The 72,089-nt window shown below is 38.5% G+C and overlaps 1 pseudogene; it reads left to right on the top strand.

Annotated features, from left to right (window-relative positions):
• Window positions 1–38,535: 38,535 nt before the first annotated feature.
• Window positions 38,536–70,690, top strand: LOC133064619 (RNA-binding protein EWS-like; annotated as a pseudogene).
• The last annotated feature ends 1,399 nt before the right edge of the window (window positions 70,691–72,089 follow it).

Here is a 72,089-nt window from a genome sequence, read left to right as displayed (position 1 = left end):
TTGTTTTTCTGTTTCAATATCTTACTGGAGTAGAGTAGCATACACACCCACAGAAAAGTGTAAGTATTGTAGTATACAGCTCAGTGACTTTCACAAATAAACACACAAGTAAACAACACATAGATGCAAAAATAGAACATAACCTGAATCCCAACTTCCATCTTGGTGTTATCCATGTCCATGAAGGAATTTGAGGGAAGCTGCCACAAAATGTCTCAGTTCCTTCCATATGAGAGTGTCTGCTTCTTAAGAGGAACTCTGAAAGTTGTTAAGCAAAACCTACTGCTGCTCTCTGCCAACCAGTGGTCATACATATGCTTGTATATGCTTCTGGTACATAAGAATATGATTTTGTGCTATAGGTAATATGATTTTTTTCTTCTTAAACCATCACAATTTGCTTGAGTGCCTCCTATTACAGAATTGAAATAGAAAAGTTCTTACCATTGGCTTGTAGTAAATGGCATTTCTGGACTTTCTACCACTGCACTGGAAAGACAGGCTTAGAAGAGCAAGTGTGATATTATTAATAAATACTTTAGCACACCTTGTAAGAGCCTTCTAAAATCTAAAGTAACCATCTTTCCTGCAGAAATAGTTTAATGTCTCATTGACACCCATAGTGAACCAAGAATTTGAAAGAAAAAGTGGGTGCTTGATATTAACTGCATGGAGTAAAAAAAGATTCATTTTATTAACTATGTAAATTCAGTATTTATAAATTTTGAAAGAATAATATGATGAAACCCATTATTTAGTTTCCAAATTTCAACCTTCTTTCATCTATGCCTCCACCTCCATCTATCCTTTCCTCATGGATTATTCAAACAAATCTAAAATATTAAATATTTGAATTAAAGAATATAAATATATATATATACATATAAAATATAACAGTTTAAAATATAGCTAAAGTATTATTTTTTATTATGCCTAAAATATGAATGAAATAGTATCGTAATATTACCAAATATGCAGAGTTCAAATATATCCATATTATTAAATATCATAATTGTTAAAGGATTTTTAAAAATTAGAGTTCTGATAGGTTTTATATGTTGCAGTTGGTTGATAAGTTCATGGATCTATAGATTTTTCTTCCTCTCTCTCACTCTCTTGTCTGTGGTACATGTGCATGCTCTCTTACTCTAGTTCTTGTTCTCACTATATCTCAGTCTCTTACAATTTATTTGTTGCAGACTCGGGTAGTTTTCCACAATGCGGTTTTGGCTGTTTGCATCCCTGGGGTGTTATTTAACATGCTTCTCTCTCCCTTGCTGCTGTTAGACTTAAGAGTCTTGATGGATTCTGGAATGTGGTACTTTGTATCTTCAGAAGGAAGGACATACAGTCTTAGCTTTCTCTCCTTTTTTGTGATTTTTAGCTGTTACTGGTAACCGTTTCCTGCATTTTTATTTCTCCTGGTTCTGATTCTATCTGATTATATCATTTTTATTTACAATGCTGGGCACTTCCTCAAGGAGAAATTCTGGTACTCAATTATTTAGTTACACTTAAGTAAAATTTACATTGGAAAAGCTGTATGCAGACTTTATCAGTTTTCTAATAGTTCCTCTAGATCCTCAAATGTGGCTAATGTTGCTCAAACCCAGTTTTAACACTTGAAAATTGTGTAACACTGAGAAATGCACCTTTCCTCCCTGTATATATGTGAATTTGGTAATGATTTTGGACAGTTAGATATGCAAAAACATAATAAATAGAAACCTCAGTTAAACAGAGTTGGAGGATCAGAGGCCAACATGAGAAAGAAAGACTTCTCTTCTTTCCTGGCAAGAACTCAGCCAATCAAAAGCTATGGAGTATTTGTTTACTGTGGCTCTCTTCATTTTATTTTTCTCCCTACAAAAGTGTCCTCTTTCCCTTAATGTGCAGGAACTACTACATGTCTTGCCATGATGGAAGATCCCAAATTACAGTTCTCTGCTGATTCTGAATAAGCCCATCTCTGCTGAAAAACTATCTGTCAGTGCAGTTTCATGTCAGCAGATGTAATGCGTATAGAGTGCACAGTAGTTTTTCTTGCATACTGTAGAATCTCAGTACACTATTACCATTACTTATTTGTTAAATCTCCCAGATCCAGTCTTCACACATTAAGAGTCCAGTTACAAATTTTTAGAAGCCATGGGACCAGATGAAGGAGGAGAAAAGAGAGAATACTGTTTTTTAAAGTGAATACAATTTGGCAAGTGTAGGCTTCCCTGGTAGCTCAGATGGTAAAGTGTCTGCCTGCAATGCAGGAGACATGGGTTCAATCCCCGTGTCGGGAAGATCCCCTGGAGAAGGAAAAGGCAACCACTCCAGTACTCTTCCTTGAAAATTCCACGGATGGAGGAGCCTGGTAGGCTACAGTCCATGGAATTGCAAAGAGTCAGATGCGACTGAGCAACTTCACTAGTCTTATTGAGTTAATATTTACTTAACCGCCAAGTGGAAGAAAGTATGCTACAGTCATTTTAGGCCAATGGATGTCACTTACGGATGTCTTGTCTATGAAAAGAAGAACATTTGTTAGTGACTCAGCAGTTAAACAGAAAAGGTAAAGTTTATTCAGTTGTGGAAAGATAAATTAGTTGGGAGTCAAAGTATTGTGTAACTGATATGCACACACACACACACATTTGTATATATATTCTACTCAAACTCCAGAATTTCTGAGAAAAAAAGGAGTTGTTTTGTTTTTATTTTCACCTGGTACATGTTCCTAGTACACTGAATTGTATTTTCACTTAGTAAATGTGTCCTAGTACACTGGACTATTTCCATCAAAAATCCATACTTCTAGCCCCATCTGCCATGTTATCTGCCATGTTTATATGCCCCTTCCTGGGTGAATGAATCTTAAAATACTAATTTTTCTATGAAGTTTTATGGGATCAGAGATGAGTGACGAGGGATTAGCTCTAAATAATAGAGCTAAATAGTATAAACTTGGTGTGTTTTGATAAAATCTAGCTTTAGCCTGAAAAAAGAAAAAAACTATTTCTTTTTCAAATGGGATTTCATATAAGCTTGCAAGAAAAGGAGAATAAGAGTACTTATACAGATAGCTAACTCTGCAGGTGAGAACTTGATCAATCCAAGGTCAAGACCTCATGTTTAATATAGGCTCATTATTTTCATGTTTTCATGTCCAAAGAGTACATATTTAACACGGGTCAGCATTTACATAAATGCTTGCTCATTCACTCATAAGGGGTGATTTTTTGAATTTCTAACTCCATAGCTAGAAGAAGATTTTAAAGTACTCTCATAAATTTCTGAATTGGTAATGTCAGCCTCAATTTAAAGCCAACATTAATAGTATTATGACCATTATTGTCCCACTGACTTATTAATTTGTATTTAGGATTGCTGATTTTCTTTTTATTGACAATAAAGTTCCTTCAACTCATTGAAATAATAAAGTTCATAAATCAGGTAATCAACATGAGCTGATTTTTGGCTCTCCGGAATATGATCACCCTTCCCATGTTTGACTTCTTATATACCCTCTGATTTGGAGAAGGAAATGGCTTCCCTCTCGAGTATTCTTGCCTGGAGAATCCCATGGACAGAGGAGCCTGACGGGCTGCGGTCCATGGAGACACCAGACACCAGACACGGCAGAGCGACTGAGCACAGCACAGAACAAACACAATAGTTTCAGCCTCTCTTGCAGCTAGATTGGCAGTGTGTGGCCTTGCTGCAAGTTTGTGCCGTCTGGGACTTTGAAATGGGATTTAATAAGTCTAAGCCAGAGGACATGTAAATCGATTACAGCAACAGTAGCAGCATGCTCCAGGTTCCAGGGACGGGGCAACAAGAGTAGAAGCAGCAGAGGGCATGCCCAGAGTGCAGGGTTTGGTGCCACCTGGCCGAGGGACAAGCTGGCCTGTGTGGGGCTCAGCAGCTGCAGCAGCAGCAGAACTGGCATTTGGTCTACTGTTAGCAGTTACTTAGTTTCCCTTCTTCCTGGCCATTTTTCCTGCCTGATTCTCTAGCCTTTCTAAAATATTCTGTGAACCACTAGTTAGCCTCTTCACAAATATTCTGCTTAAATTACCCAGCTTGTTTCTCCTGCATGAAATAAGAAACCTTAAGTGCTATGAGGTGCAGTCACTTAAGTGATCAGTTAATTTTCTAGATAGGGCTGAAATGAAAAAACTTAGCTAATATTTAGGGAAAGAATTCTGTCCACATTTAGCATGTAATGGAAAGAGCAAAAGTATTATTTCATACCTGAACTCTATTTGTGTGAATACATATTGAAATATCTTTTAAGTAAATGTTAATAATATTCACTATCTAAATTGAAAATTGGTATAAAAAAAAACCTACATGTAGGTGTCAGTAAAACATTTGAGTTGCATGAGTATTAGTATGAAAGGATGTAGAATATGACGTAAGCTTATCTAAGCAACTTTATTTTCTATAGGTTTCTGTCTTGTGTGTGCATACATGTGTGCTAACTGGCTTCAGTCATGTCTGACTCTTTGCCACGCCATGGACTGTAGCCTGCCAGAATCCTCTGTATATGGGATTCTCCAGGCAAGAATAGTGGAGTGGGTTGCCATGCCCTCCTTCAGGGGATCTTCCCAACCCAGGGATCAAACCCGTGTCTTTTATGTCTCCTGCATTGTCAGGCAGGTTCTTTGCCACTAGCGACAACTGGGAAGCCTCTTCTGTTTTGTGCTTGCATTTTAAAAATATGCTGTGCATTTTGGATATCACTTCTCCCTCATAAGTAACTTCTAAAGGCATTCTGATGCTGTTGCTGCTGCTAAGTCGCTTCAGTCGTGTCTGACTCTGTGTGACCCCATAGACGGCAGCCCACCAGGCTCCCCTGTCCCTGGGATTCTCCAGGCAAGAACACTGGAGTGGTTGCCATTTCCTTCTCCAATGCATGAAAGTGAAAAGTGAAAGTGAAATTGCTCAGTCGTGTCCGACTCCATGCGACCCCATGGACTGCAGCCTACCAGACTCCTCCGTCCATGGGATTTTCCAGGCAAGAGTACTGCAGTGGGTTGCCATTGCCTTCTCTGTAAAGGTATTCTAAGGAAGTATAAATGTCTGTGAAGAAAGTAGGTGATCCTAAGAGTCAGCAAATGTCATACATCAGAAGAAAATTTAGAAGTAGTCAAGTGTGACTACATAAGAGACATAATCCTGACTGTATTTATTCTCATCTACTGTGCATGTGAATCATTTCTCTCCGTGAGACAATACATAAGATATATAAAAGTGCTGTTGGTACTGGAAATATTCAACATGCTATTTATATATGGCATAATAATTTTTAAAAAAATCAGGAAATTAACTTTTTCAGTTCATTGGTAATCACAACCAGCATGAGTGCCATGAAGCATTATGTTGACACAAGAGAAAGTGTTGAATATATTTTAAAATCTGAATAAGGCCACAATGGAGGATTAAGATGATTTAGTGAAGTAGCTGAGAAACAGATAACTCAAGACAGATCATGGATCTTCTGCTGATAATCAGCAGTCTTCTGCTATGAATTGAAAAATTCTATTGTTGCTGACTTCAAACCTCTGGGGAAACCAGACTGACACAAAGCATAGAATCTTGAAACTTAATAACTGGGCCAGTTTTACTGAGACAGGGAGGGAATCTACTCATAAGCTCTTGTCAACATGTAAGAAATGATTATGGAGAAAGACATTCTACTTGATGCTCATTGCTGTTCTGAGGGGGAAAAAAAAGGAAAAGAACTCATGGATACCATATACCATTTCTTTAAAAGTATCTTTACATTATGCAGATCAGTTAAATGCTGTTGAATGCAAGCTGGACCATGACATGGGCACTGCAAAAACTTCACTTTCCAAAAGGTGATTACAAGTTTATGTAGCTGTATAATTAATCTCACACAGTAATAGAACAAGCTGATAATCATTTCATTTTTTATTTACTCCAACCTCTAAAATTCTGTAATTTCAAGTACCAAAACTGAATCCAATTACTTGGATTCTTGAACACTTCAGATTGTTTCAACCTCTCCTTTACCAGCTCATTCTCAAAAGGGTCCAGAAAGCAGCAGCATAAACTCTGCAATGAATACAAACTCACAAAGTTTAACAAGGTTATCAAATATTATACATTGTTACAATAATCAAAGCTTTCCAGAGCTTCTATGATGGTTTGCTTAGTTAACTGAAACTAGATACAATGGCACATTGATGGATATACAGATGACAGAAACATCTTCATTTACAGTAAAGGGCTAGTAGAAGGATTCAAGGTGGTTAAATAGGATTCTGCTTCTTACATGTATATGAAGAATTTATCTACAAATGGAACTGTTGTCACAGAGTACATGCTGAACACTAGTGAAGGACCTCAGACATCAAAAAGAACCAAAAAAGAAAAAAAAAAAAAAATCCCACTTTACTGTGTAGGATGAAAGCAAAAAAAAAAAAGAAAAAAGAAAAAAAGAAGGAAATGGGAAGTGACCAGCACTGCTGTGGAGAAACTGAAAGAGAAGAGAGATTCCCATACTCAGAGAACCCCTCTCACAGTGGGTGGACCAGCTGGGACAGGAAGGACTTTCAGGGGATTAGAGAGAAGCCCAGAAACTGGTCTGTGGAAGGCAGGACAGATTAGGATTTATGCACATATTTTGTGCTTCAGCCATGTGCACCCCAGCCTGAGTTGCATGTCTTCTGGTACAGAGGGTAAGTGGGGGTTCAAAGTGGAGTTTGGAGAGTGGACTTAGGGAGGGAACAGCTGTTGGCTGTGAGGAGACAGCCTGAAGGGAAGAAAGTGGGGATATCTACAATCAGGAAAGTTTGCCAAGAGTTTTGGGACACCATAAAACAAGGCACTATTGTTGAGTGGTGCACAAAAGGTGGGGTGCTACTGCAACCCTATTCCAACCCACAAGCCATTGTCTCCATGAGCACTGGGAAAGGCAGCCTTATGAGTAACTCACACTTCCTTCAAGCCAAAGCCTCCTCTGCCTGTGCAGGCCCCAGTGAAACCACATGCTACCCTGCCAGGACCTCCTGGGGAGTCAGCCCTGGGTGTCCCAACCTGAGTCGTATGTTAACTAAGGCTGGCAAGGGCTGGGTGCTAAAGTGTGAGCTTAAGAGAGTGGACTGGAGAAGAGGAGCACTGTTGGCCATGTGGAGATGGCATGCAGGCATGGGGGAGTAAAGAGCTCTGTGATCAGGAATGCTCCTGAAGGAAGTATGACCTGCCTCCTAAATAAGGCACCATCACTGAGTGGCACACAGGGAGGAGGCTGCCATCACAGACTCTCCCTACATGCCAACCCTGCCTCCACAGGCACAGAGAGCAACTCATATTAGAGCAAGTGTGCATTAGTCTCTTAAACTCATGCCAGCCTCTGCAACCCTGGGCATGAGAGAGACATACAGTGGACCTACTCTGCTTGCCCTAGTCATGGCCACCTTGTGCTTCCCTGCCAGAGTGTGCATGAAGCCTCTCGTCTGTCCCTGCATTTTGGCCCTCCCACCTAAGCAAGCAAGCATGCCCCAGGCAGTATTATTTTTAGCATTTGTCTTATGTTTCATTTGACTGCTTTTCAGTTTGTTTGTTTGGTTGGTTATTTATTTATTTATTTATTTATTTTTGCTTAATTTGGTTGTCTTGGGGTTTGTTCATTTTCCTTTTTTTTTTTTTTTTTTAATTTGCCATTCTATACAGTTTATAGGATCATCATTCCCTAAGCAGGGGAGAAACCTGAGCCCCAAGGTGGAGAGCACAGAGTCTTGACCCCAGGGAATATTAATCAGTGTAAACTCTCCTGGAGGCCCTTATCACAGTACCAAGAGCTGGTTTCTTCCCCCTGCCTGCAAGCTCCAACATTGGATGCCTCAGACCACATACAACCAGCAAGATGGGAACACAGAATCACCCATCAGCAGACAGGCTTCTAAAGTTTCACTAATCTCAGACACCCCAATACAAACCTCCTAAGGTGAATCTGCCAATCAGAGTGGCAAAACTCAAATCTATCCATGGTACACAGGAAACATTCCTTCCCAGTAGGAAGCCCACATAAACCCCTGGGCCAGCCTCAGCCATCAGGGGGCAGACACCAGAAGCAGGAACTACTGCCCTGAAAGCTGCAGAAAGAAAACCACAAACACCATGACTTAAAATGAAATGAGAGATGAATATGTTTCAGATGGAGGAGTACGTTAAAAATTCACTAAACAAAATTAATGAAGAGGAAATAGGCAATCTACCTGAAAGAGAATTCACAATAATGATAGTAAAAATGACCCAAGATCTCCAAAATAGAATGGAAGCACAGATTACGAAGAAACAAACAAAGATTAACAAGGACTAAGAAGAACTAAAAAAAAAAATTTTGATAAAAAAGACAATAACAAATGAAAAGTATACTAGAAAGAATCAATAGCAGAATAACTGAGGCAGAATAATGGATAAATGAGCTGGAATATAGAAAGATGTAAATAACTGCCATGGAGAAGAATAAAAAAAAATGAATGAAAAGAAATGAAGACAGTCAAAGAGACTTCTGGGACAACAATAAGTACACTGATGTTTGAATTAAAGTGGTCCTAGAAGAAGAGAAAGAGAGAGGGTCCAAGAAAGTATTTGAAGACAATATAGTCAGAAACTTCCCTAACATGGGAAAGAAAATATTCAATCAAGTTTAAAAAGTGCAGTGCATCCCATAAATTCAAGGAGAAATATACTGAGATATATATTAATCAAAATAACAAAAAACTAAATACAAGACAAAAGGTTAAAAGCAGCAAGGGAAAAGCAATAAATTGCATACAAGGGAATTGTCATATTATCAGCTGATTTTTCAGCATAAACTCTATTGGTCATAAGGGAGTGGGCAGATACTTTTAAAGTGATAGCCTTCAGAATGGGAGAAAATTATAGCAAATGAAGAAACAGACAAATGATTAATCTCAAAAATATACAAGCAACCCCTGCAGCTCAATTCCAGAAAATTAAATGACCCAATCAAAAAATGGGCCAAAGAACTAAACAGACATTTCTCCAAAGAAGATGTACAGATGGCTAACAAACACATGAAAAGATGCTCAACATCACTCATTATCAGAGAAATGCAAATCAAAACCACAATGAGGTACCATTACATGCCAGTCAGGATAGCTGCTATCCAAAAGTCTACAAGCAATAAGTGCTGGAGAGGGTGTGGAGAAAAGGGAACCCTCTTACACTATTGGTGGGAATGCAAACTAGTACAGCCACTATGGAGAACAGTGTGGAGATTCCTTAAAAAACTGGAAATAGAACTGCCATATGACCCAGCAATCCCACTCCTGGGCACACACACCAAGGAAACTAGATCTGAAAGAGACACATACACCCCAATGTTCATTGCAGCACTGTTTATAATAGCCAGGGCATGGAAGCAACCTAGATGCCCATCAGCAAACGAATGGATAAGGAAGCTGTGGTACATATACACAATGGAATATTACTCAGCCATTAAAAAGAATTCATTTGAATCAGTTCTAATGAGATGGATGAAACTGGAGCCCATTATACAGAGTGAAGTAAGCCAGAAAGAAAAAGACCAATACAGTTATACTAATGCATATATATGGAATTTAAAAAGATGGTAATGATAACCCTATATGCAAAACAAAAAAAAGAGACACAGATGTACAGAACAGACTTTTGGACTCTGTGGGAGAAGGCGAGGGTGGGATGTTCTGAGAGAATAGCATTGAAACAAGTATACTATTAAGGGTGAAGCAGATCACCAGCCCAGGTTGGATGCATGAGACAAGTGCTCAGGGCTGGTGCACTGGGAATACCCAGAGGGATGGGATGGGGAGGGAGGCGGGAGGGGGAATCGGGATGGGGAACACATGTAAATCCATGGCTGATTCATGCCAATGTATGGCAAAAACCACTACAATATTATAAAGTAATTAGCCTCCAACTAATAAAAATAAATGAAAAAATAAAATAAAATAAAGTGATGAAAGTGAAAAACCTACAAATAAGAATATTCAACTGAATAAGGATGTCATTCATGTTCAGTGGGCAAATAAAAAGCTTTACAGACAAGCAAAAGGTAAGAGTATTTATCACCACCAAATCAGTTTAGCCCCACCAGAGTGCTGCTGAGCAGAAACCCACAAACTGCAGAACAATTACACCAAAGAAATTCTAGCACTTTTAAGAAAATTCTAGGACCCACAACTGATTTCCCAAACCGGGGATCTGCAAAAGGACTGAGAATCCCCAGGGAATTTGAATTTGGAGGACAGTGGGATTTGATTATATAACTTCCACAGGACTGGGGAAACAGACTCCTGGAGGACAAAAACAAAACCTTGTGCTCACCAGAATCCAGGAGAAAGGAACAGTGCACCACAAGAGACTGAGACAGACTTACCTCCGAGTGTCCAAGAGTTTCTGGCAGAGGCGTGGGTCAACACTGGCCTGTTTCAGGGTCAGGGGGACTGAATACAACAGTGAGTGCACATGCCCTTTTGAAGAAGGTAACCATTACCTTCATTAACCCTACTATAGTTTGACCTCAGGCCAAACAACAGGTAGGGAATACAGCCCCAACCATCAACAGAGAATTACAATTAAGATTTACTGAGCATGGCCCCACCCATTAGAACAAGACCCAGTTTCCCCCACAGCCAGTCTCTCCTACCAGAAAGCTTTGATAAGTTTCTTAACTTTATCCACCAAAGCGCAGTCAGAATGAAAACCACAATCACACAAATCTAACCAAACTGATGACATGGACCACATCTTTGTCTAACTCAATGAAAATATGAGCCATGCCATGTAGGGCCACCCAAGACAGATGGGTCATGGTGGAGAGGTCTGACAGAACGTGGTCCACTAGAGAAAGGAATGACAAACCACTTCAGTATTCTTGCCTTGAGAATCCCATGAACAGTATGAAAAGTGAAAAATATATAACACTGAAAGATGAACTCCCCAGGTTGGTAGATGCCCAATATGCTACTGGAGAAGAGTAGAGAAACAGCTCCAGAAAGAATGAAGGGATGAAGCCAAAGTAAAAACAACACCCAGTTATGGATGTGACTGGGTGATGGAAGTAAAGTCCAATATGGAAAGAACAACATTGCATAGGAACCTGGCTTATTGAGTCTTGAATCAAGGTAAATTGGAAGTGGTCAAACAGAAGATGGCAGAATGAACATCAACATTTTAGAAATCAGTGAACTAAAACAGACTGGAATGGGGGAATTTAATTCAGATAACCATTGTGTCTACTACTGTGGGCAATAATCCCTTAGAAGAAATGGAGTAGCCCTCATATTCAACAAAAGAGTTCAGAATGCAGTATTTGGATGCAATCTCAAAAATGATAGAATGATCTCTGTTCCTTTCTAAGGAAAAGTATTCAATATCACAGTAATTCAAGTCTATGCCCCAACTACTAATGCTGAAGAAGCTGACTTGATGGTTCTGTAAAGGCCTGCAAGAACATCTAGAATTAACACCCTCCCCCCAAATATGTCTTAATCATAGGAGACTGGAATGCAAAATAAGGAAGTCAAGAGATACCTCGAGTAACAGGCAAGTTTGGCCTTGTAGTACAAAATGAAGCAGGGCAAAGGCTAACACAGTTTTCTCAAGAGAATGAAAGCACTCTCTTCCAAAAACAAAGGAGATAACTCTAAACATGGACATCACCAGATGGTCAGTACCAAAATCAGATTGATTATATTCTTTGCAGCTGAAGATGGAGAAGCTATATATCATTAGCAAAACAAGACCAGGAGCTGACTGTGGCTCAGATCACGAACTACTTATTGTGACATTCAGACTTAAATTGAAGAAAATAGGGAAAATCACTAGACCCTTCAGATATTACATAAATGAAATCCCTTATAACTGTACAGTGGAAGTAACAAATAGATTCAAAGGATTAGATCTGATAGAGTGCCCGAAGAACTATGGATGGTGGTTGTTGACATTGTACAGGAGGTGATGATCAAAACCATCTCCAAGGGGAAAAAAAATGCAAAAAAGCAAAATGGTTGTCTAAGGCAGAGACAAATAGCTGTGAAAAGAAGAGAAGCTAAAGGCAAAGGAGAAAGGGAAAGATATACTCTTTATTTAAATACTGTTTATTTACATTATGTGCAGAGTACATCATGAGAAACGCTAGGCTGGATGAAGCACACGCTGGAATCCAGATTGCTGGGAGAAATATCAATAACCTCAGATATGCAGATGACACCACCCTTATGACAGAACTTGAGCAAGAACTAAAGAGCCTCTTGATGAAAGTGAAAGAGGAGAGTGAAAATGTTAGCTTAAAGCTCAACATTCAGAAAACTAAGATCATGGCATCTGGTCCCACCACTTCATGGCAAATAGATGGGAAACAGTGGAAAGAGTGACTGTGTCTTTTTTTTTTTTTTTGACTTTTTGTTGTTGCTGTTGGGCCCCAAACTCACTGCAGATGGTGACTGCACCCATGAAATTAAAAGATGCTTGCTCCTTGGAAGAAAAGTTATGACCAAACTAGGCAGAGTATTTAAAAGCAGAAACACTGCTTTACCAACAAAGGTCGTCTAGTCAAAGCTGTGGTTTTCCAGTAGTCATGTAAGGATTGTGAGAGTAGGACTATAAAGAAAGCTGAGTGCTGAAGAACTGATGTTTTTGTGTTAGAGAAGATTCTTGAGAGTCCCTTGGAGCAAGGAGATCCAACCAGTCTATCCTAAAGGAAAGCAGTCCTGAATATTCATTGGAAGGACGGATGCTGAAGCTGAAACTCCAATACTTTGGCCACCTGATGCGAAGAATTGACTCATTGGAAAAGAACCTGATTCTGGGAAAGATTGAAGGTGAGAGGAAAAGGTGATGACAGAGGACAAGATGGTTTGATGGCATCACCAATTCAACGGACATGAGTTTTAATAAACTCCGGGAATTGGTGATGGACAGGGAGGTCTGGCGTGCTGCAATCCATGGAGTCGCAAAAAGTCAGACAAGATTGAGTGACTGAACTGAACTGACATGTCTGAATGAAGAGTTTCAGAGAGGAGCAAGGAGAGATAAGAAAGCCTTCCTAAGTGAAAAATGCAAAGAAATGGAGGAAAACAGTAGAATGGGAAAGACTAATGTTTTCATCAAGAAAACTAGAGATACCAAGGGAATATTTCATGCAAAGATGGGCACAATAAAGGACAGAAATGGCATGGATATAACAGAAGCATAAGATATGAAGAAGAGGTGACAAGAATACACAGAAGAACTATACCATAATGATCTTAATGACCCATATAGCCAAGATGGTGTGATCACTCACCTAGAGCCAGACATCCTGGAGTGTGAAGTCAAGTGGATCTTAGGAAGCATCACTATGAACAAGCTAGTGGAATTGATGGAATTCCAGTTGAGCTCTTTCAAATCCCAAAAGATCATGCTGTGAAAATGCTGCACTCAATATGCCAGCAAATTTGGAAAACTCAGCAGTGGCCACATGTCAGAAAGCATTTAACAGGAGGCTTCCTGTGTGCTGTTTTGGATCTGTCAGGAATCCTCTGGCCCTTATTAATTCCTGAATATTCAGGAATTAAGAGGAGAGGCATGTCTTTCCAGGGGCTGAGGAATCCAGGCATTTCTCATTATGGTGATAAGTACCCTCTTCCTTTTTATGAACCATATGGTAAAAAGTGATTGTTTGCAACTCTCTTTATGATATGGATAGCCTTATGTTTTGTAAATCTGGAATTTCAATCTTTATCTTTGCTGAGAATAACTACCTTGTAAGATAGTATATATGCCCACACCATGTTGATTAAAACACCTTTGCTCCATCAGAGCTTGGGTCCCTGTGTCTTTCTTCCTTCCTTCCTTCCTTTCTTTCTTTCTCTTTCTTTCTTTCTTTCTTTCTCTCTTTTCTTCTCTCTCTCTTTCAGGCTAATTCCTTGGAGTGCAGAGGCCTGCTGAGCTCACTTTCTTGTCCAGGCTTCCAAGACCCTCTTGAGAAGGCAAACTGTGCCTTTACCCACAAGAGAGAGGGTGCCTGGTGCCTATGTGCAGCAGTGCGAGCTCTAAGAACAGGGCTTTATTGGCTCTCTGCATAAACCAGGGGATAACAGCCTCTTTCTCTTTCTTACTTTCTTATTGTCAACTCCAGACCACCAGGTCCATTAAAGGACCTATAGCCACAGGACTGGAAAAGGTTAGTTTTCATTCCAATCCCAAAGAAAGGAAATGCCAAAGAATGTTCAAACTACTGCACAATTGTACTCACCTCACACACTAGCAAAGTGATGCTCAAAATTCTCCAAGTGAAGCATCAAATTGCCAACATCCGTTGGATCATAAAAAAAAAAGCAAAAGAGTTCCAAAAAATATCTACTTCTGCCTTATTAGCCACTCCAAACTCTTTGAATAAGTGGATTGCAACAAATTTTGAAAAAAATTCTTAAGGAGATGGGGATACCAGATCACCCTACCTGACTCCTGAGAAATCCATATGCAGGTCAAGAAGCAACAGTTAGAACCAGACATGAAATAGTAGAATGCTTAAAACTTGGAAAAAAAGTACTTCGATGCTGTATATTCTCACCCTGTTTATTTAACTTATATGTGGAGTACATCATGTGAAATGCTGTGCTGCATGAAACACAAGCTGGAATCAAGATTGCCAGGAGAAATATCAATAACCTCAGATATCCCAATGACAATAACCTTATGGCAGAAAGTGAAGAGGAACTAAAGAGTATCTTGATGAAAGTGAAAGAGGAGAATGAAAAAGCTGGCTTTAAACTCAACATTTAGAAAACTAAGATCATGGCATCTAGTCCCATCACTTCATGGCAAATTTATGGGGAGACAATGTAAACACTGAATACTTTATTTTCTTGGGCTCCAAAGTCACTGCAGATGGTGACTGCAGCCATGAAATTAAAAGACACTTGCTCCTTGGAAGAAAATCTATGACCAATGTGGACAGCATAATAAAAAGAAGACACATTGTTTTGCTGATGATGGTCTGTCTAGTCAAAGCTATCATTTTCCAGTAGTCATGTATGGATGTGAGATTTAGACCATAAAGAAAGCTGAGTGCTAGAGAATTGATTTTTTTTTTTTTTTTCTTTTTTTACTGTGGCATTGGAGAAGACTCTTGAGAGTCCCTTGGGTTGCAAGGAGATCAAACCAGTCAATCCTAAAGAAGTCAGTCCTGACTATTCATTCCAAGGCCTTATGCTGCAACTGGAGCCCCAATACTTTGGCCTCATCGAAAAAGATCCTGATGCTGGGAAAGATTGAAGGCAGGAGAGAAGAGTTGGACAGAATATGAGATGGTTGGATGGCATCACCAACTCGAGGACATGAGATTGAGCAAGGTCTGGGTGTGGGTGATGGACAGGGAAGCCTAGCCTGCTGCAGTACATGGGATTGCAAAAAGCCAGACATGACTGAGCAACTGAAGTGATCTGAACTGAAACCACTTTTACGGTAAATGCTAAAGGATCTTCTGTCAGTAGAAAACACAAGAGAAGAAAAAGTCCTACAAAAACAAACACAAAACAACTAATAAAGTGGCAATAAGAACATTGTAAATGTTTAAATTAATTTAAATGTGAATGAATTAAAAGCTCAAACCAAAAGACAAAAATTGGCTGAATGAATTAAATAACAAGACCCATAAATATGTTGAATACAAGAGGCCTACTTCAGACATAGGTACACTAGAGATGATAAGTGAGAACATGGATAAAGAGATTCCAGGAAAATGGAAATAAAAAGTAATTAAGAATAGTAATATTCATCTGAGACAAAATACACTTTAAAATAAAGGTTTTTACAAGAAACAAAGAAGGACAACATAATCCTTGAGGAATTGATCCAAGAAGAAGATATAACAAATTATAAATGTTTATGCACCCAAAATTTGTTGTTGTTATTCTGTCACATAGCCATGCCCAGCTCTCTAAGACCCCACAGACTTCAGCTTGCCAGGCTCCTCTGTCCTCCAGTATCTCCCAGAGTTTGCTCAAACTTGTGTCATTTGAGTCATTGGTGCTCTCTAAACGTCTCATCCTCTGCTGTCCCCTTCTCCTTTTGCTTTAATTCTTTCCTAACACAAGGCTCTTTTCCAGTGAGTCAGCTCTTCCCATTAGGTGGCCAAAATAGTGGAGCTTCAGTTTCAGCAACAATCCTTCCAATGAATATTCAGGGTTGATATCATTTATAATTGACTGGTTTGATCTCCCTGAAGTCCAAGGGACTCTGAAGATTCTCCTCCAGCATCAGAATTAAAAAAACAAACAAACAGACAAAAAAAAAAAAAATCAGTTCTTGGTGCTCAGCCTCCTTTTGGTCCAACTCCCTTTTCCATACATGACTACTAAAAAAAAAATGTAGATTTGACTATATGGTCCTTTGTTGGCAAAGTAATGTCTCTGCTTTTTGATACACTGTGTATTTTTCTCATCATTTTCCTTCTAAGGAGTAAGCATATTTTAATTGTATGACTATAGTCACCATTCACTGTGATTTTGGAGCCCAAGAAAGTAAAATCTGTCACTGTTTCCACTTTCCCCCCTTCTATTTGCCGTGAAGTGATACCGGATGCCAAGATCTTAGAGTTTTTAACATTTAGTTTCAAGCCAGCTTTTTTACTTGCCTCTTTCATCTTCATCAAGAGGCTCTTTAGTTCTTCACTTTTTGCCATTAGAGTAGTATCATCTGCATATCTGACGTTGCTGATATTTCTTCAAGCAACTTTGATTCCAATTTGTGATTCATGCAGCCCAGCACTCCACATGAAGTACTCTGCATATAAGTTAAATAAGCAGGGTGACAATATACAGCCTTGGCGTACTCTTTTCCCAGTGTTGAACCAGTCATTTGTTTCATGTAAGGTTCTAACTGTTGCTTCTTGATCCACATAAGTTTCTCAGGAGACTGGCAAGGTGGTCTGATAGTCCCATTTCTTTAAGAATTTTTCAATTTGTTGTGATCCACACAGCCAAAGGTTTAAGCTATTTTAATGAAGCAGAAGTAGACATTTTCCTGAAATCCCCTCGCTTTCTTGATGATCCACTGAATGCTGGCAATTTGACCTCTGGTTCCTCTGGCTCTTTGTTTGTACATCAGGAGTTTCTTGGTTTATGTATTTCTGAAGCTTATCTTGAAAGATTTTGAGATTAACCTTGCTAGCAAGTGAACTGAGTCCAGCTGTACAGGAGTGTGAACATAAATGGAATTGATGGAATGTTACTCAGCCATTAAAAAGAACACATTTGAATCAGTTCTAATGAGGTGGATGAAACTGGAGACTATTTTACAGAGTGAAGTAAGCCAGAAAGAAAAATACCAATACAGTATACTAACACACATATATGGAATTTAGAAAGATGGTAATGATAACCCTGTATATGAGACAGCAGAAGAGACACAGATGTATAGAACAGTCTTTTGGACTCTGTGGGAGAGGGTAAGGGTGGGATGATTTGGGAGAATGACACTGAAACATGTAAATTATCATATGTGAAATGAATCACCAGTCCAGGTTTGATGCATGATACAGGGTGCTCGGGGCTGGTGCACTGGGATGACCCAGAGGGATGGGATGGGGAGGGAAGTGGAGGGGAGTTCAGGATGGGGAACACATGTACACCTGTAGCAGATTCATGTCAATGTGTGGCAAAACCAATACAATATTGTAAAGTAATTAACCTCTAATTAAAATAAATAAATTTATTTAAATAAATTTAATAAATAAAAAAAATGGAATTGCCCTTCTTTGGGGTAGGAATAAAAACTGGCCTTTGCCAGTCCTGTGGCCACTGCTGAGTTTTAAAGACTTGAACACATGTTTAGTGCAGCATTTTAACAATACCATCTTTTAGAATTTGAAATAGCTCAGCTGAAATTCCATCACCTCCACTTTCTTTGTAGTAATGCTACCTAAGGCCTACTTGACTTCACACTCCAGGAAGTCTGGACCTAGGTAAGTGACAACATCATCATGATTATCTGAGTCATTAAGACCTTCCTTGTATAGTTGTTCTGTGTATTCTTGCCACCTCTTCTTAATTTCTTCTGCTTCTGTTAGGTCTTTACTTTTTTTTTTTTTAATCATGCTCATCTTCACATGAAATGTTCCCTTGTATATCCAATTTTCTTGAAGAGATCTCTAATGTTTTCCATTCTATTGTTTTCCTCTATTTATTTGCACTGATCAATTAAGAAGTCCTTTTTATCTCTTATTGTTATTCTCTGGAACTCTGCACTTAGTTGAGTATACAGTTTCCTTTCTCCCTTCTCTTCTTTCCTCAGCTATTTGTAAAACTATGACAAAAGAGGCAACACTATACACTGGAGAAGAGAGAGTCTCTTCAATAAGTTGTGTTGGGAGAAAAAAAAATACATATAAAAGAATAAAATTAAAACATTCCCAAACATCTTACACAAAAATAAACACAAGGTGGATATTATAAAATTGTTAGAGAAAAACATAGGCTGCACACTCCTTGACATAAATTTCAGCAAATTCTTTTTTGATCCACCTCCTAGAGTAATGAAAAGATAACATTTTTTTTTAAAGGGGGCCCAAGTAAACTTAAAAGTTTTTCAAAAGAAAGGAAACCATAAGCAAAATGAAAAGACAGCCTTCAGAATGGGAGAAAATATTTGGAAATGAAAAACTGACAGGAGATTATTTTCCAAAACAATCAAACAGCTCATGCAGCTCAATATTAAAGAAAAAACACTATATAGGAGTTTCAAAGAGTTAGACATGACTGAGTAACTGAACGACAATAATAATAGTCACAAAACTGACAGAAGAGCTAAGTAGAAATTTCTTCAAAGAAGACATACAACAAACATCTTAAAAGATGATCTACATCCTTAATTACTAGAGAAATACAAATTACAACTACAATGAGGTATCCTCTCACAATGGTCAGAATGGCATCATCAAAAATCATCAAACAATAGATACTGGGGAGGGTGTGGAGAAAAGAGTACCCTTGTATACTGTTGGTGGAAATGTAAACTGGTTATAGCCACTGTAAGAACAGTCCAGAGGTTCCTCAATAAGCTAAAAATCGAGCTACCGTATGGCATAGAACTCTCACTCCTAGGCATATATCCAGGGAAAACATAATTCGAAAGGAATATATGCACCCCGATGTTTGTTGCAGCACTATTTGCAGTAGCTAAGACCTGGATGCAGCCTAAATGTGCATTGACAGAAAAGTGGATAAAGACTATATGGTATACGTATTCAATGGAATGTAACTCAGACTTAATGAGGAACAACATAGTGCCATTTGCAGAGATGTCAATGAACCTAGAGGCTGTCATACAGAGTGAAGCAAGTCAGATAGAGAAAAGCAGATACTGTATAACATCACTTATACATGGATTCTAGAAAAATGGTAGGGATGAAGTTATATGCAAAGCAGAAATAGACTGTTATAGAGAGCATATTAATTGTTAACTAGTGATGTACGGAGAGTGGAATGAATTGGGGATGAACTCAGGGATGAATTGGGAGATTGGAACTGAAATATATATATATATATATATATAATATACAACTAATGGTGACCTGCAGTATAGCACAAGGAACACTGCTCAGTGCTCTGTGGTGACCTAAATGATAAGGATACCATAAAAAGAGTAGATATATGCATGCTTATGTCTGATTTACTTTGTTGTACAGCAAAAGACATTGTAAAACAACATTGTAAAACAATTGCACTCCAGTAAAAAGTAATTAAAAATAGAAAAATGTATGCTAGTCACTCAGTCGTGTCTGACTCTCTGTGATCCCATGGACTTTAGCCTGCCAGGCTCCTCTCTGTTCATGGAATCCTCCAGGCAAGAATACTGGAGTAGGTGGCCATTTCTTTCTTCAGGAGATCTTCCTGACCCAGGAATCAAACCCAGGTCGCCCCCATTGCAGGCAGATTCTTTACCAACTGAGCCACAAGTGAAGCCCAATTTAGGTAGTCTAGTAATATCTATGCTATGCTATGCTATGCTTAGTCACTCATTCGTGTACAACTCTGAAAACACTGAAAAAAAAATAAAGGGTCACTCAGTCATGTGTGACACTGGAAAAAATAAAGGGCGAAATCCACAGGTTTGGGAAATACATGGGTGGAGCATGTTTTTCACGAATTGAAGAAAAGTTTCAGTCACTCTAGCCACTTCAGTAAGTGCTAAGTCGCTTCAGTTGTATCCATCTCTGCAACTGCATGGATTGTAGCCTGCCAGGCATCTCTGTCCATGGGATTTTCCAGGCAAGAATACTGGAGTAGGTTGCCATGTCCTTCTCCAGGGGATCTTCCCTACTCAGGGATGGAACCCACATCTTTTAAGTCTCCTGCATTGGCAGGCGGGTTCTTTACTACTAGCACCACCTTGAAAGTTCAACCAGGCTTGTTTAACTGGGCATAAATGCTTTCAAGGTTCAAACATATTGAAGCATATTATCAAGCATATTACCTGTCAAGCAAGCTCCTTCTGAATCACTATATGGATATTTGATATTCTGTGTATCAACTCAACAGTTGATGAACATTGAGATTATTTCTCGATTCTGCCTATTGTGCACAGTAACATTAGGAACATTCACATATGTGTCTTTGGAAGTTTTTTTCCTTTCTCCTGGGTAGATTACCAGGAATGAAAATGCTAGTACATACAGTAAGTTAACATTCCACTTTTTAAAAAGGTGTCAAAATGTTTTTCAAAGTCACTATTTTGTCCTTGTTCAGTCACTCAGTTGTTTCCAACTCTTTGCGACCCCATGGACTGCGTATGCCAGGCTTCCCTGTCCTTCACCATCTCCCAGAGTTTGCTCAAGTTCATGTCCATTGAGTCCAGGATACGATCCAACCATCTCATCCTCTATCATTCCCTTCTCCTCCTAGCCTTAATTGTTGCCAGCATCAGGGTCTTTTCCAATGAGTCGGCTCTTCTCATCAGGAGGCCAAAGGATTGGAGTTTCAGCTTCAGCAACTGTCCTTCCAATGAGTATTCACGGTTGATTTCCTTTAAGATTCACTGGTTTTATCTCCCTGCTGTCCAAAGTGCTCTCAAGAGTCTTCTCCTACCCTGATAGCTATTCCCGCAGCCTGATCACCTTCAGGGCTACCAACTTTCCATTCACCTTGCTTTTCCCTTTGTATCCTGTAGCATAAGATCCTTCCCCTAGCTTTTCCAGTTTTCTGTGTGAGTCAGCTTTTCCAAATTTGGGACTTGTTGGAGAACTGGGGCGGGCTGGAATGTCCCGAACTTTAGGAGACTCTGCCGGTGGAGGAGCTCTTATTAAAGTTAATGCAAATATTGTTCTCAGAATGCACCCTCTTTACTTGATTAGTGGGTTTCTCAAACGGGTCAAAAGCACTCTGTGTCCTCTGAACCCTGACTTTCTTATCCTCAGGAATTGTGTCCATGGGTTTGATCACTGAGTCCATTCCTGGGCAGTTCCGTGTGGCCATCTCTGTGAAACATATCTCACTAAAGGCGGTGTCCTCTTTCTTCAAGGCAATGCAGCTGAAACTATCCGACAAAGTTCTCCACAACTTCTTCATCTTGCCGATCTTCTCGGCCAGCTGCGGCTCAATGAGCTCACACATCTGGGCGACACAGGGCTCCGGCAACTTCCTCAAACTGGTCCAGAGCAGAGCGCAGACAGCTGGAGCGCGGGGGCTGGGACGGCAGCGCCTCCTGCACCTCCCCCACCTCCTCTGATAAGTGGGATTTTTTTCAGTAAGTTGAAAAAAAAAAAAAGAATCCCAAAGAGATGGGGAAAAAAAAAAAAAAAAAAGTTTTATTCCTCCCCCCACCCCCCGGGTTTTTTTTTGTTTGTTTGTTTGTTTTTCTTTGTTTTTTTACTTCATTTCTCTTACTGTTTTCTATAGGGGACATTTGTGGTGAGAATTCTATAGTTTTAAAATATCAAGGCATGCTGCAGTCAGGAAAAAAAAAAAAAAAAGAGTAGTTTACATTTCCCCTGAAATACTGGTACTCTGACTGGATGCAGTAACTGGTGAGATTTTGAGTTCCCCTTTTTGGTGGAAAGTGAGAATATATTTTAGTTTCGTGAAAGATGGTGTAATACACTAAGGTGGAGTTTTTTCATTCTACTTTTTCTTTTGCAGTATAAAAGTTTTTTCATTGTTTTTGCATCACTGGGCTGTGAAAAGTAGTTAACAGCTATTAAAAGCTTGTCAGGCAAATAGGCACATAGCAATGGGTATTTATCATGTTCCCTATGACAGACATCCCCTTCCCTTTTTATAGCTGGGCAATTCCTTCCCTGTGAGTGATAGTTGAAGGAATTGGTTGAATTCCTTATATAGTGAGTATTAATTGAAGTATAAGTATTAGTTGAATGGAAGCTGAAACTGCCAGATAGTTTTCTCAGGACATGGGATATAATATTGTTCCTGCCAATCCAATTCAGCAACTCTGGACTTGGAATTGAGAGACAAGGACAAGGAACCCATTATGTCAGTGTACAACATCAGTAACAGGAGCAGATGCTTGAGGTTAGAGGCAGCAAAGAATGGTACCTAGTTTTCAGCATCAACAATGAAAGCACTGCACCCCATGGTGCCTATGCTCTGTGGCAAATGCAACCGTTTTCTGATTGGACTAGTGTTATTGATTTTGATGCCTCTGTTCCTCCTAAATTTCCACCTAAATTTTCCAGTTCCAGTTATCTAGTCTTCCTGGAGTTTCAGTGAGTTATTTAACACCCTTTTGATAAATTCATTGTTTTCCTTTTAAATATGCCTGTTGCTGCAGCAACTAAGTTGTCTGTTGCAGCAACTAAGAACAATGACTGATTCTGGGTTCTTCAAAGTAGCCAGCAGTCTATGAAAAGACAGTGAATGTACCTTCAGTTCAGTTCAATCTCAGTCGTATCCAACAGTTTCCAACCCCATGGAACATGGTAGGCTCCCCTGTCCATCACCAACTTCTGGAGCTTGCTCAAACTCATGTTCATCAAGTTGGTGAGGTCATTCAACCATCTCATCCTCTGTCATCCCCTTCTTCTCCCACCTTTAATCTTTCCCAACACCAGGGTCTTTCCTAATGAGTCACTTCTTTGCATCAGGTGAACAGAGTATTGGAGCTTCAGTTTCAGCATCAGTCCTTCCAATGACTATTCAGGGCTGATTTTATTTAGTATTAACTCTTTTTATCTCTTTGTAGCCCAGGGAACTCTCAAGAGTCTTCTCCAACACCACAGTTCAAAAGCATTAATTTTTCAGTGCTCAGCTTTCTTTATAGTTCAACTCTCACATCCATACATGACTACTGGAAAAACCATAGCTTTGACTAGATGAACCTTTGTCAGCAAATTAATGTCTCTGCTTTTTAATATGTTGTCTAGGTTTGTCGTAGCTTTTCTTCCAAGGAGCAAGTGTCTTTTAGTTTCATGGCTGCAGGCACCATCTGCAGTGATTTTAGGGACCAAGAAAATGAAGTCTCTGTCTGTTTACATTGTTTTCCCATCTATTTGCCATGACGTGATGGGACTAGATGCCATGATCTCAGTTTTTTGAATGTTGAGCTTTAACCCAGCTTTTTCACTCTTCTCTTCCACTTTCATCAAGAGGCACTTTAGTTTTTCGTAACTTTCTGCCATAAGAGTAGTGTCATCTTCGTATCAGAGGTTATTGATATTTCTCCCTGCAATCTTGATTCCAGCTTGTGCTTCATCCAGTCCAGCATTTCACATAATGTACTTTGCAAATAAGTTAAGTGAGTAGGGTGAAAATATACAGCCTTGACATTCTCCTTTCCAAATTTTGAACCAGTCCTTTATTCCGTGTCTGGTTCTAACTGTTGCTTCTTGTCCTGCATATAGATTTCTCATGAGGCAGGTAAGGTGGTCTAGTATCTCAACCTCTTTAAGAATTTTCTACAGTTTGCTGTGATCCACACAGTGAAAGGCTTTAGTGTAGTCAGTGGGGCAGAAGTAGATTTTTTTCTTGAATTCTCTTGATTTTTCTATGATCCAATGGATGTTGGCAATTAGATCTTTGGTTCCTCTGCCTATTCTAAAACCAGCTTGAACATTGAAAGTTCTTGGTTGAATGTACTGTTTAAGCCTGGCTTGGAGAATTTTGAACATTACTTTGCTAGCATGTGAAATGAGTGCAATTGTGTGATACTTTGAACATTCTTTGGCATTGTCTTTCTTTGGGGTTAGAATGAAAACTGACCCTTTCCAGTCCTGTGGCCACTGCTGAGTTTTCCAAATTTGTAGGCACATTGAGTGCAGCACTTTCACAGCATCATCTTTTAGGATTTGGAATAGCTCAATTGGAATTCCATCACCTCTGCTAGCTTTGTTCATAGTGATGTTTCCTAAGGCCCACTTGATTTTGCACTACAGGAAGTCTGGCTCTAGGTGAGTGATCACACCATCATGATTATCTGGGTCATTAAGCTCTTTTTTATATAATTTTCTGGGTATTCCTACCACCTCATCTTAATATCTTCTGCTTCTCTTAGGTCCATACCATTTCTGTCCTTTATTGTGTCCATTGTTGCATGAAATACTCCCTAATGTTCTGTATGAAAACTCTAATTTTTCCCATTCTATTCTTTTCCTCTATGTCTTTGAAGGCTTTCTTTTCTCTCCTTGCTCTTCTTTGGCACTCTGCATTCAGATGGGTATATTTTTCCTTTTCTCCTTTGCCTTTCACTTCTCTTCTATTCTCAGCTATCTGTAAGGCCTCCTTACAAAATCATTTTGCCTTTTTGCATTTCTTTTCCTCAGGGCTAGCTTTGATCACCACCTCCTGTACAATGTTATGAACCTTTGACCATAGTTCTTCAGGCACTCTGTTTATCCGATTTAATCCACTGAATCTGTTTGTCACTTCCATTGTATAATTGTAAGGGATTTAATTTAGGTCGAACCTGAATGGTCTAGCAGTTTCCCCTGCTGCTGCTAAGTCACTTCAGTCGTTTCTGACTCTGTGCGACCCCATAGACAACAGCCCACCAGGCCCCCCCATCCCTGGGATTCTCCAGGCAAGAACACTGGAGTGGGCTGCCATTTCCTTCTCCAATGCGTGAAAGTGAAGTCACTCAGTCATGTCTGACTCTTATCGACCCCATGGACCACAGCCTACCAGGCTCCTCCATCCAAGGGAGTTTCCAGGCAAGAGTAATGGAGTAGGGTGCCATTGCCTTCTCTGGCGGTTTCCCCTACTTCCTTCAATTTGTATGAATTTTGTAAGAAGAAATTTATGATCTAAACCACAGTCCTTATCAGGAAACTTTTAAAATAGGAAGCTGATCTGTAATCACATTTGCTTACCTTGAAGTTAACAGTTTTACTTTGACCCAGAACCAATTACCAAGCAAATAAGTCACAGTTCCATTAGGAAAAAGAAAATAGCATTTTTAACTGATACTTTGAAGTGAGTTTAAGTAAGTGACTCTTTATAGTTGAACCAACAAGAGATAATGAAATTTTGCAGATTGGCACCTAGTGAAAAGCTTGCTCAAGGTAAAGAGAGAAACTATCGTCAGTCATAGGAGAACTGGCAGTAGGAATTTGAAAGGAGTTATAGTTACAAAAGGTCAAACTCATAGGCACAACCATGGGACCAAAGCAGATAGGAAGTTGGAAATCAGTGAAGAAGTATTCTGATCTTAAAATCACAGGCCTCCAATCAGCTGTTGTGTTCTCCCATTTCTAATCACAGGAGCTAAATGAAAACTGGTGAGCAACATAGTATACCTTGAATGAAAATTAATTTACTTTTGAAATTAATTATGAGAATTTTGTGATATACCCTATCTTATTAAATTAAAATATTGAAAAAAAAATCCTAGGAAAATACATACAAATACATATAACACATACTAATAATAGAGAAATGTCTGTATTATCCAAGAGAAAATTAATTAAACATTCGTTTTTCTAAAGCAATTTTGAAGGATTTGGAATTAGAAAATATGATTTTTATTTAATATTATATGGTTTAGAAATGAACAGTTTCAGAATGATAACATAAGGAGGATCAAAAACTTTCTCTTGAATAAGACAGAAATTACAAACAGCCACATTAAATCTCTGGAATTTATCCTAATAGCATATAGGAAATTGAGAAATATTTAATGAAAAAATCCATTAAATTCTGGTAAAAATGGGGGCAAATTCTGAATTTGAGGAAGCATAACTCACTTTCAGCCCATCTGTAGCTTATCATGTTGGGAGCCCCACTATAGGCAGAAAATAAGAGATAAAAGAAAATGGGACTTCTTCTCCTGCCAGCTTCCAATAAAAGGGTGTGGATTCTTTCTTCAGGAAGGTCAGAATCCCAGCACTTCTTATTCCTCTCATCTTAGTTTTGGAAGAGCTCTAGTCTAGACAAGAGGGATGAGAGACCTGGGCACACATTTTCTATTCAGCTATCAACTCATAAGATAAAAGCATTATGCTAGTGCTAGGTGCACAAGCCAAGAACACTGAGTCCTAACTACCCTTGAACCAGCTTGCTGAATGAGCAGAGGCTTTATGCTGAGAAAGTCAATTCAAGACCAGAGCTACTGCCCCTGCCTACTGCCTCCCTCACAGAGCAGGAAGTCAATTCAAGAGCAGAAAACATTGTTTCCACTTTCTGGGTTCAGAGTTCAGTTCAGTTCAGTTCAGTCGCTCAGTCGTGTCCGACTGTTTGTGACCCCATGAATCGCAGCACGTCAGGCCTCCCTGCCCATTACCTGTTGGTCTTTTAATGGATCGGAACCTGGTGGTTCCGAGAGTAAGAGAGAGAAAGAGGCTGACATCCCCTGGTTTACGCGGAAAGCCAATAGAGCCCTGTTCTCAGGGCTCATGCTGCTGCACGTAGGCACCAGGCGCCCTCTCGAGTGGGTGAAGGCACAGTGCGCCTTCTCGAGAGGGTCTTAGAAGCCCAGACAAGAAAGTGAGCTCAGTGGGCCTCTGCGCTCCAAGGAATTAGCCGGGGGTGGGGGGAGGGGGGGGTGGGGGGGAATGGGGACCAAAGCTCTGATGGAGCAAAGATGTTTAAATCAACATGGCGTGGGCATATATGCTGTTTTACCAGGTGGTTATTCTCAGCAAAGACAAAGATTAAAATTCCTTACAAAACATCAGATGATCCCTATCAAAGAGAGAGAGTTGCAAACAATCACCTTTTACCATTTGGCTCATAAAAAGGAAGAGGGTACTTATCACTGTAATGAGAAATGCCTGGATTCCTCAGTCCTGGGAAAGGCGTGCCTCTCCTCTTAATTCCTGAATATTCAGGAATCAATAAGGGCCAGAGGGTTCCTGACAGATCTAAAAGAGCACACAGGAAGCCTCTTGTTAAATGCATCCTGACAATTCCCCCTATTTTATTATATTTGTAAAAAAATAAGGTCTTGACCGAATGAGTTTTGTTAGTATTAACCAACCTTATAGAAAGGCAACGATAAACAACAAATACAATTATCAAGACAATCACTAAAGTTACAGTTCTAGATGCTGTGGGTAATACTTTGAAACCATCCTTGTGGGTCTAGCCCGGATAATTTGTTCAGCTAAAGTTTCCAAGTTAGTGGAAGAGGGCAGATGTTTAGAAAAAGTTTCAAAGATTTTCTTTTGCAGTAATTGTACATTCAGAGAGTCATTATCAAGTAAATGACATTTGATTTGTTCCCAATAGTAGGTACTATGATTGAATTAAACAGGAGTATCACAAAATTGGCAATTAATACAAGTTATAGATTAAGTTGTAAATTTCTTATGGCTATAACAAAAGGAAGTGGGACACAGGCCTATATAATATGAATGATTATAGCGAAAGAAATAGTTACTATGACCACGACTAGTCTCTGTGAAATCTCTGGTCGGAGTCCCAAGTTCTTGGGTGCTGGCAGCAAGTTTCCATATGTTTTATATGTCTCTAGTTCAAGCCCAATTTGTTTATTGAGGATGATTCCAGGAGGAGGAGGATGTCAGCCAAGAAGTCCTTTCTCATGGTAATGTTTCAACGTTGTGTTAGTAACCTTTTACATAATGTTTTTTGTTCTTTCCCTCTTTCCCTAAAGTTTCAGTAGTAAACATGGTTCACAGACAGAAAAAGGGCAGCAATGTCCGAAAGTCGTCTTTTGGAGGCAGGACGAAAGCCCAGGTTTATAGACCGACATTTATGCATAATTTTGCTGGGCCCATGCACAAAGGAAAGACTTCATAACCTAAAGAAATGTTAATTAGTTTTCCCTCCTCCCCAGGGTGTGAGGGTTCCAGGGAGGGGGCAAGGTGGAGGCATTGGTTGTTATGCTGGGTCTTTTCTCCATCCATTTTATGACCTGAAATAAAAGGGGGTTGGGTAAGTAAGTTAGTTAATCCGGCTTGAGTCGGGGTGTGGGGGGGGTCACAGGCCAACGGAGCATAGCGATAAGGTTTCAGGACTCTGAGGCATTCCCTGTTGAGAAATCAGATTCTTAACTTGACTAGTGAGGGTTTTTATTTGTCCCCAAGTGGGGAGATCATAGGGTTGATGTCGATGAGGGCAGTGCTTTCTGGAGATCTTTAGAGCAGCCATGGCCTGTATTGGAACTTCTTCCTCCTGGGGTTTTTGTTGTTTCTATTTTGAATGTTGGGGGCCCCCTTGGGTCGAATTTTCTGAGGAAAAAGTTTGTTGGACCCACCTGGGGAAATACAAGCAAATCCCTTTCCCCATAAGATTAATTTCTCAAATTTCTATTGTTTATTGAACCCGTCTTGGTCCCAAATGGGCAGAGGAAGAGAAGTGTCCTTCAAGTTTTTCTTCCCTTGTTAAAATATTTCCCTGTGGTAGGTTTAAAAAATTTAAAACAAATAAAGCTGTATTAACAATAATTATGGGTTTAGAAAATATCTTATATTGGAATCTAGTAAAGTCTGCTTTAGATAAGGAAGACAGTAGTGTACCTGTGTATTCCCCCTTCTTTAATTTTTTTATTTGTAACTTTAGTGTGTGATGTGTTTGTTTGACTATGTCTCATGTCTGTGGATTATAAGGAATATTTGTAATATGTTTAATAGAAAAAGATTGTAAAAATTGTTTAAAGTATCTAGAAATATAGGCAGGGCCAGTGTCTGTTTTAATAGAACTAGGAGTTTATGGTGGAGGTTTTTATATCTTTTAATACAAAAACTGAATATTTAGAATCAGAGACTAGATTAGTGGGGTAAGGATATAGGCAAATAACTTGAATAAGAACATATAATTTATTTTGTTGAGCAGAATGAAATTTAGTGTAAAGGCAGGTTTCTAAGCAAATACAGTTTCATTAACATAGCTTAAGAGAACATTTGCATGAGTAAAACATACGGGTTTGTCAAGTCTGTTTTGAGTTTTAGGCAGAACCAACTTGAAGACAGAGTCTGGGGTAAATGTATAGCACATTAACATAGCTTAAGACAAACATTTTCATAAGAAAAATGCATTGGTTAACTCAGGGTTTGAGAAAAGTTAAGTTCAAGTGAAACCAGGTGTCATTATGGCAACACAGTATTTTAAGAGAAACCTCTTTTTAAATTTGTATAGAGAAGAAAAAAATACATATATCTAGTTTTTTTTTTTTTTTTTTTTTTCTTTTTTTCCTGCTGTTTAAGAGAGAGAAAAATGTCTGATACTTGCAGCCTATTTTTTCCATTTGGAGACCCCTGTCTTTTTTGTCTGTTAAGTCAAACTAGATCGGTCAATAAAAGACTGAAGGTTTGTGGGGTCAGGGGCCCAAAAAGTCTAGTAGGTATTCTAGGGAGGACTGCTTGAGGGTAAAGGAGTTTAGGGCTGGTATAATCGAGGGCAGCACTGCTGGATGTTCAGGGTTTGAGAGAAAAGATGGAATTTGTCCCTGGTTTTTGTTGAAGGGGACCTGGGAGGTCTCTTGCTTGGAGTTTCCCAGAATAGTTTTTTGTTTTTTTTTTTAATATCAAATTTAGATTTCTACTCTTTGGCCCAATGCATTTTTCTATGGCAGTAAGGACAGATTTTTGGAGGTTTTTTCAAAGTTTTTTTAGGGCAGCCTCTTTTTAAATGATATTTATCTCTACATGTAAAACATCTATTATTTTCTTATTTTTAAGGCAGCAACCATTGTTTCAGCTAGCATTTGTATCTTCTGAGTTTTTCATTCTATATTGTGACAAGCCTTCAAATAATCAAAAATAGTCTCTGTATCACGAATTGGGGCTATAGACCTTTGACATTCCTGATTTGTATTTTTATAAGCAAGTAATTTTTTTAGTTGCCTTTTAGCTTCTTCTTCAATTACTGTACGAGAAATAGCAGTTTCTAATCTAGTTAAGAAATCGGCATACTTTTCATTAGGTCCCTGTAATATTTTAGTGTAGCTACCTGTAAGTTCCCCTTGAGGAGTAATTCGATCCCAAGCTTCAAGGGCCACTGTTTTTAATTGATCATGTAACAAAGGAGGGCGTCATATTTGAGCTTTTATAGCGTCAAATTGTCTGGTGCCAGTTAACATTTCAAAAGTAATTTGGTTTTGCTTGAACATTTTTGTTAGCATGATCTCTGGCTGTATCTTGAAACCACATTGTCCATTGAAGATACTCTCCTGGTTTAAGGAGAGCTTTTATTAAAATTTGCCAATCATAGGGAATAAAGTTTCCAATAGAAGATGCCAGAACATTTAGAATCTCTCTAGTAAAACCTGAATGTGGCCCATACAAAGTTATGGCCCTTTTCACTTGTTATATGTGAAAAAGGTTAATACCTTCATATTGAGGTGTTATTTGCCCCTGAGCATCAACATTTTTTAAAACTGGAAAGGCGGAGAAACCTTCAGCTTCAGAGACTTGCAATTGCAAAGCCAGCAACTCAGAGAGCCTCTGTTGGGAAGCAGGTAGATTATTGTTATTCAGAAAGGTGTTGTCAGTTTTAATGTTAAAAGGTGTCTTAGGGGAGTCTTTGTCAAAATGATTAGGTTTTATTGAGGGAGAGACTTTGGGATATGTGCCCTCTGGCAGGGGAGGAGCCCTTGGAGCAACCGGCGCAGGGTTAGTAGGAAAATCTTGAAGTATCTTTTGTTGTTCTAATTGGGCCTTTTGTAAGGTATCATCATCTAATTTATATTCATGTAATAAGTGTTCTGCCTGTTGCCAATATCAGGAGGGCTAGAATTACCTTGAAATGGCAGAATCACAGTTTCAATGAGAGCCCATAGGGGCCAGAAATGTATCGGAACTACCTTCATTAGGGAACCAAGGGTTACATTCAACCACTGTCTGAGGGCAAGCCTCTACTCTCTGGCGTGAAACCGAAAATCCCTGAATTTTAAATAAGTGCTGAAGTAAAGTAGAAAAGTGAGGGGCTTTCCAGCCGATTTACCCGTGTCTTAGTACTTACCGGCCTCAATAGGCCCTGGGGGTCACTCCGTTCGAAGCCACGTGTACCAGAATCCCTGTTCGGGCGCCACTTGTTGGTCCTTTAATGGACTGGAACCTCGTGGTTCGGAGAGTAAGAGAAATAAAGAGGCTGATACCCCCTGGTTTACACGGAAAGCCAACAGATCCCTGTTCTTAGGGCTCACGCTGCTGCACATCTAAAGCATACCTGATGCTGCACAGATAATCAGAGTATTCTAAAAGCTGTTGATAAAGTTGTAGTGAATCCCATAGCTCTCTAGGATCCTTCTGCCTTTCCAAGGCCTCTTTTTCTCCCATGATTTAACAGAACAACATCCCTTATAAAGCAGAAGTCCTGGCTTACTACTCTGGAAGGCATGTCGTTTCAAGTTTCAATGCTATTGTCTGGAAAATTTATGGAAGCAACTGAAACTCTTCCTAAAATATTTGATTATATGCTGCATATAGGAGCTTCTTTGATGGCTCAGTGGGAAAGAATCCTCCTGCAATACAGGAGACCCAGGTTTGATCCCTGGGCTGGGAAGATCCCCTGGAGGAGGGCATGGCAACCCACTCAGGTTATTCTTGTCTGGAGAATGCCATGGACAGAGGAGCCTGGCAAGCTACAGTCCATGGGGTCGCAAACAGTTGGATACCACTGAAGTGACCAAGCATGCGTGCTGATGTGTGTGCTGCATGTAGTTATACGTGCTCATTTGTCACTGGCCAGAAAACCGTACATAGATTCTAATAAAGAAGCATGGTCAAATTTTTCAATATCATATATGAAGTGATACATTTTTATATAAGTAAAGCAAAGGATAGTTTCCATTCAGTTCAGTTCAGTTGCTCAGTTGCAACCCCAGGGACTGCAGCATGCCAGGCTTACCTGTCTATCACCAACTCCCAGAGTTTGCTCAAACTCATGTCCATCAAGTGCGTGATGCCATACAAACATCTCATTCTCTCTCATCCCCTTCTCCCACCTTCAATCTTTCCAAGCAGCAGGCTCTTTTCCAATGAGTTAGTTCTTCCCATCAGGTGGCCAAAGTATTGGAGTTTCAGCTTCAGCATCAGTCCTTCCAATGAATATTCAGGACTGATTTTCTTTAGGATTGACTGGTTTGATCTCCTTACAGTCCAAGGGACTCAAAAGAGTCTTCTCCAACACCATAGTTCAAAAGCATCAGTTCTTTGGTGCTCAGCTTTCTTTATAGTCAAACTCTCACATCTACACATGACTTCTGGAAAAAACCATAACTTTGACTAGACAGACTTTTGTTGGCAAAGTAATGTCTCTGTTTTTCAATGCGGTGTCTAGGTTGGTTATAGATTTTCTTCCAAGGACCAAATGTCTTTTAATTTCATGGCTGCAGTCACCATCTTCAGTGATTTTTAGAGCCCCCCAAAATAAAGTCTCTAGTGAAACAGTGGTTTCCATTGTTTCCCATCTATTTTCCATGAAGTGATGGGACCAGATGCCATGATCTTATTTTTCTGAATGTTGAATTTTAAGCCAACTTTTTCACTCTCCACTTTCATTTTCATCAAGAGACTCTAGTTCTTTCTCACTTTCTGACAAAAGGGTGGTGTCATCTGTATATCTGAGGTTTTTTATATTTTTCCTGGAAATCTTGATTCCAGCTTGTGCTTCTTCCAGCCCAGTGTTTTGCATGATGTGTTTTGCATACAAGTTAAATAATCTGGGTAACGATATACAGCCAGCCTTGATGTACTCCTTTCCCAATTTGGAACCAGTCTGTTGTTCCATGTCTTGTTCCAACTGTTGTTTCTTGACCTGAATACAGATTTCTTAGGAGGCAGGTAAGGTGGTCTGGAATTCCTATCTCTTTCAGAATTTTCCACAGTTTGTTGTGATCCACACAATCAAAGGCTTTGGCATAGTCAATAAAGCAGAAGTAGATGTTTCTCTGGAACTCTCATTTTTCTATGATCCAACGGATGTTGGCAATTTGATCTCTGGTTCCTCAGCCTTTTCTAAATCCAGCTTGAACATCTGGGAGTTATTTCACGTACTGTTGAAGTCTGGCTTGGAGAATTTTGAACATTACTTTGCCAGTGTGTGAGATGAGTACAAATGTGTGGCAGTTTGAAGATTATTTTGCACTGCCTTTCTTTGGGATTAGAATGAAAACTGACCTTTTCCAGTCCTGTCGCCACTGATGAGTTTTCTAAATTTGCTGGCATATTGAGTGCAGTACTTTAACATCATCATCTCTTAGGATTTGAAATAGCTCAAATGGAATTCCATTACCTCCACTAGCTTTGTTCATCATAGTGATGCTTCCTAAAGCCCACTTGACTTCACACTCCAGGATGTCTGGCTCTAGGTGAGTGATCACACCATCATGGTTATCTGAGCCATGACAATCTTTCTTTTTTTTTTTTTTGTATATTTATTCTATATATTTCTTAATATCTTCTGCTTCTGTTAGATCCATACCATTTCTGTCATTTATTAGTGATAAAGGATATCAAGGTAGCCTATCCCTTCTCCAGCAGATCTTCCTGACCCAGGAATTGAACTCTCCTGCATTGCAAGAAGATTCTTTACCAACTGAGCTATCAGGGAAGCCCAATGATTTCCATTATTTAGAAGCAAAAAATAAGATTTTTTTTTAAATCAAGATGATATTTATTAGCTATGCTAGTTAGCACTTCTGGTTCTTAGCACCTTTATTTGTTAAGTTGGAAAAATAATGCATATCTTATGGGCTATGTGAGAACAGGAAAAAAAATATCAGTACATCTATCAAATAGTAGGTAATAAAGATAATTTCTAATATTTTTACATCATTTGGTTATTAAACCTACTGTTCTTCTGTCATTTTAGTACAGCAGATTTTTCAAATGTAATATTTAAGCATGGCATACATAATTTTCACAAACTCTTAAACATGTTACCCAGTACCCAGGATAAGAAACATAACAGTGCTGTCATCCTGGAAAGTTCCCCCACCCATGTCCTAATCGTAAATCACATCCTTCACAAGGATGCTCCCATTATGATTTCTAATATATTGATGAATTTTGACTGTTTTTGAACTTGATAACTACTTCCTAAATCCTCAAATCTGTCAGCATGTTACATGACCAATAGGACTTTGCAGATATGACTTAAGTTAAGAATTTGAGATGGAGGAAGTGGCCTAGGTTATTTAGATCAGCCCAACTGATCACATAAATATTTAAAAGCAAATAAACTTTCCTTGCTACTGTGGATGAGAAAGAGTGAAATAGAGGAAGAAAATCAGAGACATAAAGAAAAGGATACACAAATAGAGACAGAAATACAGGCAGAGTGAGAGACAGAAAGATGGCAGAAAGACAAAGAGAGAGATTCAATGGGGGGAGAAGGGTGAGGAACATTCCTGGCATTAATAATTCAGGTCTTCACCATGACATGAGGAATGAAGGGAACTTTTAGAAGCTGGGAATGGTTTCAGAAGGAAGTCTCACCTGGAGTGTGCAGAAAGGAACATAACTGCTTTAGTTTAGCCCAATGAGAGCTGATGAGGTTTTGATTTAAAAAACTGTAAGATAACAAATTCGTGCTGTTTTAAGCCACAGAAAGTATGATAATTTGTTACAACATCAATAGGAAACAACGCAATTATATTTCTATGGCTGCAATTGCTGAGTTATAGAGTCAGCTTATGCTTGAGTTTATTGGAAACTGTCAAAGAACTTCCAAGGCGGTTTTACCAGTCTATACTTCTACTAAGATTACATGAGAATTCTAATTCCTACACATCTTCCTCAATATTTGGAACTTTCTTTTGTCATTTCCATTCTTCTAGTAAAATTGTGTATACTGTGATTCTATTCTGCATTTCTCAAATAATAAATGAAGTCAAATACTTTTCAAGTTTATGGGGCAAGTAGACTGTTACCTAGTGATGTGACCGGCAAGTCTCTTACCTATTTTTCAATGCATTTCCTTACCTAATCCTGAGAGGTTGTTTTTTTTGTTTGTTTGTTTGTTTTGTTTTTAAATATTCTAGACATGAGTCATCTCTCAGATATAGTATCATCAATATTGTCACATCTTCTTATAATCTGTCATTTTTTCTTCTACTATCTTACTGGTTGGTGAAGACAAAACAAAAATGAATATGCTCTTAGCCTCTTTCTATATTATTTAAGGAAGCTTTTGCTATTCCAAGATCATTAAGGTTTTCTCCTATGATTTTTTTTTCAATCTTTTATCTTTTGCCATTTATATTTAATGCAATCTGTCCTTAAGACAAAAGTTTTAAATCTGTTACAAATGAAAAAGTGAGGTATGGAGATTTAAACATTAAATAGAAAATGAAAGAAGAGATTAAATCATGGACTTCTGCTGTGCTTATCTACAAACAATGCTTTATCTATTGACCTTGTTAAGTCTTCCCTGATAACTCCAAAGTTGAATGGATCTTTCCCTTTCTCAGCCCCAACATTTCTCAATTCCACTCATGAGGTATACTTTTTAACAATTGTAGATATTGCATGTATTTGTATGTGTTAACTTCCCTTCTGGATTTTAGACTCTGATCAATGGCTGCTTCATCATACATCTCTATGGGATTCACAGAATTAGCCCAACTTAAAACTGGTGGTATTTATGCCGTGCTTGCTAAAATAAAGGAAAATAACCATTAATTTCTCTGCTTTACACATATAGTTCACATGGCAACAATACTTGCTATATGACTCAAAAAAATCATGAAAACCTTATTACAAATAACAAACTTCTGGCATAAAAAAAAAAGATCTGAGAAGACAAAAATCTTTTTCATGGAAATACATTTTATTTTATTTCTAAAATTTATTTATTTATGTTTGGCTGTGCTGGATCTTCATTGCTGCCTGTGAGCTTTCTCTAGTTGCAGTGAGCAAGGGCTACTCTCTAGTTGTGTGCAGATTTCTCATTTGATGACTTCTCTTGTTGAGGAAAATGGGCTCTAGGGCACATGGACTTCAGTAGTTGGGCTCCACAGTTGTAGCTTGAGGGCTCTAGAGCACAGGCTCAGCAGTCGTGGTACACAAGCTTGTTGCCCTGCGGCATGTGGAATCTTCCCAGACCAGGGGTCGAACCCTTGTCCCTTGTGTTGACAGGCAGATTCATAACCAATGGACCTCAAGGGAAGTCTGGCAATGCATTTTATTTTAAATATAGCTGTCTGTACATGTCAACCCCCAAATCCCAATTTAGCCCTCCCGCCAACTCTTCCCCTTTGGTAACCATAAGTTTGTTCTCTAAAGATACTGATCATAACAGATCATTCAGTTTAGAGATGCAATGAGAGACAAGCAAGGAACAGGAATCACAATGACCAGTAGAACTATTATATAATTGACTTCTTTAAGCTCTAAGGCCATCAGACCAAATCAAAGTAGTGCATATATTCAGCCTCCTCTATGTCTCACGTACTCAAAATTTTCAAGATGGTATATATCTCAGAACCTCACTTGGGGCTGAGATTTTGTTACACATGACAAGAAAATATATCAGTCATGTGGATAGTAGCTACTTAAATGACAAAACAGTACTTTATTAGCACTAATTTTTGACTATTCAATACCTGGTCAGTAACACATAATTGCATTCCAGTTAGTGGTGGCTAAGAAAGCGGGCACTCTAACCTAAAGTAACCAAAATTTAGAATTCACTTCTTATATAAACAAAGTTTGTTTTTTTTTTGTTGTTGTTGTTGTTGTTCCACTTTTTGACCTTCTACCTCAAAATACACCTACTTTTGGACAACTGTCAAGAATATTTGTGCTCTTGGAGTTTTGCATAGGAAGTTATGGACAATTAAAAAGATCTATTCCCATTCTCTAAGAGTAAAATGCTATCTTATGTCCTTCTTTAGTTATGTTAGGAGCATTTTTTAGCACTTAGAAAAAGTTGTACTGTTAAGATAAAGTGTGATTGTAACACATTTGAAGAAATTAGAAGAACATATGTATCTTAGGAGAAATTGACAGAAGTGCTTGAAACACAAAGAGCTACACTATTGTTTTTTAAATGCATATTAGAAGATTTCATTACAAGGCAAGATCAAGTTTGATTTTTATCTAATGAACCTGAACTTTCTGCAGCACACCTGAGTTCACAGAGTATGACCACATCAGTTTCTGATAGATTAGTAGGCAATGAGAGTACTCAGCCTTGATTAAGCTGGGAGACTGAAAATTCTTGATCTTGATATCAAACTCTGTCTTTTATATAAAAATCATTCTACTCTAAACAAGGATGAGATAGTATTTTAACTAAGTGATCAAAACAGCTAATTTACAGCTAAAGCTTAATATATACCATGAAGATTTCTATTTTATATTTTTACTTTCAAAAATATCTCCGAAGCAATGTTTTTCAAAGTGGTTTACTTAGTTTTTAGAAGTGGTTTTCATATCTTAAAAAAGTAAAAAACTGGATTCAAGATTCATTTTATCCTAAAGACATCATAAATCTTTAGGTATTTACCCTAGTCTGGACAACAATTTTGATTTTTCACTGGAATTTTTGTTGAGACATTTTTTAGCTGTCATAACCATAGAAGACTGATAATTCTTTGTAACTAAGTCCAGTACATGTTAATTTGTCCAACCCTTGAGAACAAAGGGTTACTCTTTAGTCAAGAAGAAGGCAAATGGGAAACATTGGAAGAACTTTTTATTAGTAGTGATTATTATTATTATTGTTTTTAATTTCAAGCATGAGCTCAAAAAGGAGTCATTGTGACTGAATTATGATTACTTTCTGTAAAAGTCTGTATCTTACTCATTTGTGTCTCCACAAGACTCAACACAGCATCTACCATCTGAGCAGAAACTGAAAAAACGAAAAGAGAAATGCTTCTAAGATATTTTTGCACTGTGAATGCCTAGAAGCTTAAATGCTTATCTAAGACTTACTTTATTCTATTTTCATTACATTTAAAATTTGCAGTTGTGGAAAGAAAACAGTACCCATGGATTACAGTACCTACAGCCCAGTAGGGCTATGGTGCTTACACCACCTACCCCACTCTTGGATACGCACAGACCACTCAGGCATATTGGACCTTATGGACAGCCCACTAATGTCAGTTATACCCAGGCTCAGATCAATGCAACCTATGGGCAGACCACATATGCAACTTCCTATGGGGAGCCTCCCAATGGATATTCTACTTGAACTGTACCCCCAACAAGTGTACTGTCAGCCTGTCCAGTACATGGTACTGCTGCTTATGATACAACCACTGCTACAGATATTACCAACCAGGCCTCTTATGCAGCTTAGTCTGCATATGACACTCAGCTTGCTCAGCTATAGACAGAAGAGTAGCTACCATGGTCAACAAAGCAACTATGAGCAGTAGACACACACTAGTTACACTCCATCCCCCAGCTGAATCCTATAGCCAGGTTCCAAGGCAATATAGGCAACAAAACAGCAGCTACGGCAACAGGGTTCATTCCCACAGGACCACTCCAAGAGTACTCCACTCCCGCTTACAAGCAGGAGTCTGGAGGAAGTTCCTGACCTGAAGAGAACAGGAGAATAAGTGACCTGGTTAACCTGGGCAGAGAAAAGGGAGATTTTTTTGTGGAAGTATGAGCAGAAGTGGGCAGGGGGGAAGATGAGGCAGAATGGTTGCTAGAGAGTGAGGTGGCTTCAATAAGCTTGGTGGACCCATGGATGAAGGACAAGATCTTGATTAAGGCCTACCGTAGGTCCAGATGAAGACTCTGGAAACAGTTAAATTTATGTGCAAGGACAGATTAAATGCCAGTGTGACATTAGATGACCTGGCGGACTTCTTTAAGCAGTGCACAGCTGTTAAAATTAAGGAGTGGACAACACATAATCCATATCTACTTGGACAAAGAAACAGGAAAACCCAAAGACCATGATGCTACAGTGTCCTATGAAGGTATGCTAAAACTTCTGTAGAGTGGTTTGATGGGGGAGATTTTCAAGAGTCTCTCTTGCAAAGAAGAAGCTTCCAATGAACAGCATGTGGGAAGGAATGACACACCATGAGGACAGAGGGATGCCACTACCTCCTGAGGAGGTCCAGGGGCCATGGAGGTCCTGATGGATCCATGGATCACATGGAAGGTCATGGAGGGGACAAAGAGCCTTCCCACATAGAAGGCCCTGGGGTTCCCAAGGGAACCCATCTTGAGGAGGAAACTGGAAGTGCCCTGATTCAGGGCGTGGAAGACAGAACTTCATCCAGAGTGCAACTAGTCTAAGGCCCCAAAACCTGAAGGCTTCCTCCCACCATCTTTCCAACTCCTAGGCAGTGGCTGTGGCAGAGGTGGCTCTGGTGGTTGGTGGGAAAGAAATGGTGACCTCATGGACCCTGGTGGTTCCAGTTCAGTTCAGTTCAGTCACTAAATCATGTCTGACTCTTTGCGGCCCATGGACTGCAGCAGGCCACCCTGTCCATCCCCAACTCCCAGAATTTACTCAAATTCACATCCATTGAGTTGGTGATGCCATCTAACCATCCCATCTTCTGTTGTCCCCTTCTCCTCCTGCATTCAAACTTTCCCAGCATCAGAGTCTTTTCAAATGAGTCAGTTCTTCACATCAGGTGGCCAAAGTATTGGAGTTTCAGCTTCAGCATCAGTCCTTCCAATGAACACCCAGGACTGATCTCCTTTAGGATGGACTGGTTGGATCTCCTTGCAGTTCAAGGGACTCTCAAGAGTCTTCTCCAACACCACAGCTTAAAAGCATCAATTCTTCAGCATTCAGCTTTCTTTATAGTCCAATTCCCACATCCACACATGACCACTGGAAAAACCATAGCCTTGACTAGACGGATCATTGTGGACAAAGCAATGTATCTGCTTTTTAATATGCTGTCTAGGTTGGTCATAACTTTCCTTCCAAGGAGTAAGCATCTTTTAATTTCATGGCTGCAGTCACCATCTGCAGTGATTTTGGAGCCCCCCAAAATAAAGTCTTTCACTGTTTCCACTGTCTCCCCATCTATTTGCCATGAAGTGATAGGACCAGATGCCATGGTCTTAGTTTTCTGAATGTTAAGCTTTAAGCCAACTTTTTCACTCTCCTCTTTCACTTTTATCAAGAGGCTCTTTAGTTCTTCTTCACTTTCTACCATAACGGTGGTGTCATCTGTATATCTGAGGTTATTGATATTTCTCCCGGCAATCTTGATCCCAGCTTGTGCTTCCTCCAGCCCAGCATTTCTCATAATGTACTCTGCATATAAGTTAAATAAGCAGGGTGGCAATATACAGCCTTCACATACTCCTTTCCCGATTTGGAACCAGTCTGTTGTTCCATGTCCAGTTCTAACTGTTGCTCCCTGACTTGCATACAGATTTCTCAAGAGGCAGTAAGGTGGTATGTTATTCACATCTCTTGAAGAATTTTCCCACAGTTTGTTGTGGTTCACACAGTCAAAGACTTCAGCACAGTCAATAAAGCAGAAGTAGATATTTTTCTGAAATTTCTTGCTTTTTCCATGATCAAACGGATGTTGGCAATTTCATCTTTGGTTCCTCTGCCTTTCCTAAATCCAGTTTGAACATCTGGAAGTTCACGGTTCACATATTGTTGAAGCCTGACTTGAACAGTTTTGAGCATTACTTTATTAGCGTGTGAGATGAGTGCAATTGTGAGGTAATTTGAGCATTCTTTGGCGTTGCCTTTCTTTGGGATAGCAATGAAAACTGATCTTTTGCAGTCCTGTGGACACTGATGAGTTTTCCAAATTTGCTGGCATATCGAGTGCAACACTTTCACAGCATCATCTTTTAGGATTTGAAATAGCTCAACTGGAATTCCATCACCTTCATTAGCTTTGTTCATAATGATGCATCTTAAAGCCCACCAACTTGTCTTCACATTCCAGGATGAATAGTGCTAGTTGAGTGATCACACCAGTGTCATTACTGGGGTCTTGAAGATCTTTTTTGTTTAATTCTTCTGTGTATTCTTGTCACCTCTTCTTAATATCTTCTGCCTCTGTTAGGTCCATATGATTTCTGTCCTTTATTGAGCCCATCTTTGTATGAAATGTTCCCTTGGTATCTCTAGTTTTCTTGAAGAGATCTCTAGACTTTCCCATTCTATTGCTTTCCTCTATTTCTTTGCATTGATCACGGAGGAAGGCTTTCTTATCTCTGCTTCCTATTCTTTGGAACTCTGCATTCAAATGGGTATATCTTTCCTTTTCTCCTTTGCCTTTTGCTTCTCTTCTTTCCTCAACTATTTGTAAGGCCCCCTCAGACAATCGTTTTGCCTTTTTGCATTTCTTTTCCTTGAGGATGGTCTTGATCCCTGCTTCCTGTACAATGTCACAAACCTCTGTCCATAGTTCTTCAGGTACTCTGTCTATAAGATCTAATACCTTTAATCTAGTTGCCACTTCCACTGTATAATTGTAAGGGGTTTGATTTAAGTCATACCTGAATTGTCTAGTGGTTTTCCCTACTTTCTTCAATTTAAGTCTAAAGTTTGCAATAAGGAGTTCATGATCTGAGCCACAGTTAGCTCCCAGTCTTTTTCTTGCTGACTGTATAGCATTTCTTCATCTTTGGCTGCAAAGAATATAATCAATCTGACTTCAGTGTTGACCATATGGTGATGTCCATGTGTAGTGTCTTCTCTTGTGTTGTTGGAAGAGGGTGTTTGCTATGACCAGTGCGTTCTCTTGCAAGAACTCTATTAATTTTTGCCCGGCTTCATTCTGTACTCCAAGGCCAAATGTGTCTGTTACTCTAGATATTTCTTGATTTCCTACTTTTGCATTCCAGTTCCCTATAATTCAAAGGATATCTTTTTTGGGTGTTAATTATAGAACGTCTTATAGGTCTTCATAGAACCATTCAACTTCAGCTTCTTCAGCATTACTAGTCAGGGCATAGACTCGGATTACTGTGATGTTGAATGGTTTGCCTTGTAAACGAACAGAGATGATTCTGTCAGTTTTGAAATTGCATCCAAGTACTGTATTTCAGCCTCTTTTGTTGACTATGATGGCTACTCCATCTCTTCGAAGTGATTCTTGCCTGCAGTAGTAGATATAATGGTCATCTGAGTTAAACTCAGCCATTCCACTCCATTTTAGTTCGCTGATTCCTAAGATGTCAACATTCACTCTTGCTATCTCTGTTTGCCACTTCCAATTTACCTTGATTCATGGATCTAACATTCCAGGTTCCTATGCAATATTGCTCTTTACAACATCAGACTTTACTTCCATCACCAGTGACATCCACAACAGGGTGTTGTTTTTGCTTTGGCTCTGTCTCTTCACTGTTTCTGGAGTTATTTCTCCACTGATCTCTAGTAGCATATTGGGCACCTATTGCCTGGGCAGTTCATCTTTCAGTATTCATGTTGTTCATGGGGTTCTCAAGGCAAGAATACTAAAATGGGTTTGCCATTCTTTTCTCCAGTGGATAGCTTTTTGTCAGAACTTTCCACCATGAAAGACCGTCTGTCTTGGGTGGCCCTACATGGCATGGCTCGTAGTTTCATTGAATTAGACAAGGGGCAGCGGCCGAAAGGAGCAACCCCACCTCCAAGGAGCGGTTGCTGTGGGGCACTGTGGAGATCAGTCCTGGGTGTTCATTAGAAGGAATGATGCTGAGGCTGAAACTCCAGTACTTTGGCCACCTCATACGAAGAGTTGACTTATTGGAAAAGACCTTGATGCTGGGAGGGACTGGGGGCAGGAGGAGAAGGGGACGACAGAGGATGAGATGACTGGATGGCATCACTGACTGGATGGACATGAGTTTGAGTAAACTCCGGGAGCTGGTGATGGACAGGGAGGCCTGGCGTGCTGCGATTCATCCAGTTGCAAAGAGTTGGACATGACTGAGCGACTGTACTGAACTGAACTCTGGTCCATGCGATCAGATTGTTTAGTTTCCTTTGAATGTGGTTTTCAGTCTGTCTGCTCCCTGATGGAGAAGGATAAGAGGCTTACAGAAGCTTCCTGATGGGAGAGACTGACCTAGGGGGAAATTGAGTCTTGCTCTGATGGATGGGGCCATGTTCAGTAAATCTTTTATCCAATTTTCTGTTGAAGGGTGGGGCTGTGTTCCCTCCCTGTTATTTACCTGGGGCCAAACTATGGTGGAAGCAATGAAGATAACGGCGACCTCCTTCAAAAGGTCCCATGCAGGCACTGCTGCATTCAGTGTCCCCAGCCCTGCAGCAGGCCCCCGCTGACCCACACCTCTACCGGAGACTCCTGGACACTGATGGGCAAGTCTGGGTCAGTCTCTTGTGGGGTCGCTGCTCCTTTCTTCTGGGTTCTGGTGCACACAAGGTTCTGTTTTTGCCCGCCAAGCATTTGTTTCCCAGTCCTGTGAAAGTTTTGGCATCTCTATGGTGGTTCCAGTGGAATGTTAAGAGGTTGTTGTGGTGGAGACAGAGTTGGCTTCAGTGGTGACTGGGACATTAACCATGGTGGCTTTAGTGGAAGAAAATAAGGTGATCCTGGGTGACCCCTAGGAACTTAGATGGAATAGAGGGGTAGCAGAAGAGGCAGGTGTGGAGGAGCTGGGAAAATGGCTAAAGGTGATCACCACAGGAATGCAGACACCAGTCCCACTGGACACAGAGACCCTGCAGAACTGCATTGACTACCAGATTTATTTTTTAAACCAGAATATGTTTTGAAATTATAATCCCATATTTATAATATTAATCACAACATTATGATTATTCTTTGTCTGTTGTTGTTCAGTCACTAAATCATGTTTGACTTTTTGAGACCCCACGAACTGCAACATATTAGGCTTCCCTGTCCTTCACTGTCTCTGGAATTATGTCAAATTCATGTCCATTAAGCTGGTAAGGCTATCCAACCATCTCATCATTTGCCTCCCTCTTCTCCTTTCACTTTCAATCTTTCCCAGAATCAGGGTCTTCTCTAACAAGTCAGTTCTTTGCATCATGTGGCCAAAGTATTGGAGTTTCAACATCAGTCCTTCCAATGAATATTCAGAGTTGATTTCCTTTCTGATTGACTGTCTTTGATCTCCTTGCTGTCCAAAGGACTCTCAACAGTCTTCTCTAGCACTACAACTCAAAAGCATCAGATTTTCAGTGCTCAGCCTTCTTTATCATCCAACACTCATGTCCATACATGACTACTGGAAAAATCATAGCTTTGACTATACAGAGCTTTGCTGGCAAAGTTATGCCTTTGCTTTTTAATACACTGTCTAGATTTCCTTTCACAGAACTTGCCATCACAGTGATTCTGGTGCCCCCCAAAATAAAATCTGTCACTCCTTCCACTTTTTCCTCTTCTATATGCCATGAAGTGAAGTGAAGGGACCAGATGCCATGTTCTTAGTTTTTTGAAAGTTGACTTTTAAGTCAGGTTTTTACTCTCTGCCTTTACTGTCATCAAGAGGTTTTTTTATTTCCTCTTCACTTCCTGCAATTAGAGTGGTCCTCTGCATATATGAGGTTGTTGTTATTTCTTCAAGCAATCTTGATTCCAGCTTGTGATTCACCCAGCCTGGCAGTCCATAAGATGCACTCTGCATAGACTCTAAATAACCAGAGTGACCATATGCAGCCTTGCTGTACCCCTTTCTCAATTTTGAACCAGTCAGTTGTTCCATGTCTATTTCAAACTGTTGTTTCTTGATCTGCTTAGAGGTTTCTCAGGAGACAGATAAGGAAGTCTGGTATTCCCATCTCTTTAAGAATTTTCCAGTTTGTTGTGATCCACACAGTCAAAGGCTTTAACATAGTTAATGAAGCAGAAGTAGATATTTTTTTCTAGAATTCCCTTGTTTTCTCTATGATCCATTGAATGTTAGCAATTTGATTTCTGGTTCCTCTTTCTTTTCTAAATCCAGTTTGTACATCTGAAAGTTCTCAGTTCACATACTATTGAAACATATCTTGAAGGATTTGGGACATAATCTTACTAGTATGAGAAATAAGTCCTTGTCTGTACTTTAGTATTTTTCTCCATTTGTGAAGAAACTTTAAAAAAGTGAAATAGTAGTGTGCTTTTTTTCCCCTCCCTTCCTCTTTTAAAGATGAATGTTTATGTGAAATTAAACAATGGAAACCCCTTGTAAGCATGCTTAGTATCACTGTGGAGAACCAACATTGCTTCTAATTGTAACAATGTTCATACTTGTGATTTTTTTAAATAAAATTTCATTTTTTTAGAAACAAACAAAGCAAAACAAATAAATGTATAGTTTTGCTCCATCATGGGTTCACAAGAGGCCTGGTGCTCAAGCCCAAAGATTCTGCTTGAGTCTTGGGTAAAGCCTGGGAAGATTTTAATGTTCAGTAGGCTTGTAAACCATTACTGTCCAAGTTCAGTGCTCCTCAGATTGTCAAGTACGTAGAAGTCATCTATGTACTACAAAATATTTGCTGCAAAATAAAATTTCCCTTAAAAAGCAAATTTGAATTTAGGCAGTCTAGAAGTGGACTTAACACTTTTTTAAATATAAAGGTTCAAGTAATGATGTTGCTGAGTGTAGCCATTCATTCTGGTTTGTTTAGCATGTTGTTGCTGTTGTTTATTGGCTAAGTCATTTCCAACTCTTTTACAACCCCATGGACTGTTGCCCACCAGGCTCTTCTGCCTATGGGAATTCCCCAACAAGAATACTGGAGTGAGAAGTCATTTCCTTCTCCAGGGGATCTTCCTGACCCAAGGATCACATTTGTGTCCTGTATTGATAGGTGGATTACTTACCACTAACACCCCCCACCTCCCCTTGTCAAGCGTATAGGGGTTTAACTATCAAACTAAGACTATCCTGGTAAATTGGGATAGTTGATATGCTTAGTTGTAGGTCCATGACCCACACTGTACATCATAAGACCCCCAAGTCAAAGGTTTTCAAACTGTGGTGTGCTTCAGAATCATCATAAAGTCTTAGATGACACCTACACCCAAAATGTTTCCTTCTCTAGGTCTGGGGATAGGTTCTGAGACTACATTTAGTAAAAGTACCTAGATGATGCCAATATTGCTAGTCTAAGGACCACAAGAAATAGTCATAATTTCTGTTTGCTACAAATTAAAATTGCCTACAGAGTTTTTAAACTACTGATGCCTGGACCTTGCCCATACAGATTGTTTTGTGGACCAAAAATCTCATTGTATACGATTTGTGATTTTAAAATTCAACTAAGTAATTTCCATGTTCAATCCAGACTGAGATTTATGGTGAATACATATACTACAATTATCTACAGTTCAAATATAAATTTATTTTTGTTTATTTAACATTTATGTTTATTTATGTCACTCTCCGTTCTATGAATGCAATACCATGCATGACTGAACAAAGATGAAATTCTGGATACATATCAAGTCATTTCTTTCCCTGGATGTTCTTACTTAAGAAATAAAAAAAAAAAAAAAAAAAAAAGTGAATAAGATCCATAGCATTCCCTTTTTGGAGTAGGTTGTATCTCTGTCATACTTTTAGTCACAAATCTTTGAAGGCAAACAGGGCAAGAACTGCCCTCCTGGAACAAAGCCTATCTTACCTCTTTGGCTTACTTTTCCGTGCTTCTCCTCTTTTCTTCTGCAACTTTTCCTTCTTTTAACAGATGGTTTCTCTCTCATTCTCTCTCTCCTTTAAATTGGCTTTGTCACAATTACCACCACCACCCTGTATGCATGTGTGCTAAGTCACTTCAGCTATATCAGTCGTTGCTTATTTTAAGGGTCCCTTGTCCTTTGCTCCAGTCTCAACTGGGGTCCTGTCAACCTGCAGCCATTGTTTGGTTGAATCATATATTTGAGTAGTTTTCTGAGATAATGTGTGAAAGGTAAATTTCATTTTGGATGATGCTTGTGTGAAATGCTGATGTATGGCAAAGGCTATCACAATATTGTAAAGCAATTATTGTCCAATTAAAATAAATAAAATTTTAAAAATTAGGTTTATTTGTTTATAAGGAATACAATTCTAGGTTGAAAATAACTTTCACATTAAAAAGGTCATATACCATGGTCAAGTTGGATTTATCCCAGGGATGCAAGGATTCGTCAGTATATGCAAATTAATCAATGTGATACACCATATTAATAAACTGAAAGATAAAAGCATATGATAATCTCAATAGATGCAGTGAAAGCTTTCAACAAAATTCAAAACTTATTTATGATTAAAAAAAAAAAAAAAACTCTTCAAAAATGGGCTTAGAAGGAACCTATCTCAATATAATAAATGACATATATGATAAACCCACAGCAAACATTATTCTTAATGGTGAAAAACTGAAAGCATTTCTTCTAAGATCAGGCACAAGACAAGGGTGGCCACTTTTACTACTATTATTCAACATAGTTTTTGCCATAGTTTTCTGTACAGGAGTCAGAGAAGAAAAAGACATAAAAGGAATCCAGATTGGAAAAGAAGTAAAACGTCACTGTTTGCAGATGACATGATACTATACATAGACAATTCTAAAAATACCCTAAAGAAAATTACCAGAGCTAACCAGTAAATTTAGCAAAGTGGCAGGATACAAAATCAATACACAGAGACATTTGCATTTTTCTGTACTAAGAATGAAATATCAGAAAGAGAAATTAAGGAGTCAATCAAATTTACCATTGCAACAAAAAGTATAAAACATCTAGGAGTAAAACTACCCAAAGAGACCAAAGATCTGTATACAGAAAATTATAAGAATTATAAGACACTGATGAAAGAAATCAAAGACAATATAAAAATATGGAAAGATCTTCCATGTTCCTGGGTTGGAAGAATCATTATTGTGAAAACAACTATACTACCCAAGGTAATATACAGATTCAAGGCAATCCCTATCAAATTACCAATGGCATTTTTCATAGAACTATAACAATTCATATGGAAACAGAAAAGACCCTAAATATCTAAAACAAACTTGAGAAAGAAGCATGGAGCTGGAGGAATCAACCTTCCTGATTTTAGACTATACTACAAAGCTATAGTCATCAAGACTGCATGGTACTGGCACTAAAACAGAAATATAAACCAATGGAACAAGATAGAAAGCCTAGAGATAAGCCACATACCTATGGATACCTTATTTTTGACAAAAGAGCCAGGACTATACAATGGGGGAAAACTAGTCTCTTCAATAAGTGGTACTGGACAGCTAAATGTAAAAGAATGAAATTAGAACACTACCTAAAACCATACACAAAGATAAACTCAAAATGGATTAAAGACCTAAGTTAAAGACCAGAAACTATAAAATTCTCAGAGAAAAGCATAGGCAGAGACTGGCAGAGGAGTTAGAGGGGAGATTGCCAGCTTCCCCACTCATCAAAAACTCATCAAAAGCTCATCATGATATGGAACAACTCCTACAAAGAAATCTTTAGGCAACAGCAGAAGACCCCAGGTTTCCAGGGTCACAGACTAAGTTCCCTTAAATGAGGGAGAGAGAGGATGGAGATATAAAAAGGGAAAAGATGGAGATCTTCTGGGCAGGAGCTTGTGCCCTGAGGGAAGCAGGGACTCCCGAAACAGGAGGAGGTCCTGTGCATAGGGAAACTCCCTCACAGGTGGGTCCAAGGAGGAGCTGCAGAGTCTTGAAAAACCAGGCAAAGCAGGGACATGGCAGAAAACAGAGAAAGCTGCACTTCTCAGCCTTTTGACAGTTCAAGAACTGTGGTCCCAGCCAGACGGTGGGCTCAGGGAACCAAGAATGGGGAGGCATATAAACCTAGACAGGACACACAACTCTTAAAGCACAGAGGGCAGGTCAGCCAATACACGCAGCACTTGCAGCACAGAAGGTGGGCCCAGGTAGCCAAGTGTGACACAGCATTCAACCCATGGTTCGCACACAACCCTCACTGTGCAAAGGGTGGGGTCAGCATGACATTAGAGGGGAGGCATAGAGACTTGGACAGTGCATACAACCCTTGAGGCACAGTGGAAAGAACACATGAGCCCTGAGACAGAAGGTAGGCGGTGAGAAGAAACAAGTGCACACAAACCCCATAACACTGAGGGAAGCCCACACAAGTCTCCACAAGGCAGAGGGCACAAGAAAAGATCCACACAAGCCCCTTCCCAGCAAGCTTCAGCCAGCAGTGTAGGGCGGGACATGGGGACAGAAGCATGGACAATGATCCCAGGGACAAGTAGGGGGTGGGCAGCACTGCAGATACGCTGAGAGGGCCACTTTGAAGTGGCTGCAGAAAGGAGATAAGTCCTGGGTGTTCATTGGAAGGACTGATCCTGAAGCTGAAACTCCAATACTTTGGCCACCTCATGCGAAGAGTTGACTCATTGGAAAAGACCCTGATGCTGGGAGGGATTGGGGGCAGGAGGAGAAGGGGACGACAGAGGATGAAATGGCTGGATGACATCACAGACTCGATGGGCATGAGTTTGAGTAAACTCTGGGAGTTTGTGATGGACAGGGAGGCCTGGCATGCTGCGATTCATGGGGTCACAAAGAGTCGGACATGACTGAGTGACTGAACTGAACTGAACTGAACTCTGCCAAAGCCAGAAGGACTGCCCAAAGGCATATTGAACCCATGGACCTACTACTGGACCCTGCAATGCCTTTCAGAGAGATGAGATCCTGCTCCATCAACCAGAACAAAGGCATAAGCTCCCCCAACCAGGAAAGCATTACAGGACCCTGACCCAACCCCATTCACAGGGGCAGACTCCAAAACCAAGAAATATTACCTTGAGAACCCTTTTTGTTCTTATAAATCACACTGTTTATTCCCCCTATGTATCTCCACCTTCACATTACTCTTTTGCAGTACTGTGCAGTTTTCCTCTTTGTTTTCCTTGTTATAAAAATTAAAAAGATCATTTTAAGATTCTTTTTTCTTATAAATTGCACTGTTTATTCCCCTACATATTTTGACCTTCACATTAGCTTTTTGCTGTGTTGTGGAGTTTTCCTCTTTGTTTTCCTTGTTTAAAAAACAAAAACATTCATGTTAAGATTTTCTTTTCTTTTCTTTTTCATAAATCACATGGTTGATTCCCCCTACATATTTCCACTTTTGTATTGGCCTTTTGTGGTGCTGTGAAGTTTTTCTCTTTGTGTTTCTTGTTTAAAAAAAAAAGAAATCATTTTAAGATTTTTTTCCCCTCTTTTTCACCTCCCCCCGCCTTTGGTGAGGTTTTTTATTTTGTTTTTGATATATCCAACTGTTTTTCCTATATTTCTTTACCAGCTGTAGCTATTCCTGAACATATATAATTTTTTTCCACATGCATCTGTTTATCTTTGTTTTTCTATTTTTTCTTTTCTCTCTCTTTTTAAACCCCCATCCCAACCCTCCTTTTATCTTTACCTTCCTTTCTCCTCTTTTATTCTCTCTTTTTCCCTTCTTCATTTTTTCCTTCACTCTTATTTTCTCACCAAGTAAGTCAAATTGTTGAGCTCTCTTTGCTATATTCCACAGTTGGCCCTCTACTAATACTTAGATTTCCAGATTGAACATTATCTAGCTCTGCTTTTAATTGGTTAATATCACTCTCGTTTCTCTTGCTCACCAAGTCAGTCTCCTGTACTCTTATCTTTAGAACACTTTGGTTATAACTGTATGTGTGGAAGTGTGTGTACATGTCCCATTATTTCTGTAATTACCTCCTTGATCTCCTCCCCATAGAACACAGTCACAAGTCACCCCTAACAATAAATCAGCACAAGCTTCCCAACTAACATTTCCCTCCAAAGGCAAAATCAAAGGAAAGAAATAATACAATCCTAAAGCCTGAGAAAAGGAGACCTCAAGTGGAGCAAGTTTAAAAGAAAAAAAAAAAAAAAAAAAAATGAAGAGACAGAGAAATACAACATAAATGAAAAAACAAGGTAGACACTCACAAGACCAAACAAACAAAGAGGAAATAAGCAATCTCCATGAAAAAGAGTTCAGAATAATGATAGTGAAGTTGCTCTAAAGATTGAAAATAAAATGGAGAAAATGCAGGAAGTATTTAATACACTTAATATAACCATCAAGGACATAGAAGAAATAAAGAATAAGCAAACAGAGATGAATAACACAATTACTGAAATTAAAAATACTATAGAAGGAGCCAATAGCAGAATAACAGAGGTAGAGGAATAGATAAGTGAGCTAGAGTATAAAATGGTGGAAATAACTGCTGAAGAGCAGAATAAAGTGAAAGGAATGAAAAGAATTTAGGATAGCCTCAGAGACCTTTGGGGCAATATTAAACACACTGAAGTTTGAGTTATAAGGGTCCCAGAGGAAGAAGAAAAAAACAAAGGCACTGAGACAATTTTTGAAGTAATTATAGTTGAAAATTTCCCCAACATGTGAAAGAAGATAGTCAATCAAGTCCAAGAAGCACATGACAACTCAAAACTTATGGGATTCAGCAAAAACAGTTCTAAGAGGGAAGTTTATAGTGATACAATCATACTTCAAGAAACAAGAAAAGCATCAAATAGATGGCCTAACTCTACATCTAAAGCAGCAGGAAAAAGAAGAGAAAAGAACCCCAAAGTCAGCAAAAGTAAATAAATCATAAAATTCAGAGCAGAAATAAGTGAAAAAGAAATGAAGAAAACAATAGAAAAGATTAATAAAACTAAAGGCTTGTTCTTTGAGAATATAAACAAAATTGACAAACCACTAGCCAGACTCTTCAAAAAAAAAAAAGGGAGAAAAATCAAATTACAAAATTAGAAATGAAAGAGAAGTTACAACAAACAACATAGAAATATAAGATATCATAGGAGAATATTGCAAACAACTATATGCTAATAAAGTGGACAAACTAGAGGAAATGGACAGATACTTAGAAAAGGTCAGCCTCCAAAGACTGAACCCAGAGGAAATAGAAATTATGAACAACCCAACTGCAAACACAGAAATTGAAACAGTGATCAAAATTCTTCCAAAAAACAAAAACCCAGGGCCAGATGGCTTCACAGGGGAATTCTAGAAAACATTTAGAGAAGAGGCAATACCTATTTTTCTGAAACTCTTCCAAAAAAATTGCAGAGGAAGGAACACACCCAAACTCATTCTATGAGACCACCATCACCCTGATACCAAAACCAGGCAAAGACAACATGAAAAAATAAAATTACAGGCCAATATAATTGGTAAACATAGATGCAAAAATCCTCAACAAATTTCTAGCAAACAGAATTCAACAGCACATTAAAAGAAAAGCTCATACACCATGATCAAGCTGGGTTTATTCCAGAGATGCAAGCATGCTTTGATATACACAAATCAATCAACCTGATACACGATATTAACAAATTGAAAGGTAAAAGCCATAGGATCATTTAAATAGATGCAGAAAATGGCTTTGACAAAATTTCAGCATCCATTTATGATAAAAACACTTCAAAAAATGGGCATAAAAGGAACCCACTTCAGCATAGTAATGGCCATATATGAAAAGCTTACAGCAAACATTATTCTCAATGGTGAAAGACTAAAAACATTATCTCTAAGATCAGGAACAAGACAAGGGTGCCCACTCTCATCACTGTTATCCAGCATATTTTAGGAAGTCCGAGCTACAGCAATTAGAGAAGAAGAAGACATAAAAGGAATCCAGATTGGAAAAGAAGTAAAAAGCTCACTGTTTGCAGATGATATGATACTAAGCATGCTGCTGCTGCTGCTGCTGCTGCTAAGTCACATCAGTCGTGTCCGACTCTGTTCAACCCCATAGAAGGCAGCCAAATAGGCTCCTCTGTCCTTGGGATTCTCCAGGCAAGAATACCAGAGTGGGCTGCCATTTCTTTCTCCAATGCATGAAAGTGAAAAGTGAAAGTGAAGTCACTCAGTTATGTCCAACTCTTAACGACTCCATGGACTGTAGCCTCCGAGGCTCCTCCGTCCATGGGATTCTCCAGGCAAGAGTACTGGAGTGGGTTGCCATTGCCTTCTCTGTTACTAGGCATAGAAAACCCCAAAGAAATCATCAGAAAATTGCTAGATTTGATCACTGCATTTAGCAAAGTCACAAGATACAAGGACAATACACAGAAATCACTTGCATTCCTATATACTAGCACTGAAAAATCAGAAAAAGAAATTAAAGAATTAATCCCATTCACCATTGCAACAAAAAGAATAAAATATTTAGGAATAACTGTGCCTAAGGATACAAAATAATTAAATAGAGAAAACTATAATACACTGATGAAAGAAATCAAAGATGACATAAACAGATGGAGAGATATTCCTTGTTCCTGGGTAGGAAGAATCAATATTGTGAAAATGAGGATACTACCAAATGCAATCTATATGATCCCTATCAAATTACCAATGACATTTTTCTCAGAACCAGAACAAAAAAAATCATAATTCATATGGAAACACAAAAGACCCTGAATAGCTAAAGCAGTCTTGAGAAAGAAGAATGTAGCCAGAGGAATCAATCTTCCTTATTTCAGACTATACTACAAAGCTACATCATCAGGAGAGTATGGTCCTGCCACACAAACAGAAATACAAACCAATGGAACAAGATAGAGAACACAGAGATAAACCCACACACTTATGGGTAACTTATTTTTGACAAACGGGGAAAGAATATATAATGGGGCAAAGATAGCCTCTTCAATAAGTGGTGCTGGGAAAACTGAACACTTATGTGCCAAAGAATGAAATCAGAACACTTCCTAATGCCATACACAAAGATAAACTTAAAATGGAAATAATCACCCAAGTCGAAGAAACTCAGAGAGTCCCAAACTGGATAAACCCAAGGAGAAACACCCCAAGACATATTAATAAACACAAAGAGAAATATAAGAGCAGCAAGGGAAAAGCAACAAATAAGTACGTGGGAATCTCCTTAAGAATAATAGCAGATCTTTCAATAGAAACTCTTCAGGCCAGAAGGGAATTGCAGGCTATATAAAGTGATGAAAGAGAAAAATCTACAGCCAAGATGATTTACCCAACAAGGATCTATTTACATTTGAAGAATAAATCAAAAGCTTTACAAGTAAGCAAAAGATGAGGGAATTCAGCACCACCAAGTCAGTTATCCAACAAATGCTAAAGGATGTTCTTTAGAAAGGAAACATAGTAAAGGTTTATAAAAATGAACCCCAAATCATTAAGTAAATGGTAACAGGATCATACTCATCAATAGTTACCTTAAACATAAATGGGTTAAATACTCCAACCAAAAGACAAAGAGTGACTATGTGGATCCAGAAGCAAAACCCCTAGACAGACTGTCTACTAGAAACCCACCTCAAACCTAGGTATACATACAGACTGAAAGTGAGAAACTGGAAAAATATATTTCATGCAAACGGAGACCAAAAGAAAATGGGAGTAGCAATACTCATATGAGATAAAATTAACTTTGAATTTTACAGTAGCACAATAATAGTGGCTGACTTTAATACAACTCACACTGATGGATAAATTAACAAAACAGAAAATTAACAAGGAAGCAAAAGCATTAAATGATATATGAACCTAGTTAGACTTAGTTGATACCTACAGGGCATTTCACCCCAAAACAATGGATTTCATCTTTTTCTGAAGTGCACAGGGAGCATACTCCAGGATAGACCATATTATGGGCCACAAATCTAGCCTTGGTATATTAAAAAAAAAAAAAAAAAAAAAAAAAAAAAACGTCATTTGAAGAATCTTTTCTGATCACAATGTGTTAAGATTAGATATCAACTACAGGGGCGGGGGGGAAGCTATATAAAACACATAAATATGGAGGTTAAACAACACTCTTCTGACTAGCCAATAGGTCACTGAAGAAATTTAAAAGGAAATAAAAATATGCATGGAAACAAATGATAATGAAAACATGATGAACCAAAACCCAGGGGAGTCAGTAAAAGCAGTGCTAAGAAGGAAGTCCATAGCAATACAAGTCCACCTCAAGAAACAAGAGAAACATCAAATAAACAACCTAACTGTACACCTAAAGCTAATAGAAAATGAAGAACAAAAACACCCAAATTTAGAAGAAGGAAAGAAATGATAAAAATCAGATCAGAAAAAAAGTGAAAAAGGAATGATGGAGACCATAGCAAAGATCAACAAAACTAAAAGCTGGTTCTTTGAGAAGATAAGCAAAATAGACAAACTGTTACCCATACTCCTCAAGAAAAAAAGGGAGAAAACTCAATAAAATTAGAAATGAAAATGGAGAAATCATAACAGACAACACAGAAATACAAAAGATCATAAGAGATTACTTTGAAGAACTATATGCCAATAAAATGGACAACTTGGAAGAAATGGACAAATTCTTAGAAAAGTATAACCTTTCAAAATTGAACCAGAAATAAATATAAATTCTGAACAGATGAATTTCAAGCACAGAAAGTGAAACTGTAATAAAATTTTTTCCAACAAACAAAAGTCCAAGACCAGATTACTTCACAGGTGAATTCAACCAAAAACTTAGAGAATAACTAACACATATTCTATTCAAACTCCTTCAGAAAATTCCAGAGGAAGGAAAACTCCAAAATGCATTCTATAAGGCCACCATCACCCTGATACCAAAACTGGACAAAGATGCCATAAAAAAGAAAACTGCAGGTCAATATCACTGATGAACATGGAAGCAAAATTCCTTAACAGAATTCTAGCATATAACAATATATCAAAAAGATCACACATCATGACCTAGTGGGCAGGAACAAAAAAAAGGTTGCCCACTCTCACCACTACTGTTCAACATAGTTTTGGAGTTCCTAGCCACAGCAATCAGAGATGAGAAATAAAAATGAATCCAGATTGGAAAAGAAGTAAAACTCTCACTGCTTGCAGATGAGATGATCTTCTACATAGAAAACCCTAAAGATATCACCAGAAAATTACTAGAGTTAATCAATAAACATAGTAAAGTTGCAGGATATAAAATTAATACACAGAAATCCCTTGCATTCCTAAACACCAGCAGTGAAAACCAGAAAGAGAAAGAAACAATTCCATTCATCATTGCAACATAAAGAATTAAATACTTAAGAATAATTTTGCCTAAAGAAACAAAAGATCTGCATATAGAAAACTATAAAACAATGATGAAAGAAATCAAAGACGACACAAATAGATGGAGAAACATACCATGATCATGGATTGAAAGAATCAGTACAGTGATAATGAGTATACTAGCAAAGTAATCTATAGATTCAACACACTCCCTATCAAACTACCAACAGTATTTTTTTTTTTTTTTAAGTAGAGCAAACAATTTCACAATTTGTGTGGAAACACATATAACCTCAAATAAACAAAGCAATCTTGAGAAAGAAGAATGGAACTGGAGGAATCAACCTTCCTGACTTCAGATTATACTACAAAGCTACTTTCACCAAGACAGTATGGTATTGGCACAAAGACAGAAATATAGATCAATGGAAAAAAAAAAAAAAGATAGAAAGCTCAGAGATAAATTCTATGGATACCTTATCTTTGACAAAGGAGGCAAAAATATACAATGAAGAAAAAACATCTTCTTCAAAAGTAGTGCTGGTAAATCTGGTCAACCATTTGTGTAAGAATGAAACTAGGGCACTTTGAAACACTATACACAAAAATAAACACAAACTGGATAAAAGATCTAAATATAATGCCAGAAACTTTAAAACTCTTAGAGGAAAGCATAGGCAGAACACTCTCTGATACAAATCACAGCAAGATCCTCTATAACCCACTTCCCAGAGTAATGGAAATAAGAGCAAAATAAAGAAATGGGACCTAATTAAATTTAAAAGCTTTTGCACAATGAAGGGAACTATAAGAAGGTAAAAAGGTAGCATTCAGAATGGGAGAACATAGCAGCAAATGAAACAACTGTCAAATAATTAATCTCTAAATATACAAGCAGCTCATGCAGCTTAATACAAGAAAAACGAACAAGCCAATCAAAAAGTCAGCCAAAGAACTAAACAGATATTTCTCCAAAGAAGACTACAGATGGCTAATAAACATATGAAAAGATGGATGAATCACTCATTATTAGAGAAATGCAAATCAAAACCAAAATGAGATATCATCTCATGCTGGTCAGAATGGTTGCTATCAAAAAGTCTACAAATAATAAATTCTGGATAGGGTGTGGAGAAAAGGAAACTGTCTGACACCGTTGGTAGGAATGAAAAATGGTGCATCCACTATGTAGAACAGTGTGGAGATTCCTTAAAACATAAAATAATTAAAAAAATAAAATATAAAAATGTGGAAGTACTTCACAAATTTTATAGATTCAATACATTATCTTTCAAAATACCAGTTGATGTTTTTACAGATATTGACAAGGTGACAAGCCCAAAGACAAGGTGACCTTAAATTTTATATACACATTCACTGAATTCAAAAACAATTATGATCCTGGTGGGGGGTGGTGGAAAGGCTAGAGGACTCAAAATATCTGATTTCAAAAACTTAGAAGTTATGATAATAAAGACTATAAGCACAGGCATACAGATAGGAATATAATTAAGAATTCAGAAATAAATTTCATATTTTTGATCAATTGACTTTTGACAAAGACTCCATGACAAGTCAATGGAGAAAAAGTAGTCCTTTAAGCAAGTAGATGTGGGGAAACTGGATATCCATATGCAAGCCCTGAAGTTGAACCATTTAATGACATCATACACAAAAGTTGACTAAAAATGGATCATAGACCTAAATATAGGAGTTGAAGTTTCAAATTTGAATTAGTTAATAGCACCTTAGATATGACATCAAAAGTACAAGGAACAAGAGAAAAATTAGATACCTTGGACTTTACCAAAATTGAAAACTTATTGAATAAAATAATACTATGTAAAGTGAAAAGACAACCCAAATAATTGGAGAAGACATTTTCATTTTCTAAATCTGATAATGGTTAAGCTTTCTGAATATTTGAAGAATTATTACAACTCAACAATAATAAGGCAAACAATAAATTGGCAAAATATTTGAATAGACATTTCTACAAAGAAGATATGCAAGTGGCCAGTAACCACATGAAAATATACATGCTCAACATCATTAATCCTTGTAGAAATGCAAGTCAAAACCACAGCGAAAGTGCCTTGCCCATGAGTAGTTGTTTGGCAGGCTGGGGCACTGGATCAATTGTCAGCCCAGTAAGATATCAACAGTGACTACATTTCTGTTTGCTGCTGGGCAAGAGAAGAGGAGCAGTGCAGAGCCTGTCCTTGGAGGCCAGATATTTCAGAGTATGGGAAGAAAATCACTGCACACTAGCTAGACTTATGATGATAAATACTACAGGAAAGTTCCATGTGTAGGTTGTCAGGGAAGGTAAACAAAAACTTTGCCATTCATTAGATAGCTGAGCAACTTGTAAGTGAAGCTGAGAGTTCACTAATAGTGCACAATGGCAGGGTGAAGGTAAGGGGAAGACTTTTGACCACCAAAAAGAGTAATAAACTTTGACAAAGAGAAAAACTGGAACATGGAGTTATTGTGGACTCCAATTGAGACAACACAGTCACTAGAGCCAATTGTATACCCTCCTTCCATCTTAGGAGGTGGTGTAGGTAGGCATTTCAATGTTAAAATATGTGAGGGTTTTAGTGCTATACCTAAGGTGTTCCTTGTGTTGCATAAAGAAAATTGTCACCAAGAAAAAATCAAAATACAAAAAAACATAATACACTAGCACTTCTTTCCTACTTGGATGGCTATATACATATACATATATATATATATATGTATGTATGTATAAAGGGAGCTAGTAGTTTTAGCAAGGATAATGAGAAATTAGAGCACTCTTACTTTGTTGGTGAGAATGTATCACGGTGTGAATGCTTTGGAAAATAGTAGTTCCCAAAAAAACTTATATGTAATATTGTTCAGTAATTATACTGACTAGTATTTATTCAAGAGAAATGAAAGTGAAAATGTTTGCCCACATATAAACATGTACACAGATCTTTATAGAAGTATTATTTGTAATAGAAAAAAAAAAAAAACAAACAGAAAACCTAAATATCTGTAAACTGATGAACTGGGAATCAAGAGGTAGTATATTCATACAGTGGAATATTAACAGTCAGAAAAGGACTGAAAGACTGATGCATGTGACAAGATGAATGGACCATGGAAACATGCTAAATGGAAGAAGCCAAAAACAAAAGGCCACACATTCCATGTATATGAAATATCCCTCCTCAAATCCTTTAAAGGATCAGTTCTAGGTAGTCCTGTTTGGCAATGTGATCACTGACCTCTTCAGTCAGTTCAGTTCAGTTCAGTTTAGTTCAGTCGCTCAGTCATGTCCAACTCTTTGTGACCCCATGAATCACAGCACGCCAGGCCTCCCTGTCCATCACCAACTCCCGAAGTTTACTCAAACCCATGTCCATCAATTCGGTGATGCCATCCAGCCATTTCATCCTCTGATGTCCCCTTTTCCTCCTGCCCCCAATCCCTCCCAGCATCAGGGTCTTTTCCAATGAGTCAACTCTTCGCATGAGGTGGCCAAATTATTGGAGTTTCAGCTTCAGCATCAGTCCTTCCAATGAACACCCAGGACTGATCTCCTTTAGGATGGACTGGTGGATCTCCTTGCAGTCCAAGGGACTCTCAAGAATCTTCTCCAACACCGCAGTTCAAAAGCATCAAATCTTTGACGTTCAGCCTTCTTCACAGTCCAACTCTCACATCCATACATGACCACTGGAAAAACTATAGCCTTGACTAGACGGACCTTTGTTGGCAAGGTAATGTCTCTGCTTTTTAATATGCTATCTAGATTGGTCATAACTTTCCTCCCAATGAGTAAGCATCTTTTAATTTCATGGCTGCAATCACCATTTGCAGTGACCTCTTAGCTTCATCCAGTTGGACCAGAATAGGCAACTTACATAAGCAAGGTTAATTGAAAGCTGGTCAGCAACATGTGATGTGACTATTGATTTGGATTATTGGTAGTCACATTCATAGACATTTAAAGTAGGAATGTCTTGAGATAGTAAGTTTAACTTACTTTCCAAGTTCAATTAATCATGGTCTCAGGATGAAATAGATGATTCCCTCAAGTTAGAATTATTCAAGGAGGATTTACTAGAGTCAGAGAGGTGTGTGCAAGGTTTGGGTGAGACAAAGAGGATATCTTTGGCAGAAGAGAGGATAGCTGTAGAGTTTAGGGACGTGAGAAGAGAATAAAATGACTACAGCATAGGGCACAGTGAAAAATGTAAGGGAATGAGTCTCAAAAATTTTCATAAGTATGGTAATGTGAGACATACATGCATTGAAAACTTTCTTAACAGATGTGAAAAATTTGAGGACTCCAGAATTGTTGTCTGAATATGATATATCTACATTTTTTCTTTCTTTTTTTTTTTTTTTTGTAGGATCAAAAAATGATTAAATCTGTTTTCCTCGTCCAAACAGTAACCCCTGTTCCTTGCATCTTTTCTTTCCAATCTTTTTGTAGGAAGATAGAGCAAATGTGCATTTCCCTACTCCTCCAGCTAAGTACAAGAAAAGGGACAGCTTATCAAGACAAACTTTTAGACAATAGCCTCCACACTAGCAAAGCACCACAGCAAAAAGCTATGACTGAACATTTATCCATTCCAGCAAAGGCTAAGTGGGAAACCTAAATTTCCCTTATCTGGCTATATACTGAGTGGTCCCAAAGTGATATAAGGGAAATTGAATAGAGAGCTGGAACTTTTATCCTGAAAGGACAGACCCATGGTACTAAGGGGGTTTATATAAAGATCCTGGATTTCCATGCTGCCAAACTAGTGAGATGTTGCTCTTCTTTCCTGCTAAGGTAGTGACAGGGATATTTAGTAGAGTCAGAACATTGACTGCCACCAGGTGCTATTAAAGACTCCCATCGGTAGAATCAGTAAAGCTAGGTGGGGAACAATGAGGCATCTTCAACCTTTACACACCAGGAAGTTATCACTAAAAGAATACTTGGGGACTAGAACCTCCATCCCTTTATAGCAGTAATGAGGAAACACTCCTCAGGTCTCAATAGAAGCCAGTTGAGGGACCTGAGCAGCTACTCCTACATTTGCCTATACAGACCACCGTAGGTAAACTCTGTGAACAGTGTACTTAACCAACAGGTAATTGTTTTTATGACCCAGGATCTTGTGAGTCTAAGAAGAGTATGGGAGCCTAAGTCAGAACTAAGTTTGAATTCTTTGAGGTCTCTCTAGATGGCTACTTACAGACAGTATCAGTTGGGCTTCCTCAGAGTAGAAGTCAATGGGAAGAAGGAACAATCGTGCATAGGACTGGCCATGGTAAAATTTCCAATTTTTAAGTTAGCCCCTCCCCCCCCCCCTTTTTTTTTAGTTGGAGGCTAGTTACTTTACAATATTGTAGTGGTTTTTGCCATACATTGACATGAATCAGCCATGTAAGTTAGCCCTATTTAATCACTCACTTTCTTCATTAGCCTACAGATAACCAAAGGATGACCTTGTTGGGGGACAGCCATTCTTAGTGACCAGACTTTCTTACTCAGTTATGTAGAACAGAGTTGAGAGTGGAAGAATCAGAAATCTTTTTGAGTTAACTTAAAGATGTTCATTCACCTCATTTTGACTCCAGTAATCTGAGGATAATAAGGTATCTGTTGAAAATCATGACAGCTAATTTATTAAGTGATTTTTGTTGTTGTTGTTGTTGTTGTTGTTGTTTAAGACAGAATGCTCACCACTATTAGAACATAGATGATCTGGAAAGCTGAAAACATGACACAATTTTTGCTTTATGGAGTTAACTGCTCAAACTGGAACAGCAGTGAAATATCAATAGTTGCCTAGTTCAGTTCGGTTGCTCAGTCATGTCTGACTCTTTGCGACCCCATGGACTGCAGCATGTCAGGCTTCCCTGGCCATCATCAACTCCCAGAGCTTGCTCAAACTCATGTCCATTGAGTTGGTGATGCCATCCAGGTATCTCATCCTCTGTCATCCCCTTTTCCTCCTGCCTTCCCAGCATCAGAGTCTTTTCCAATGATAGTTGCCAAAATATTCCACATGGTCAAATTTCCAGAAGCAGTCAGGGGCTCATCCAGTACAATATGACCTTTGTTGCCCTAAGACAAATGGGATCATTGTTGGTGAAAGTCATAAGTTGACTTGCAGTTGTAGTTTTTGCGTTAGAATCATATAGAGTATTAATAGTGTTCCCCGTCTATGATGATGGATGTGCTACCATATCTGATTTGATGATGGCTTCAAGTGGAGATGGTAATGATTGGGTAGTGTTGGCTTTATCAGCAACTGGATTGTAGTTAGTTTCCTCAGAGAATGGATTTTGTTTACTGTGGAATCTCTCTGAGTGACCCCAAATTTCCAATTTGCAACAGTGATTTATTTCTGCAAATTTTGACCCCTCTCCTATCAGTGATCATTATCCTGCACTCCTGGTTACTGAATGTATGAAACTGTCATTTCCTACATTTTGTTCAGTTTTTAGTTTCTCTGAACAGAAGGGCAAATCCATCCCCTTTTACTCCACCATGTCCAAATGTGGAAACTCACTTCTCTTTCTTAGTTGAAGCAGTAAGAAGAAGATATTTCTCAGAAGATCCTTCCTCTAGGAGAAAAATACTGGCCAAGGTGATTGGAGGTTGAAGAGGGAAACAACATAGAATATCCAGATATCAAGATTGTTCAAGGGAATGGTATGTTCTTTTGTTCTATTTTTAGGGAAATCTTAACCATCATGTGAGAACTTAGGTTGCCAAGATTTATCCCTAATTCTTAAAATGATAAACCAGAGAAATGTGCTCATAATTTTTCAGGGGGTGGAGAGCTTCACCAACGGCATTACAAGATGCTTCTGTGTGTATGAGCTTATTGACCCCTCTTCATCCTGCCTTTCACATACTTTTCTTTGCAAATATCCTCTCTTTGCAGTGAGTTTAATTAATTACATTCTGAGCAAGGAGCAGTCTCAGCATCCCAGCAACAGCTTGATGGATCACAGGCTGAAGATATAAATGACTAGTGAATATATTCAATTTATTCATTGGATTTTCCCGTATAACTTCCAGCGAAATCCTTTTCAGGGCAAAGGGAAGGCCAAAATATATGCCATTAGCTCACTAACATTTTCCTTACAATTACTGGCTCTTCCCTTTGACATTTATGTATTTGTAAATAGTCACACATCTAAACACAGATCTCATCTCTGTCTATGTTTTAAAGTTCATCTGTTCAACATATTTTCATTTTTGGAACTGTTCCCAATAATTAGTCTAAAACAAAGTCTCACTATAATTTTACATAGTGAGACACTTTGTCTAGTTGTTGTTATATGCATTTCCTACATTTCACTCATCTTTTGAGCAGTTTTCATTTCTCAAAACTAAAATGTAAGATGTATGTCTGTGAAGGGCTTTTTTTTTTTTTTTTTTTTTTTTTTTAAGATCTAAGTCAGTGAGCCAGGAAGAGGAACAAGAAAGGTAACTAGTGGACACTGAGGGTCTTTTTACTTATAACAACCTCTCTACTTGGGATTGTGCATTGAGTGTCTCATTCAACAACCTTGTGATGTAGCTTCTGTTGTTCTGAATTAATAGGTAAACAAATATAGACCAAGAAAAAGACCATGATCTGTGCATAGGCTTTTCTCAATTCTCCCAATTTAAAACACTTTTTCTTATATTCTTCTCTTTGCAAATTAAGTGTGTAAAGTCAAGCATAGATTATACTGCTCTATTTTATTTTATAATGCTTATTTAAACACTACTAGGATTTCATTCTTATTATAATATAAGCAATTCAAAAACTAAAAAGTGGTATTTTTTTATTTTTATTTTCACTTTCTTTTCTTTTCTTTTTTTATTTTTTATATAAGCCAGTTTATTTATTTATTTATATTGTAGTGAAGAGGGAGGCAGGAGGGGGGATCAGGATGGGGAACACATGTAAATCTATGGTTGATTCATGTCAATGTATGGCAAAAAAAAGTGGTATTTTTAAAAGTATAAAATGCTTTGTTTTCTGAGTAACCAATAATTTTGAGTTTTGTATTACATACATATATTCAAATACACATGGAAGTGGTGGTGGTTTAGTCACTAAGTCATGTCCGACTCTTGAGACCTCATGAACTGTAGCCTGCCAGGCTCCTCTGTCCATGAGATTCCCCAAGTAAGAATATTGGAGTGGGTTGTCATTTCCTTCTCCTCAAATATACATATTACTTTGTATATTGGTAACTTTTATATTTCATGTATTATATTCTTCAACTTTTTTTTAAAATTTGAAATTAATCTTTAATTTCTTTCTTCATTAAACATGATATACTGACTTCTAAAATTGCTGCATGGTATTCTGTTGTGTGCTACAGCTTAATTTTTTAATCATTCACTGCTTTACTGTTATACACACACACACACACACACACACATAGCGTTTTATATTATAAATAATACTACAAGCAACATCCATATAATTACATCTTTTCATATATGTAAGTGCATAATTCATTTTCTTTCTCTATTTGGACATTTTCCTCTTTTAATTTAGGAGATTGTAGTTTAATTAGCGAATGCACTATCCAGTAACATTGCCAGCTTTACCTCGTCTTGCTAAAGAATTTAAATGATCTTCTCTCTATCCCAGCACTTTTTGGGTTGACTGATATTGGCAGTCAGATAACAAACTCCTGATTCACAGCCATTCAGGTCTTAAAAGTATTGGATGTTCCAGTACTCACATTTTCAGAGCAGGTTCATAGAGTTATAGAAATTAAGAGATTGAAATGACCTTTTGGCTCCACTGTTCCATATACCTGCCAGCACAAGATTCTTCTTTATAATATAAATTATTAATAGCATGGACTGGAATATATTTCTTTAGAATTAGTTCTTCCACTCAAACAAAAAGGAAAAAGTCTTCAATGAGAAGAGGCATTCACCTAAATGAGTGATTTCAGCATCAAATAAAAAATAAGGCTACAGTTTTACTGCAATTTTAACAGAATTATATTGAATGATGCTATTTAGCTTGATTTAAAATGTTCTTTATCAGTACAATTTCTCTCTTTTTCTCAGAGCAGTATTCCATTACTTAAAACTTATTACCAATAGGAAAAGTAATTCATCTCAAAAGTAATTTTCTAATATTCCTAACTGGAGAAGTTTGATAGCTGAGGGAATGGGGCACATTCTGATTTCAAGAATAACCACTTAAAGTAAGAATAATACTGCCAAAATTGACATGCCACCCTCCTCATACACAAATATACAATTTAATGATATATAAGTTTTGTTAAATTTAGGTAAGACAAAAATGTTCAGTTCTTAGGACATTGTGTAGCACACGCTCAGCAACTGTTTTTTTTTTTTTTTTCTCATCTCATTTATTCACCTTCCTTACCACCTAAATTAATCTTCAATTCTTTGTCTTAGATATCCATTCATTTATTTATAATATACTGAGTTCCAACACTATTGTGGTAAATACTACTGGTATAGTAAATGGATATGGGGACTAACTAAATGTTAGTTTGTTTTGTTCTTTTGGAAATTATAATCTATTTGGGAAATTGGTTACTAATCAAGGAATCACACACAAAAATAAAAAAAAATAATCAACTATTGTAGGAGAAAGAAATAGGTAACATGAGAGTCCAGAGAGATTAATTTGTATAGTCAGAGCAAGACACCTAAATGATGAATCTAAGGTGGAAAATGGAGGAGAGGAAAGGCGAGATTATCCCATCATAGAAAGAGAATACAATGAAAATTATAAGACACTGATGAAAGAAATCAAAGGACATTTGCAGATGGAGAGATTCTCTGTGTTCCTGGGTGGGAAGAATCAATATTGTGAAAAAGACTATGCTACCAAATGCAACTACAGATTCAAAAAGATCCCTATCAAATTACCGATGGCATTTTTTCCCCAGAAATAGAATAAAAAACTTCACAATTCATATGAAAGGGAACACAAAAGACCCTGAATAGCTAAAACAGTCTTGAGAAAGAAGAATGGAGCTGGAGGAATCAATCTTCTTGACTTCAGACAATACTACTAGCTATAGTCATCAAGACAGTATGGTACTGGCACTAAAATAGAAATATAGACCAGTGGGACAAGATAGAAAGCCCAGATATAAACCCATGCACTTATGGGTACTTTATTTTTGACAAAGGAGGAAAGAAACAATGGGGAAAGACAGCCTCGTCAATAAATGATGCTGGGGAAACTGGACAGCTACATGTAAAATAATGAAATTACAACACTTCTAACACCATGCACAAAGATAAACTCAAAATGGATTAAAGACCTAAAGGTAAGACCAGAAACTATAAAACTCTTAGAGGAAAACGGGCAGATCACTCGATGGCATAAATCAAAGCAAGATCCTTTATGACCCACCTCCTAGAGTAATGGAAATAAAAACAAAAGCAAACAAGTGGGACCTGATTAAACTTAAAAGCTTTCACTCAGCAAAGGAAGCTATAAGCAAGGTGAAATGAAAACCCACTGATAAAGGATTAATTTCCAAAATATACAACAGCTCATACAACTCAATACCAGAAAAACAAGCAACCCAATCAAAAAGTGGGGAAAAGATCTAATCAGGCATTTTTCCAAAGAAGACATGCAGATGGCTAACAAACACATGAAAAGATGCTCAACAATGCTCATTATTAGAGAAATACAAATCAAAACTACAATGAGATATAACCTCACACCAGTTAGAATGGCCATCATCAAGAAGTCTATAAACAATAAATGCTGGAGATGGTGTAGAGAAAAGGGAACACTCTTGCACTGTTGGTGGGAATGTAAATTGATACAGCCATTATGGAAGATGGCATGGATATTCCCTAAAGAAAACCAGGAATAAAACCACCATATGACCCAGCAATCCCACTGCTAGGTATATACCCTGAGGAAACCAAATTGAAAAAGATACATGTATCCCATTGTATTGCAGCACTATTTACAATAGTTAGAATATAGAAGCAACTTAGAAGTCCCTCAGTAGATGAATGGATAAAGAAGTTGTGGTATGTATACACAATGGAATATTATTCAGCCATAGAAAGGAACACATTTGAGTCAGTTCTAATGAGCTGGATGAACATAGAACCTATTATACAGAGTGGAATAAATCAGAAAGAAAAAGATAGATATTGTATTCTAATGCATATATATGGAATATAGAAAAATGGTACTGAAGAATTTATTTATAGGGTAGACATAGAGAATAGACCTATGGACATCGGGAGGAGGGAGGAGAGGGTGAGATGTATGGAGAGAGTAACATGGAAACTTACATTTCCATATGTAAAAGAGTTAACCAACAGGAATTTGCTGTATGCCTCAGGAAACTCAGACAGGGTCTTTGTATCAGTCTAGAGGGGTGGGGTTGGAGGGAGATGGGAGGGAGGCTCAAAAGGGAGGGGATACATTTACCTATGACTGATTCATGTCGAGGTTGACAGAAAACAACAAAATTCTGTAAAGCAGTCATCCTTCAATTAAAAAATAAATGCATTTTTTTTAAAGAGAAAAAAATCAAGACTAAAATATTCAATAGCTAAAATGAAATACATACTAGATAGAATGAACAGCACTCTAAGTGATACATAATTGTGCATAAGTGATATGGAAAACAGAATAATGGAAATTATTCAATCAGGACAGCAGAATGAAAAACACTTAAAAAATGAAAGCAATTTAAGAGATCTAAGGAATAACATTAAACTTTCCAAAATTCACATTTTAAGGGTGACAGAAGAAAGAGAAGGGTGACAAAACTCTACTTGAGGAAATAAGACTGAACGCTTTCCAAACTTGAAGAAGGCAGCAGGCATCCAGATTCGTGGAGCACAGAGGGTTTGAAACAGCATAAACTGTAACAATGAAATGAAACCAAATATTGAAATTATACCAATGGCAACAATGTGGATGAACCTAGACACTGTTATTTTTATCAAAATAATTCAGACAAAGACAAATACTGTATGATATCTCTTATATGTAGAATCTAAAAAAAGAAAAAATGTCAACTGATATATATGCAAAAGAAAAACAGACTGGCAGATACAGAAAGCAAACTTGTGATTATCAAATGGGAGAGGGGCCGTGAAGGAACAAATTAAGGGTATGGAATTAGGAGATACAAACTACTATGTACAAAATTAGGAGCTACAAGCTACTATGTACAAAATGGATAATCAACAAGGATATCCTGTATAGCACAGAGTGTTATAGCCATTACCTTGTAATACCTTTTAATGGAGTATAATCTACCAACAATACTGAATCACTATGGTATACAAGTGAAATTAATACTGTAAATCAACTGTATTTCTATAAATACTGGAGAGGGTATGAAGAAAAGAGAATCCTCATACATTGTTGATGGGAAATTGATAAAGACTGTGGAGGAGAAGGGGACGACAGAGGATAAGATGGCTGGATGGCATCACCGACTCAATGGACATGAGTTTGGGTAAACTCTGGGAGTTTGCAACGGACAGGGAGCCCTGGCATGCTGTGATTCATGGGGTCGCAAAGAGTCAGACGTGACTGAGTGACTGAACTGAACTGAACTGAACTGATGGAGAAGAGTATGGAGTTTCCTTAAGAAACTAAAACTAGAGCTTCCATGTGATCCAAAAAACCTACTTCTGGGCATATATCCAAAGAAAAACATGGATTGAAAGGATACATGCAACCCAATATTCATAGTAGCACTGTTTACAATAGCCAAGACATAAAGGCAACCTAAATGTCTATTGACAGATGAAAGGATAAAGAAGATGTAATATAGGCATATAATGGAATATTACTGAGCCATTAGTGAGAATGAAATAATGTCATTTGCAACAACATGGATGGACCTAGAGATTATCATACTATGTGAAGTAAGCCAGACAGGGAAAGGCAAATATCATACAATAGTGCTTATATGTGGAATCTAAAATATAATAGAAATGAACTTATTTACAAGACAGAAACAGATTTGTAGACATAGAAAACAAATTTATGGTTACCAAAGGGGAAAGCGGGAGAGATAAATCACGAGTTTGAGATTGGCAGGTACAAGCTACTGTGTATACAACTGGTAAACAACAAGTTTTATTGTTTAGCAGAGGGAACTATATTCAATCTCATAATGAACTACAATGGAAAATAATTTTAAAATTCAATATTGCATTTAAAACATGACATACACTATGGTTATAGATAGTAAATGACTTTGCCATAAATTTTGTGAGTAATATGTGTAAGGTACAGAGTTAGAGTAGGTGAGGTTCAGAAAAAGAATGAGACTGGCACTCTACAGGAACAGATCACCTTTAATGAAGCAAAAAGGGGCAGCAGTCAGATTAGTGAGCTGCTGCACTTATCTAAGAAAAGAGTAAGTATATATAGGCATGTATGTAGAAAGCTACTGTCTTAAGGGGGCCTCTCCTTCTCCAAGGTTGCTGGGAGTAGTTATCTCTTAAATGGCTGGGGCAAGGAGTTCTGGAGATCGGCCAGAGGCTGGGCAGGCTTGCAGTTGGGCGTAGTCAACCTAATGTCTATTTTTTCTTCGGGTGAGAGAGTTCTTTGTTTTGCCTAGAAGGGTGGGGAGGATCTGGAGGGGACTTTTAACTCCAGGCTACCTTAAGCCATGCAACTTTCCTTCATTCTAGACCTTAAGGAATATATATAAAAAGAGAAAGATATGTGGCCGCCGTTAATGTTCAGGGCTTCTTCATGCTGATAAATGAGGGCCAGGGGTTTCTAGTCCAGGAGGAAGTCTAAGGCCTGTAGTGTTGATTTTCTTTTCTTGCCATCAGTGTTTCAAGCAAAAGAACAGTCTTGACTTGGTCTCGAGAGATGGCCCAAATCCGTTCTTGGAGAAAACTTTGAAAGAGATTGAAGAGACAGGGTCCAAATAAGAGGAATAAAATAATAAGTACCAATGGCCCCAGGAAAGGGAGCAACCAAGGGAGGATCTGTTGGAACAGGTTTTGGGGAGTGTAAAGGTTTTGTAACTCTTTTTTGCGGTGTTCAATTCTGTCTCTAAGTTCTTTGACTCTGCCCTGGACTATGCCCATTTCATTAACAAAATAGCAGCAGTCTTCCCCTAGAAAACGACAGGCCCCTCCCTTTTCTGCAGTGAGAAGGTACAGGGCTTGCCTATTTTGTAGGGCCACAGAAGCTACTGAGTTAATTTGTCTTTGGACTGAAACAAAGGACTCTGCTACTTGCACCATATCCTCATTAAGTTCTTGGGACAGCTTGCAGTAAAAATGGGCCACGGTCGAAATGCCTCCAATCCCGGTGCCGAGGGCTGCTGCTATGCCAGTCCCAATCAGGAGGGGGGCTATGACAGCTAGTCTTTTTCTGTGGGAAAGTTTCCCTTGGGGGTAGACTATTTGTTCTACCTCTTCTTCTTTGAGGAATGTTAGGCCCGGGGTCAGGAAGACCAAGAAGCAAGGTCCGGGGGGTCAAGGGGGAGACATGAATATGCATAGGTCCCACAGAGAATGAAGATTCCCAGGTTGGTGCAATTATTTGTGCTGTTCCGGAGAACCCAAGTGGAACAGAAGGAGGGAGCGGAGTTTGTAAGACCAGTGTATTTGGGACTAGAGTAGTTGATACAGTCTAGGCTTGAAGAGGCTGAGAGCAGGACGTTGTCAGAGACTGGCTCAATAAGTTGTGTGTGTTTTTTGTTGTTGTTGGGAAGGGGAGGTATAATTGTCCTGTGACAGCCAGGTTGAGGGTAAGGGAATTGCTATGTGTGGTGAGGGAGACAGTGACATGCATATCCAACACTGGGATGTGTGTTGTGTGTACTGTAAGAATTGGAAAGAAGAGTTGAGAAGGCGGGTAAGGTGTTGGTTATCAGAAGGAGATTTTAGGAGAGGCCGTAATTGGAAAAGGAGGTCTAGGTGTTTATAAGGCTCAGGGGTCACCTGTAACTGGGAAATTAAGTTTTTTTTATAACTTGTTCTTGTTTGTTTGTTTTTCTTTTCTGATTTTGATCTAGTATCCAACCCCCATCTGAGTACCCCCAGTGGGTAATGGGATAGAAACATATGTGTTTTTGTTTTTTTTTTTTTCCCCCATTTGGCCTATGGCAGGTGCTAACGAAACTTATTCTCTTTTGTACTTTAACAGCGAGTAGGGGTTTGGACTCCCCCCCTCCCCAAGGTTCATGGTGCACGGCCTTGGAGCCATATTATAACATGAGGAATGAACATAGGAATAAATGTCTGAGCAGGGCCAGGGACTAGCCAGAAGCCTGGGGAGCGCAGCAAGGATAAGGAACAGAGAAATCATGGTTCTGTTAGTTAGGTAGTGCAGAGGAAATAGTACCCTAGGAGTAGAACACTGCTAACAGTGTAGGTGACACCAACGGAAAGACGAAGGATAAGTGACCAGTCCTGAGGTGAGATAGTTATTAGGTCTATAGCAAGGACTAAGATTAAGAGTGCAGTTATAGTTAGATGGGAAGAGGCCAGTCAGGGCAAGGGGCAGAAGGTCCTTGGTGGTTGCTTGAATCTGAGGAGGAACAGTGTTCATTAGAATGTAGAATGAGGTAGAGAATGAGAGTAAAGAAATCAATTTCGTCTGGAGTTAGGTTGTAAAAGGTCCCCTGGAGCCACAGTTGAGACACCAGCATGGTCAGGTCTTCGAAGGAGGTTCCTGTCAGGGCGCTGATCCAGAGGTCTTGTAGTAATTGGATCAGAAACAGCTGTAGGTTGAAGAGTGTCCAGATCATTCAGTGTCTTC

This window comes from Dama dama, chromosome 1 (genome assembly GCF_033118175.1).
Source record: "Dama dama isolate Ldn47 chromosome 1, ASM3311817v1, whole genome shotgun sequence".
In the NCBI taxonomy this organism is placed as follows: Eukaryota; Metazoa; Chordata; class Mammalia; order Artiodactyla; family Cervidae; genus Dama; species Dama dama.
Note: the sequence above shows the minus strand (reverse complement) of the source record. Positions and strands in the feature narration are given on the sequence as shown.